The sequence below is a fragment of the Bidens hawaiensis genome, unplaced genomic scaffold (genome assembly GCF_021521415.1).
Source record: "Bidens hawaiensis isolate Kalapana, Puna unplaced genomic scaffold, B.hawaiensis_p1.1 tig00019208_1, whole genome shotgun sequence".
Lineage (NCBI taxonomy): Eukaryota > Viridiplantae > Streptophyta > Magnoliopsida > Asterales > Asteraceae > Bidens > Bidens hawaiensis.
The window spans coordinates 260,106-332,194 of NW_027492914.1; the positions used below are offsets into that span (position 1 = coordinate 260,106).

The window sequence follows — 72,089 nt, forward strand, 5'->3', positions numbered from 1 at the left end:
TACTTGATTTCAATCTAGTCATAGTCAATTCCAACATTCTTGATCTTGGCAATCAATGTTTCAACTCTATGAATAAGACTAGTGACTGAATCAATTTGCACATGATTGAACATATTGAACTCACCCTTCAGCATTCCTTTTCTTCTATTACTCATTTCAGTATTACCCTCAACTTGCTAACCAAGGCATCCCAAAGACCCTTGGCAGTGGTGTAATGTCTCAAAGTTTGAGCAATTTCATGTGAGAGGCAAACACTAAGAACACCAAAAGCTTTATGAGCATCACTAAACATTTTTCTATCATTATCAACGTAAGAATATTCTTGGGCTTAGGAACCTGGCCATCAGCAGTAGTAGTCATGGAATGTGTGGACCTTGCTCAAGGGGTCTAAGAATATTATAATCAAGAATTCTAATTTAGTTCTTAAAACGCCATTTGAACCCTTCAAATTCATTGTCCCAATTCAGTAGCTTTGGAGGCTTAGTTGTAGTTCCGGCCTCGTATTCAAAGATCAAATATCTTCTTACAGCTTCATTCTTAACTTCTTAACTTGCATTATCCATTGCTTAATCAATTCAAGATCAAACACAAACACAAACAGATTATGTTAAAAACACAAATACAAAGTAATTGAATGGAGAGTAATCGAATAAGGAGTAATCGAATGGTTAATGTAATTGAATTAACTGTGATCTAATTGAATGGTTTGAATCTAATCGACTGGGAATGTTTTCTAATCGAATGATCTAATCTAATCGAATGGTGATTCAATTCAATTAGAAATGGATTCGATTAGATATCTTGAATTCGATTCGATTAGACTGAAATTCGATTCGACTGCTTTTGGGATTCGATTAGATTAGCTTTAATTTGACAAGAGAACTTCAATTCCATTCGACAAATTTTGATTCGATTTGATTAGAACAGTACTTAGGGAAAGTACAGATTGTACTTTCTGTCACCTTTTTCAAGATCTTCCTTTTTAAGGATATCACCTCAATCAACTTTGACCCTTTATGGATCTAAAAAACATCCATATTTTAACACTTTTAAACACCAAATGTTGAATTCTTGAAGCATTTAACCTTTGAACCTTCACAAATTAACACTCAACCTTTAACCCGAAGCTTGAACACATGAAGTTATGTACTTATGAACATTTTATCTTCACTTTAAGGTACCTGTAACCCTAACCCACTACAACACTTGAAAACCTGTCTTAAACACAAACAAGACCAAAATCCAAGGTTGTACCCGAGATCTACAACTAGTAGAGCCCGAATACCAATTGTAGGTCCCTTGTTCGGATCTAACAACACAACACTAGTCTACTTGGATCAACCTCTACACAATCTAGCGGAAGTCACTAGTGAGGACCGAGATCTCGGATCTTGTTTGGTTATATTTATTTCCGTGAGGGAAGAAGAAAGGAGTGAGTAAAGAGAGTTTGTAGATGGATAAGGTTAGTAAAATGACAAAAAGGTTGGTTGTGCATGAGATACACACACTACAAATAGTGTGTGTGCTCATGCCCCTTTGATTGTATTATTCACGGCATGAATCCTTTTTGTCCAACTCGTTAATCGTGTCGGGTGAGAAATAATTTTGTGTACTATCAATAACATCCATTGCTTCAGCACCAACACGCTGGGTGTTAACACTTGTAAAATACTTTGCTAACAAATATTTCCAATCACTTTCTACCTCTATAATCACGTTACTGTTTGGGTTATTGTATAGTGCTCCTTCCAGCTTGAAGTTTACATCACCAAAAGTTCTCAAAATTCTGAAAGTCTTCTCTCAAATTGTGTGCAACCGTCTACAAATGGAACATAAATATGCCACATGATTTAAACAATTTACCCAAATTTAATACAAACAAATATCTAAATGGTTTATTGGTCGCCCAATGGGCTCTAACATACAAGGCCTTGGGCCTAAACATACAAGGAAACAAAGTCCAACTAGCTAACATATATAAATGACACAAAGTAACAGTCTCTGCCAAGAAGCTCTAAGTACAAACGGATTGAATTTGAAACAGATCGAATTAAATTTTGAATCGAATCGAATAGAAATTTGAATAGAATCGAATTGAAAAAGGAATCGAATCGAATAGAAACTCGATTCGATTGGTTTTGGATTTCGATTCGATTGGTTTTCAAACTTGATTCGATTGGTTTTGTTGATTCGATTCGAATGGTTCGTGAATTTGATTCGAATGCTTTTTCCTGAAAGTACAACTTCACTTTATGCATGGATTTTCACAAAAGTACACTTTAGCCAAATATGGAAACTCGATTAATCTACCAAGAAACCCGATGAACACTTGTAGATCTTTAAACACAAACTTTTAAGCTTAACCTCATAATCTTCTTGAATCCAAATACTTTCAAGAACACAAGAACACACTTTTTCAAACCCCGAATACCATTTTAACACTTTAACACGCTTATTTCAAGCTTGTGAATACTACTGTAACAACAAGTGAACCCGAAAACCCACTTTAACACTTGAACACAAGTCTTTAACACACAAACAAGACCAAAATCCAAGGTTGTGACCCAAGAACTACAACTAGTACAGCCGAAAGCTCTGATACCAATTGTATGTCCTTAGAACGGATCAAACAACAAGTGTTCTTGAATCAATCTCACTTACTAGCTAGCTGAAATCACTAGTAAGAAACCGAGATATCGTTTCTTTTTTGTGTTTGCTTATTTGTCCGAAATGGAAAGAAGAGAGAGTAGAGTGAGAGTTGGTGAGAGGATAAGATTTTGTTTTTCAAAAGGTTTTTTTTAGCATGTGCATGCTTCACCTTCCATGCTCACTTCTATTATAAACAACCCAATGGGCTTAGCATTACAAGGCCTCAGGCCCAAACATACATTAAATAGACCAACAAGCTAACTAAATACATCGTGAACAGACTAAACAAATACAAAAGACTAAATAACAAAACGGGGACCTAAATTAACAAACTAAACTTTCTAATCTGACACATTTTGTCCTCCACCTTCTGCATGCTTCACAAATAGGACTAAACATTACAAACTATGAAGAATTATCAGAACAAGTCCCTGTACTTATAAGAACAAAATATTAAGTAACATTTATCAGCTGGCCATGAGTTGACTGGTCTTTAACATCTCACAACTATCTTATAGTTTCAGTTATGAGATAGTACCTATACTGTTTCTGGTTATAATGCAATATACAATTGTTTTGATCCCAACTAAGAGATAGTACCTATATTGTTTAACACCAAAGGGCTTTTGGCGTCTTTGGAGGTTGATGGTTCAAATCCCACATTAGATGGATTAAGTGATTTAGCAGTAGATTAGAGTAAAGTGCCATATTCGTCCTCGTGGTTTGACAAATAATGCGAATTTAATTCAAAAAGTTTATTTTTTGCATATGGACCCTCCACGTTTTCCAGTTCTTGCCAATTGCATCCAAATCACTAACTCCGTTAAATTTAATCGTTAAGTCAGGGGTAGACATGTCTTTTCACTATTTCTTTATTATAATACTTATTTCAGTGAACTGCGGTTTCGTCCTTGTGGTTTTTTCAAATATGCGGTTTTAGTCCAATAGTTTCAAGTTTGCAATTTTTGTCGTTTATGTTTCATTTCACTTGCAGTTAAACCCGAATTTATTAACCTCGTGAAGTCTTTTCGTTAACACATTTGTGTGCCCTCATATGACGATCGATTTTGTCGTTTTTCTCCCCAAATAAACCTTAGTCCTAATTCGCAACCCCCTCATATGAGGGGCTGGGTGTATTTAGGGAAAAAGAAAAAAAAAAGAAGGAACAAAACTGCTCCTCACGTGAAGGGCACACCGATGGGTTTAACAACCAAACTTAACAAGATTAGGGAGTAGTTCACTGAAATAAGTATTATAATAAAGAAATAGTGAAAAGACATATCTACCCTTGACTTAACGATTAAATTTAATGGAGTTAGTGATTTGGATGTAATTGGCAAGAACTGGGAAACGTGGAAGGTCCATATGCGAAAAATAAACTTTTTAGACTAAATTCGCATTATTTGTCAAACCACGAGGACGAAAATGGCACTTTACTCTAGTAGATTATTAGTTGTTTATTTAAAAGGAACCTATATTGTTTCGGCTTATTATGCAAAATACAATTGTCGTGATCCTAGGAGAGAGGTTGGGAAGAAATGAAAGTAAATTTATTCGAGCATGCAATTGGTATATGAAACTTAAATATAGAACAAGTATGTTTTGTTGATGCTTTTATGTATATTCTGAGATCAATGCCAGCAACACATAGTTAAAAATAATCAACAAAAGGCAGAGACAACACTCTAAATAATTTTCTCACTTGTATTTTCTCTTTCTCGAGTAGTTCTTCTCCCTAGGGTAGGCTTGAAAGTGTTGCTGAAAAAAGTTCTTAGATTCATCGTTATCCCATCTTAAACTATTCCACCACTTGATATCACCTTCAATCTTTTTCAGGCTGCATGAATTGGAGATTGAAAGAGGAAGTTTCTTCAACCCGGAGAAATGCAAAACTTTAATCTGCTGCAACACTGGGAAAACTGATGTGTCATCACAGATTGATCTCAAGTTAACCATGTTGCTTATCTCTAGTACCCTTAAATTAGGCAGAATTTCTTCATGCTTCCCTGATTCAATGACGCAAGACAGATTTTCACAACTGCTCACCCTAATATCTTCAAGCTTTTTTACATGACGAAGCATGGCATAAGATACCGCTACTTTTAACATTGGACATTCCAAAACTTTTATTGTTGTCAGATTTATGAGGCATTTGCCTCTGGGAATTATCCCCTCAACTATTGCCTCTAAACTTTGTAAATGATCAAGAACCAGGTGTTGTAGATTGGGAAACATTTCCCTTGAACTTCTTTCCTTGCTTATTAAATGTGTAACCTCATTGGAATTTGATATAGTGAGTGATATCAATGATGATAGGCTCAACCAGTGTCGTTGTGTCATGCCTACACATGTTAACAAATCCAGAGAACTTGTGTTGTGTAGAAGATCTTGAAGGTCTTCTTGCGGGAGATCAACTCCCATAAGAACCAATCGTTTGTAATTGTGTTTAGCAACATGATGGTTTGAGTCATGGCTCCATGGACTAACATGGATATCAAATCTTGTTAATTTCTTGAGCAAAAAAGATGCAGATTTAAGACATTTAACTGAGTCCAGTCTTATTTGAAGGGCCGATAGGTGTTCCATTGATAGTAACTCATCAAATGTTGCCTTTTGATTTGCACCCGTCTTTGGATTCCAGTTATAAGAACTACGAGACATATCTAGAGTCTCAAGGCTTGATAACCCTGATATGCTTCCAGTTACTATTTTATTCAGAAAGGGTGTGCAAGACAGGTTTAGTTCTCTTAAACAATGTAATTTTCCAAACCCATTAGGAAGAGCTTTTATTCTGGTTCTAGAAAGGTCAAGAACTAATAGTTTACCAAGAGATTTAAAGGAAGGTAGTGTTTCTATCAAACAGTCCCTCAGAAAGAGAGCACGCAATTCACTCAGGCAAAGAAAAGACGGGGGCAAAGAAGTAATTCGAGTTTTGCTAAAATCCAGTACTCTTAAAGACTTAAGATTGTGAAAAAACTCGTTTGGAATTTTCTGTATAGGATTATCTTGGAGAAGCAGGACACTTAGCTGTGAGCCTACAGGTAATACTGGCAACTTTTTGATTCTGCAGCATACAAAAGAAACTCTTCTAGAAGACTCATTTGGCATCTGATACAATGGAAAGCCAGATTGGGTGTGAAACCCATACACCAGTTCTTGACTCTTGGACAGAAGTATGGCTAAGTCGCGAAAAATGTCATGCATTTTCACAGTTCCTTCTGAATCTTGATCCAGTAGGCATGAGTCCTTCAGGCGTTCGACTAAAGCAATATCATAGTCAAATGTTTCCTCTACAGTTTTGTTCTCAATTATTATGCCATCAGACACCCAACATTGGATGAGTTCACGAACATCTATTAAGAAGCTTGCTGGGTATAAAGAACAAAACAGAAAACATTGCCTCAGAATCTTACTTGGTAAGGAATGATAACTTGTTGCTAGAGTCCCAAATATCTCTTTCTCAATGTTCTTGAACAAGGGTGATGAGTACCGGTACCTAAGATACATGTTTTGCCACAATTCAATATGTGGTCTCTCCCTTAGAGAGTTCCCAAGAGTCTTGATTGCCAATGGCAGACCATTGATACCTGCAACAATTTTCCTCGCTGGAGATTTTATACCGTCTAAATTAACTACAGGTCCTGCACTGTGAACGAAAAGATTCCAAGCATCTTCTTCGATCATGAGTTTTAACTGAAAAAAGACATCAACGGCCATTTGTCTACACACATCACGAGATCGAGTGGTTAAAAGGATCTTACAGCAGGGATCCCTTGATGGTATACCCACAGCATCAAGATCGATCTTTTCCCAGACGTCATCAAGAATCAGGAGGATCTTCCTTCTCAGTTTCAGTCTTTCAAGAATTCTACAAGCTATCCTGTGAGTGGTGTCACCCGCTTCCAGTTTTAGATGAATTCTCTTGGCAATCTGCGACTGGATTGCGCTTAAATCCAATGATCTAGAAACTTGAACCCATATGACAATATCATAAGAATTTGGAGAGGAAAAACAAAGCTCATTGCTCAAGTTCTTGACCAAAGTTGTCTTGCCTATGCCACCCTTCACCCATACAGCAATCGTTCTGATTTCATCCCGGTTTAGGATTTCCAAAAGTTGTTTCATATCTGATGCTGCTCTCTGTCCCACAAGAGGTGGCACTGCCATTTCCATAACGGATTTAATTGGGGAGCTTATTTCGCAGTGACTAGAATTTAGCTCTTTCACCAGCTCGAGTTTCTTTTCCACTGTCCAGCACTGCATTATCTTGGATCCCCTGCCATCAGCATATTCATCAGCCATCTTTAGCAGTGGCCTCACATCATCTTCTGCTCGAGAAGCCTTCATCAACCATTCACTTACTTGTGGTTTTGGAACTTTTCCCTCCATTTTAGCTAAGGTGATATCTTCTTCAATCACCATCTTTTTGTTTCTTAGGTTTGCAATCTCTTCCCGGAGTTCATTAATTTTTTCTTCATATTTGGAAAGGGTTTTAATTTTTGAATAGACGAACTTAAAAATTGTTTTGGCGCCCTCAACGACAAGACCATCCATGGTGAGAAATGGGGGAATGACAGATTAAATATCAGCTTAACTATGTTTAAGCAATGAAAAAGAACGTCTATATGAGGGAAAAAATTGTGGTATGAATTTGAAATCAACACATCGATTTTCGTTTTAATCGCAAAAAACAAAAACAATGACCCTTCCTCCCTGTTGAAGTATTACTTCAATTCCTAGGAAATGCCTAAAAATATTAAGACGGCACGGAATAAAAGAAACATATTGTTTTAAACGATGGGAACGCTTGAATTCTTGTTCTTGTTTACGAAAATGATAAATTCTAAATAGCAAACACTGTAGATTCCAAGTAATTCTTTTTCTTGTTTACTCCACATGAAAACAAAAAGTGATAGATTCTATAATCCAAATTTTGACAACTTGACACTAGCTCTTACCCTTGCTATTCGCCATAACATAGTTTGAAGTTCCGAAAATAGCTATACAATTTCCCCCAATTTCAGAAGAATCAATGGATTAAGTCGATTTAAACAATGATATTAAAAGTATAAGATAATGGATATCATATGTGTAATGAATTTCAGAAAGAAAATTGCACAAATAACAAAAGTTGTTTAATTGTATAGTTCGGTTCGGCTTTGGAGGGAAAAATAACCCCGACTGAACCGTAATTTTAGTTTAAAGAAAACAAAACAAATCATTTGTCAAACATTAGTTTGAATCTTTTCATTTGGTTGTTGCCAATTATTACAATTTCGGTCGGTTATAGATATATTAAAAGTAGTGGTGAAACAAATAGTGGTATATTATTCTTGATACAATATTGTAAAACTCTATTGGCGCATGTAATTATTATGAAAAGAAAAACAAGCAATACCATAATGCTGAGTTTTAGTGAACTGGCCCTCAATTTAGGATCCTCTACCTTATGGAAAGAAACACTCACCTTGACTACTGAACGATAAGCTTCATGGTGATGAAGGTTTTATTGGTGATTTTAGTGTATCGGGACATTTTAGGTGATTGGGATAAGAGAAAATGAGATAATATAATTTACGATATGAGTTGTGTCAAATAAATTACCATTGGTATGCAATTAACTTGTTGACAATACAGTTACAAATGATATTATTGTACATCACCTTGAACCTTGCAAGGTTCTTGATGGAATCAACTCTCCGAAACGTAGATGGGGAAGCCAAGAACCCAAAGGCGATTGAAGCGCGATGAACAGCCATGGCCATCTGGTACTTGATGTCCTTTTTCTTGAGATCTTTTTTTTTATTTCAGTAATGTCTCATGTGAAATGAAAGAGGTAGAAGCTTTCCATGCAACAACTCCTCATGGATTGCCATAAAGGCATGAAGCAGCGCGACATGTGATTCATCAACTTGAGAAGTAGGGTATGATGAGTTGTTTGCAGATTTTTTATCCCATGAGCTTGTATGATGAGTTGTTTGCAGATTTTTTATCCCATGAGCTTTCGGTGCTTGTTCAAAAACCTTGTCTACTACTTCTTGTTAGGAGTTTGAGCCGGATGGTGTTTGCTCACTTGCAGAGGTTTTGAATGCAGAATTTTGTGTTGGTTGAGCAGAAAACATCTTCACCCATCAACTGGATGAACGGTGGGATGAGCTTGACTAAGGAAAGTTGCGCTGACTACTGATCTGGTAGAGATTCCCGCATGATTCAAAGAACTTATATGGTTAATCAATATGAGCTTGTCATCCATTTTGAGTGACTTTATGGTGGAAGTCAAGTCAGATAGAGGTGTTATTTGCAAATTTGTTGTTCTTTTGATGGTGATGATACTATTATTCCATGTGAAGGTTAAGGAGTTCAAAGCTTGTCATTGATTTCTATCTGATCATAATCAATCCAGCACTCTTCATCTTGGTGATCAAAATTTCAAACTTGTGGATGAGAGATCCAATAGTTTCTCCTTGTATATGATTGAACATGTTGAATTCACCTGATGGAGGCCCAAGTATCGAAGAACGTGTCATGCTATATTTAGAGGTCCATGATCGTGCTTCCAAAGGTGGCTACGGAAACGGGCATAACTTGGCCTATGGCGGTTTGGCACATGTCCGAAGCCCAAAAACGCCTTCTATTTTTGTGTTTTTTCAGCAGTTTTTGTATTTTTCTTTTTGGGTTTGTGTTCGGCCCATGGCCTTTTTTGGGCCCATTTCATATTAGAAACTCTATTTATATCTTGCTTATGTAATTTGAAGAGACATACTTGAATATTATCAATAATTATTTTTCTCTTCAATTTCCTTGACCTTTGGGTGGGATTTGGGAGTTTTGGAAGTTCATCACGGGTATTCTTTGAATCAACGTGATTCGATCTTCATTATCGTTTTACCGCTGCATCATCACCTTTCAACACTGCATTTGTACTATTTCTCATCTCCACATTCCCTTCAAAATTGTTAACCAATGCATCCCATAGACCTTTTGTAGTGATGTGGTCTCTTAAAGTTTGAGCAATTTCAAGTGAAAGGCACACACTCAAGACACCATAGGCGTTTTGAACATCAGTCAGCATCTTTTTTGTCATCGTCGGTATAAGCCTTTACAAAAATGTGAGGACCATTCTTAATTGATCTGACTATTCTTATATAGTTCTTGAAACGCCACTGAATTCCTCAAAAGTTGTTATCCCACTTGAGCAGTTTTAATGGTTTGTTAGTGGCCCCGGCCTCATGTCAAAGATTAGCTAGGTTTTCGATGCCTCGGGATCAGCCGTCATCTTGCAAATCAGTAAATCAGATCAAACAGTCCACTAACAGTTTCTGCCAAAAGTTCCAAGTACAAACGGATCAAGTTTGAAAAGGAATCGAATTGAATTGGCAAATGGGTCGAATTGGATTTGAATCGAATCAAATTGGAATTGAATCCAAACGAATTTAAAAAGCAATCGAATCGAATAGAAACTCGATTCGATTGTTTTTGGATTTCGATTCGATTGGTTTCAAGACTCGATTCGGTTGATTTGTGGATTTCAATTCGAATGGTTTGTAACTCGATTGGATTTATTTTTTCCAGAGAGTACAATTTTTACTTTATGCACGTTTTAAAGAAAACTACACTTTTTATCTAATATGGAAACTCGATTAATCTACCAATTAAGAAACCTGATGAACACTTCGTAGATTTTACAATACAAACTTTCAAGCCTAACCACACAATCTTCTTGAATCGAAACATTTTTAAGAACCCAAGAACATAAGAACACACTTCTTTCAAACCCGAATACTTTTATAACACTTATTTCAAGCTTGCAAACACAGCTACAATAAGTGAACTCGTAGACCCACTTTAACACTTGAACACAAGTCTTCAATACACCAACAAGACCAAAATTCAAGTTGTGACCCAAGAACTACAATTAGTATAGCCGAAAGCTCTTATAATAATTGTAGGTCCTATTCACTGATCAAACGACTAAGTTCTTGGATCAATCTTACTACTAGCTAGCGGAAATCACTAGTAGAGAACCAAGATCTCGGATCTTGTTTGGGTTTTCTTATCACCCGAAGTAGAAAGAAGCAGTAGGGAGAGTTGGTGAGATGTGGATAAGATTATTTCAAAAGGTTGTGGAGTGCATGGGTATGCTCTCCTATTTTTCTATTATTTCCTTATAACATGGCCTCGGCCCTAATACATTTAAACAAACCAACAAGCTAACTGAAAACATCGTTAATTGACTAAACAAATACAAAAGACTATGAAACAAAACGGGCCCTACATTTTTTAAAATGCTAATAGGGTAGACACAAATCATTCATCTATATATGTTTAACCCATTAAGCTTTTTTATTCTTACCAAATCCACTTCAAGCTTAAAAAGTGTCAATTTTGTTTTATGTCTAACATGTCGTTTAAGCAAATTCAGCTAAAATAAAACAACTTGCCCGGTATAATCCAATTCATAGTATAGCTATAGATAGGGGTTAGGGAACTTTAACTAAAATGAAATGGGCAAAAGAGTTAAAAGTTTCTCAACTTCTAATATTGGTACATACAACCTCCTAAATATGTTCATTCAAATATTCACATTATTTAAGTGTTTACATCTAATGCTTTGACATGTTACCAAACCCATTTAACCCCTTGGTGTTGGCAGATCACCCAGGCTTGTTGCCCAGACTTGATCAATCAATCAATCAATCAATCATGCCCAGTAAAATCCCACCGACAGCAAAGCTATAAGTAGGGTCTGGGGAGGGTGGGATGTAGGCACACCATACCTCTATCCAAAGGAATAAAGAGGTGGCTTCCAGAGAGACCCTCGGCTCTAAGTACATGTGTATGAAGCAAAATAAAGGAAATCAAAGTTTAACAGTTATATAAAAACTACTACTAATTATAATAATATTAATAATAAGATCACAGTTTAACAGCTATATAAAAGCTAATAATAATTATAATAATAATAATAATAATATATGTAAGGGAAATACCATTATGGTATGTGACCTAAATAAGTTAAGTCTAAGCCCTAAGGTATTCAATTTTCTCTAAAAATCCTTAACTTTAATTCTACTTCTCCACGAATTCCTATCCTCAACCATGTCCTCGGAGAGGTTTAGGTCTATCAAATCATGCCTAATCCTCTCATCCCAAGTCAATTTCGGTCGTCCTCTACCCCTCCTCCCCTCTATAGTAATGTTTTCTACGGATCTAACAGGATTCGTCGTCTGTCTACTCTTTACATGTTCAAACCATCTCAATCTCCACTCTCTTATCTTGTCTGCTATGTTCGCCACCCTCAATCTCTCGCGAAACACAACGTTTCTTATTCGGGCTAGCCCAGAGCAAAGATGAAACAGAACGGATATCAACAAGACTCTATTGATAAGCTGATGATACAACGTTATAACAATTCTAAATGTTTTGACTCTTCACCATTGACCCCTATTTATACACAGCCAGAACCAATCCTAATCTGACATGTGTACTTGGAAGTTATAAACTTTCCATTTGACAATCTGGACCTTATACTTACATAAACATTCTAAATACATACTAAACATAGTTTGACTAATTACAACACGACCCCTAAACTTTGACACCCATGGATTAACGAAATTATTTGCCAACAAAGCCAAACTACCGAGTTCCAACCGTACTTGAAAATGACATGTGTCCGAACCTGGACATTAACAACAAGAAAAGACAATGCTGTAAATGATGTTTTTACTTGTATTTTCTCTTTCTTGAGTTGTTATTCTCACTAGGGTGGGCTTGAAAGTGTTGCTGAAAGAAGTTCTTATCTTCATCATCATCCCATCTTAAATCATTCCACCACTTGGCATCACCTTCAATCTTTTTCAGGCTGCATGAATTGGAGATTGATAGAGGAAGATTCTTTAACCCAGAGCAATGCAAAACTTTAATATACTGCAACACTGGGAAAACTGATGCACCGTCACTGATTGACCTCAACTTTACCATGTTGCCTATCTCTAATACCCTTAAATTAGGCAAACTTTCTTCATGCTCCCCTAATTCGATGATGCAAGACATGGTTTTGCAACCGCTTACCTTAATTTCTTCTAGCTTTTTAGCATGACGAAGCATTGCATAAGAGACCGCTCCTTTTAACATTGGACAATCCGAAACTTGAATTGTTGTTAGATTTTTTAGGCATACACCTCTCGGGATTATCCCCTCAACAATAAACTTCAAATTTTGCAAATGATCAAGAATCAAGTGTTGCAGATTTGGAAACATTTCCTTTGAACCCATTCCCATGCTTATTAAACATGTTATATCATTGCAATTTGATATAGTGAGTGACGTCAATGATGATAGGCTAAGCAACTGTCTTCGGGTCATGCCAACACAAGTTAACACAACAAGAGAACTTGTGTTGTGTAGAAGATCCCGAAGATCTTCTTGCAGGAGATCAACTCCTCTAAGAACCAATCGCTTTTCATTTTGTTTGGCAACATGATGATTTGAGTCATGGCTCCATGGGCTAATCTGGATATCGAATCTTGTTAATTCCTTGAGCCACAAAGATGCAGATTCAAGACACCTAACCGAGTCCAATCTTATTTTAAGGGCTGATAGGTGTTCGAGTGTTGATAGCTCATCAAATATTTCTTTTCGATCTGCACCAGTCTTCGGATTCCAGTTATAATAACTAAAAGACATATCTAGAGTTTGGAGACTCGTTAACCCTGATATGCTTCCGACGACTATTTTATTCAAAAAGGGTGTACGTGACAGGTTTAACTCTCTTAAACTATGTAAATTTCCAAACCCATTAGGAAGAGCTTTTATGTGAGTGCCGGAGAGGTCAAGAACTAGGAGTTTACAACAAGATTTAAAAGAAGGAAGCTTTTCTATAGGGCAGTTTCTAAGTAAGAGAGAACGCAGCTCACACAGGCAAAGAAAAGACGCGGGCAAAGAAGTTATTTGAGTATCGCTTAAATTCAGTACCCTTAATGAGATAAAACTGTGAAAGAACTTATTTGGGATTTTCTGTATAGGATTTCCTTGAAGAAAAAGGACTGTCAGATGGGAATAGATAGGAAACTCTGGCAACTTTTTGATCCTGCAACTTGTGAGAGAAACTCTTCTTGAAGACTCGTTTGGCATCTGATAAAATTGATGGCCGGATTGAGTGTGAAACCCAAACAACAGTTCTTGACTCTGGGATAGAAGTATGGCTAAGTCACGGAATATGTCATGCATCTTCACAGTTCCTTCTGAATCTTGATCCAGTAAACATGAGTCCTTTAGGCGTTCAATTAAAGCAAGCCCATAATCAAATGTTTCCTCTACTGTATGGTTCTCAATAATTAAACCATCAGACACCCAACATTGGATAAGTTCCCGAACATCTATTGAAAAGCCTGCTGGGTATAAAGAACAAAACAGAAAGCATTGCTTTAGAATCTTGCTTGGTAAAAAATAATAACTTGTAGCTAGAGTCCCAAATATCTCTTTCTCAATGTTCTTGAACAAGGATGATGAGCATCGCCACATAAGATGCGTGTTTCGCCACAATTCGATCTGCGGTCTGTCCCTCATTGAGCTTCCAAGAGTCTTGATTGCCAAGGGCAGCCCATTGAAACCCGCAACAATTTTCCTCGCTGGAGATTCTATACCATTTGAATCAAGTATGTACATGTCCAGCGCTATGAACGAAAAGATTCCAAGAATCTTCTTCACTCATAAGATTTAACGGAAAAGAAGCATCAACAGCCATGTGCCTGCACACATCACGGGATCGTGTGGTTAAAAGGATCTTGCAGCCGGGATCCCTTGATGGAATACCCACAGCATCAAGATCAATCTTTTCTCAGACATCATCAAGAATCAGGAGGATCTTCCTTCTCAGCTTCAATCTTTGAAGAATTCTACTAGCTATCCTGTTAGTTGTATCATCTGCATCCACTTTTAAATGAATTCTCTTGGCAATCTGCAACTGAATTGTGCTCAAATCCGATGATCTGGAAACTTGAACCCAGATGACAATATCAAAAGAAGTTGTAGTGGAAATGCGCAACTCGTTGTTCAAGTTCTTGACCAAAGTTGTCTTCCCTATGCCTCCCTTCCCCCAGATGGCAATACTCCTGATACCATCCGTGTTCAGGATTTCCAAAAGTTGTTTCAAATCTGATGCCGCCCCCTGCCCCACAAGATGTGGCACGGCCATTTCAACCACTGATGTTATTGGAGAGCTTCTTTCACGTGCGACTGAATCAAAGTTCGTAGAATTTACCTCTTTCACCATGTGAAGTTTCGTAGCAGTGGCCTTACATCGTCTTCTGCTTGAGAAACCTTCTTCAACCAGTATATTACTTGCGGTTTTGGAACTTTTCCTTCCAATTGAGCCAGTGTGACATCTTCTTCAATTGCTATCTTTTTTATTGTGAGGTTTGCAGCCTCTACTCTGAGTTCGTCAATGTTTTCTTCATATTTGAAATATGTTTTGATTCTTGAACATATGAACTTAAAAATTGTTTTGGCACCATCAACGACAACACCTTCCATGGTGAGTATTGGGGATGAATGGGAGTTAAATCGAAACAGTAATATCAACTTAACTGTGTTTGTGGTTTTGAATTAGAAATCCTGGCTTTGAAATTCGAAAAAGAACGACTATATAAGAGACAATGTTTGGTATAAAGTTGAATTTAACTAAGGACACATCAATCCAACACATCCATTTTGTTTTGATTGCAAAAACAAAAACAATGGCGTATGATTATACCCTCAATGCCTAGGAAATGCCTACAAAAGTTAGATGTTGAAAGTTCACACAAAATTCTTCGATAAAGCATGGGATGAAGGAAACCTATCGTTCTAACCGGAAAAATTGCTTGTATTCTTGTTCTTGTATGATCCAGATGCTATAAGAAATGATACTTTAGAAAACAAAATTCGTATATTCCAAGTGTATATCAGTAGCAATGACACTATAGTATTAAATCATATTGTAAAATAGATTAAGCTAGATTCGGAAATATACTTATTTTATTTTATATTGTAACATATGTATATATGTGTCATACCGATCTGAATCTTACTTGTGGGTCGGATGGCAGTTATTGTCTAAGGGTTATATAACCCTAGGCGCTTTCACACTTGACGGTTATCGATTTCACTTTCAATATACAAATTAGTCAATTTGATTAAACAACAATCTGGTATCAGAGCCATTCAAAATCTCTGTTAACCTTCATTAATTGATTGTCAACATACACACGTACAAAGAATTCTTTCAAGTGATATACGAAAATACGATGGCGACACAAGGAAATGGATTGCAAACCCAAATCCCAATATTATTGGGACAGAATTACTACCATTGGCATATTCAAATGCGAGTCTTATTAGAATCACAAGACCTTTGGAGTATTGTTGAAACGGGTTGCAGCGACTTACCGGCGAATGCAACAGATGCGGTGGTTACGGAACACAAAGAAAATCAGCGACGGGACAAGAAAGCACTCCATATTCTATTTCAAGCATCCAGCGAAACCGTGTTTGAACGAATAGCGACATCATCTTCATCGAAGGATGCATGGGACACACTGCAAAAAGCATATAAAGGGGAACAACGAGTGCAACGGGTTAAACTCCAAACACTAAGATGCGAATTCGACATCATTCGAATGACTGAAACAGAAACCATTGAAGAATATTTCAACAAAATCAAAACTATTGTGTATCATCTTCGGATGAATGAAGAAAAAATTGAAGACCAAAAGATTATAGAAAAGATACTTCGGACATTAACAAGGAAATTTGAATCAGTTGTCGTTGCAATAGAAGAATCCAAGGACGTAACGATTATGTCCACAGAAGAATTGATGGGAATTCTACAATCACACGAGTTGAGACTAAAACAATACGATACACAACAAATAGATCAAGCGTTTCAGGTTCAAAATTCTAATTCAAATTCTGATCTTTATAGAAATAGAGGCTTTAGAAATTATAACTCCCATGGAGGACGAGGTAGAGGAAGAGGCAGATTCTCCTACTCAAACCGCGAAATAAAATGCTATAACTGTCAAAAATTGGGTCACATAAGTAGGAATTGCCCCATGAAAAACAATGATGAACAAAGAGATAACGTATTAATGCATGAGGATGATGAGAATAACGAAGAAAATGAAACCATGTTTATGATATTTAACATGGAAGAAACCTACAATCAAACCCAATGGTACCTGGACAGTGGTTGTAGCAATCACATGACAGGCAATAGGCATGCGTTTATTACTTTAAATAATGCCGAAAGAAGAGAAGTTAGAACTGGTGACGATAAGAGACTTGAAGTACTAGGGTGTGGTGATGTTCGAATAAATCTCAAAGGAAAAGAAAAAACCATACAGAATGTGTTCTATGTTCAAGGACTTAAACACAATTTGTTGAGTGTTGGACAGCTAACACAAAGAGGTTATGATGTGCATTTTAAAAATAATCAATGTGAAATCAAAGATCAATCAGGGACAACTATTGCAAACATAAGAATGACGGGTAACAAAATGTTTCCTTTGAACCCAAGTAAGGATATAACATTAGCCCTAAACATGTTCTTCAAAGATGACTCAACACTTTGGCATCACCGATACGGACATGTGAACTATGATACCTTAGTTAATATGAGTCAGAAAGAGATAGTTACGAGATTACCAAAAGTACACAGAACTGATCAAATATGTGAAGGATGTGCATTAGGGAAACATGCAAGAAAATCATTTCCAAAAAAGGCAAAATGGCGGGCAAGTAAAGCACTCGAATTGATACATTCTGACATATGTGGACCAATGAGAACGCAAACCATCGGAGGCTGTAAATATTTTATCACTTTTATAGACGACTTTTCTCTGAAATGTTGGATATTCTTCTTGAAAGAAAAGTCACAGGCTATACATTTCTTCAAAATATTTAAGGCCGGAGTAGAAACACAATCAGAGAAAAAAATCAAGTGTATTAGAACTGATCGTGGTGGTGAATATTGTGGCATTCATTTTCAAAATTTCTCGAATGAACATAGGATACATCACCAGTTGACCACTAGTTATACACCACAACAGAACTGTGTCGCGGAACGAAAGAATAGAACAATTATGGAAATGGCCAGAAGCATGTTAAAAGCAAGAAACCTGCCTAATAAATATTGGGGCGAAGCAGTAGCATGTGCAGTATATTTATTAAACAGGATTTCAACAAAGAGTGTACCAAGTGTGACTCCTCAAGAAACCTGGTCCGGGGTTAAACCGAAAGTTGATCACCTGAGAGTATTTGGGAGTTTGGCATACGCACATATACCGGAACAAAAAAGAGGAAAGCTAGATGACAAAACCGAAAAAACAATTTTTATAGGTTATAGTGAAAACAGCAAAGGATACAAGTTATATAATCATACAACTAAACGAACTATAGTGAGTAGGGATGTAAAATTTGATGAGGGAAATACACTAACTCACGATATTCAAGGGGAACAAGGAACACCATTTTTGATTATCAACAATCAATCGAATAATGATCGCATGCCCATTACTGATGATATTACAATGGACTCTGAAATATCAAACGATCATCATATCAAGATACTTCGAGAGAAAACATTAACACCCAAGAAATAGAAAACACGTTAGACGCACCAACAAGTTCTCAAAGTCCTCCTCAGAGAGTTAAGACTCTAAATAGTATATATCGCAAAACAAGACCTCTAACCAAGCAACAAACGGAAAATAAATACCAAGAAGCAGAAGGGTTATTTCATGAAAATCAATCGAGTTATGTCTTCTTTTCGAACACCGATCCTTCAACCTATGACGAAGCTAACCAAGATGAGAAATGGAGAAATGCTATGGATGACGATATTCATTCCATAATCAAGAATGAGACATGGGATCTTGTGGATCTACCACATGGACACAAGCCCATCGGAGTCAAATGGATTTACAAAACTAAGTTTGACAAACATGGAAACATAGGCAAATATAAAAGCCAGGCTGGTGGTGAAAGGATATAAACAAAATTATGGTATAGATTATCAAGAAGTATGTGCTCCGGTGATCAGATTCGAGACGGTACGATTAGTTATTGCATTGGCCGCTCAATATGGGTGGCATCTACATCAAATGGATGTAAAATCTATCTTTCTTAATGGCTACTTAAGGAAGAGGTATACATAGAACAACCACAGGGATACATTAAACCCGGAAACGAACATAAAGTATGTCTACTAAAAAAGGCTCTCTATGGCTTAAAACAAGCACCACGCGCTTGGTATACTAGGATTGATGAGTACTTCATAAGAAACGGTTTCAATAAATGCACCTTTGAACACACACTGTTTTTAGAGATAACAAGCAAGGTACATTTACTTGTATGTTTATACGTTGATGATATTATTATTGCAAGCAATTCATTAGAAGAAATACATGAGTTTAAGAGTGAAATGAAACAAGAATTCGAGATGACGGTTATGGGAATTCTGCATTACTTTCAGGAATGGAGATATCTTATTCGGGTAATAACATTAACATATCTCAATGAAAGTATGCACAAAGTATGCTTGAAAGGTTTAATATGATAAATTGCAAGTTTGCTATTACTCGGACTAAAGCTAAATAAAGATGACCCAAAAGAATCAATTGATCCAAGTATATATCGAAGCTTAGTAGGCAGCCTTATGTATCTCACAAATACTAGACCAGACATAATGTTTGCTGTTAGCAAAATAAGCCGGTTTATGGAAGAACCTACACAAACTCACTGGGAAGCAGGAAAAAGAATACTACGCTATGTAAAAGGAACACTAAATGATGGAATCGTTTACTCCAACAATCCAGGAAGACTTGTGGGTTTTAGCGATAGTGATTATGCAGGGAACTTGGACGACAGCAAGAGTACTTCTGGTTATGCATTTCAGATGGGATCCGGGGTAGTATCTTGGCAATCTAAGATACAAAAAGTGGTGGCTCTATCATCCAAGGCAGAATACATCGCTCTATCCTTGACAGGTTGCCAAGCTCTATGGCTTAAAGGGATACTCAAGGAACTAAAATTCGATTACAATGAATCTTTAACATTATATTGTGACAACAAATCGACCATATGCCTTACAAAGGATCCTGTACAACATGGAAATAGCAAGCACATTCGTGTAAAGTATCATTTCATCTGAGATTTGGTAAAGAATCAAGAAGTTAACATACAATTTTGTGCTACTAAACAACAAGTTGCAGATATTTTCACCAAAGCATTACAACCTAAAAGACTTTCTTCGGTTCAAGAAGTTATTGAATGTTCTCCCAATTTAGCTTACGGGAGGATATTAAATCATATTGTAAAATAGATTAAGCTAGATTAGGAAATACACTTATTTTATTTTATATTGTAACATATGTATATATGTGTCATACCGATCCAAATCTTACTTGTGGGTCGGATGGCAGTTATTGTCTAAGGGTTATATAACCCTAGGCGCTTTCACACTTGACAGTTATCGATTTCACTTTCAATATACAAATTAGTCAATTTGATTAAACAACATATAGAAGAAAAATATGCCCTTCCTCTCATGACTACTACCGCTGCAAAATTGTAAGGCCAAAGAGTTATGACTTGCGATATCAAATTACGAAACCCGTAATATATTAATGGTCAAGTTAATAATTAAAGTGAGCGGGAAATCCGGATACGAGACGAGAATTTCGGTGCACGAATTTAGCTTTAACGGGGAGGAGATCTTCTAGAATGTTTGTTATTTGGCTATATATAGGTTCTTGTAATATGTATGTGTGTGTTCTCATGGTATAAATCACCCACCCAAGGATAGCTCACCTTGGGTGGGGTCGGTTCGTTTAATGTATTAATCTTTTAACCTGCAACGAGATCGTTCACTTATATTCTATCTTTATATTATCTTTCTTCGGTCGTTTGATTTGCCACACCCGTCTCGACACTTTTTATCAAGAGAAAAACCATTCGTATGGTCGTTTTGGGACCTACTATTGGTATCAGAGCGGGTAAATCTTGTGATTCAACTTTGCTCTTAATATGCGGGTTCTATTTTCGCTATTACCCGAACCGAGACGTTAAAACCCGTTGAAGTTTTGAAAATAAAGTTTGAAGATCTTGGAAATAAACATGCTTGAAGTTCGTCTTTGTAGATCTGGGAGTTTCACAGCCAAGTTTAGGAGGTGATGTTGGCTTTCCGGTTTGATTTGCCGGTGAGTATTATGATGGTTACAATGGTGGTGGTTCAGAAAGTTATCCGGTGACATGGCGTGATCACCGGATCTTGTTTTCTGGTGATTCCGTCCACCAAAATGGAACAGAAAATCCGGCTGCTTTTCCGGCTGCGTTGAACGGCGAAGAAAGAGAGGAAGAAGATGAATATGGGTGGCTGGAGATTTTTATTACGGCAGGAAGTGGCGGCGGGGTTGGAAGCCGCTTTTCCGACGACGGTCGCCGGAATCAGTTTTCTAGTGGCCGGATGAGAAGATGACGACTGAGGACTTGGATGTTGGTTCTGGGACACAGTGGTGAGTGGTGTTAATATGTTGGAGCATGACAGCGGTTGGTCACCGGAATCGATTTTCCGGCCATCAAATTTTCCGGCGGGGTTCTGAAGGTGGCGGTTGTTGATGTTGATGGAGGCTGCCTTATGTTTTTCAGCTTAGGGGTTTTTTTTCATCCCCTGGTATTTTTTTTTGTTGTTATGGGCTAGCCAAGACTTGCATGGGCCAACACTCTTAATGGACCAGCATGTTATTATTTGTTATGGGATGTTGGGCTCATTTTAGATTTGGGCAGATTATGTTTTTCGGCCTAGTTACCTTGGTCTGTCATATGAGAACAAGATCATTGATCTAGGTAGATTGTTTTAACATGTTGTGGGTTGTAAGTATTCAAGGTTTATGTTTAAATGAACTCGTATTTTTGGAAGGAGATTGATGTTCAGGGTTGACTAAACTAAAGAAAGTCAAATGCGTTCGGATTTTCGTCATTGTTGGACCGTGTTCAAAGCATGTTATTTCTATGTTATTTTCGAGACGTTTAAGAAGTTGAGGAACTTTGACCAAATTGAATATGAATTTGGACTTAAAGAGGAAATAACAAGCTTTGTCATTTGATCGTTGTCGGCGGTGGATCATACCTTTACCTTTAGGGGGTGATTGAATAGGCTTCGGCTATATCGGGTTGATTCGTGAAGATGCGAGACACGATTCAACAATGTTTTAATATCATAAGTCAAAGGGGTGATTGTAAGGCCAAAGAGTTATGATATGCGATATCAAATTACGAAACCTGTTACATATTAATGGTCAAGTTAATAATTAAAGTGAGCGGGAAATCCGGATACGAGACGAGAGCTTCGGTGCATGAGTTTAGCTTTAATGGGGAGGAGATCTTCTAGAATGTTTGTTATTTGGCTATATATAGGTTCCTGTAGTCATATGTGTGTGTTCTCATGGTGTAAATCACCCACCCGAGGAGAGCTCACCTTGGGTGGGTCAGTTCGTTTAATGTATTAATCTTTTAACTGACATGGAGATCGTTCACTTATATTCTATCTTTTGTTCGGCCGTTTGATTTACCGCACCCGTCTCGACACTTTGTATCAAGAGCAAAACCATTCGTATGGTCATTTTGGGACCTACAAAAACGACATCTGAAACTTAAATACTTAGCTCGAAGACCTGAAAACGGTGATAATACTAATTTCCTCCTATTACAGAAAAATATAATAGATTGGAATCAGCCGAGTGCAACAGTGAAATTAACATTTAACAATAAAAGATAATCGAAAACGAAAAGAAATCAAATATGAAATGCATTTCAGAATGAAAATGGCAATGTTAGCCGTCACTAGGGCTGTCATTTTTACTCGAAACCTGAAATTCAATTCGAGAAGACATATCTGGACCCGAACTAACCAGAACCCGAACAGAAGTAATTTTGGTTGGTTGTAGGGCCCCGTTTTGTTTATTAGTCTTATGTATTTGTTTGTTCAATTTACGATGTATCAAGTTAGCTTGTCGGTTTGTTTATTGAATGTTTGGGCCCGATGCCATGTAAACAAAGCCCATTGGGCCGTTAATAATGAAAGACAAGCATGGTATAGCTTGCACTATAAATAGTGCAAGCATGAACATGCATATCAACCTTTTGTCATTTCTCTATATTATTCACCTACCAACTCTCTCCCTACTCCTTTCATTCCTTTTTTCATTTCATTTTCGGGTAATAAACCAACACTCACAAGATCCGAGATCTCGGTTGCTTACTAGTGATTTCAGCTAGCTAGAAAGTGAGATTGATTCAAGAACTTGTTTGATCCGTTCTTAGGACATACATTGGTTCTCAAGTTTGAATTATAAGTTTCGGGTCAACCCGAAAAACCCGAATAAAGTTTTAGTTTTGAAATTAAATATATCATCATCATCATCGTACTCAGTATATCCCACCAATAGCAATGCTATGGTAGGGTCTGAGGAGGGTAAGATGTAGACAGCCTTACCTCTATCCCATAGGGATAGAGAGGCTGCTTCCGGTGAGACCCCCGGCTCGATAGTAGTTTTGCATCAAGCCTTGGACATAAGGCACATAGCACTCAATCATCGGGACACCGGCTGATCGGTGCATGTGCCCTTGTCTTTCGGCTATCAACGCCACCACATGATGCCTGATTAACCTTGTTACGAATATCTATTTACAAATATGTGTAAGATCCTAGTTGATGTTATTTACAAAAATGCTATATGATAAATAAAGCATCACAAGGCACCAAAACGTGATGCTAGGTCAGCAAATACATCTTCTCTACATGGAATGGTTAGCCCACCCATTGGATGGTCGTACTCAAACTGTTCCTCCGCCAGTTGCAGTAGCTCTTGAAATTCTGGCCGGCTTAAGAGTGATACGCGGACCAAAAATCGTCTTTTCTCTTGTTCGCCGACATAAACAGAAAAATATCCTTTGGGAATGTCCATGGGTGTTGCTGCACTCCTTCCATTTGAGAATGATCGTCTCAGAATCTGTTTTGCTTGCGTGATCCGTGGCATAAAGATGGCCATTTCTATCTGAAGGTTTAGTAGTGTTTCTACAAGAAGGTCGCTGATGGAGAAAAATGAGTCGGTAAAAGAATTTTTGGAGTATGGAATTTGTGGTTGATTTGCTTTGAAATACTGAATGGCTTAAATAGCCAGCAAGTTGCACAAGATAGCAGACATTGACACATGATTGGAAAGAAGCTTCACATGGAATTGTCTCTCTTCATCCCAAAATAATTTGAATGACATTTATGAACCCAAACGACCTGTTACAATATATATCCAACAGGAAATCCCTTACGGTCCCTGTCTGCTGTTAGATGCCTAATCTTTAATATGTAGGACATTCCGCATTATAACCAAATAACCTATAATGAATTTTTTGTGTGTTTCAAATGTGACCTGTTTAAGGCTAGGATTTCACATTTTGGAAAACCTGTCGTAGGAATTTGTTAAAACTCAGCTGATATGGTTACAACATAACGAACCCATTGACCTTAATTATAAATATAATAGGAGTATCTACGTTATTAGGATAAGGACAAATAATTAAGAGACAGTTCTATTAAATTTTAGCACAATAACCTCTAACTATGGAAATCAGCAACATAAAAATATATATATATATAATATTCTATAGTGTGTGTTTTATCCGCATATGATTTGTGTCTGCGTAGACCTAGATATAATCTTTCGGTACCTTTAACGCGTAACACATACACTCGTGAATCCAGGTACAAGAAATTAGACGATCATAGAAGCAGACATGTTGAATTTCTTTGAAATAAAGACTTAATTAGTTGTATACTCAGGTTTAGAATAACGGTTGAGATTGAAAATTATCAATGACTTGCTATGAACCGTAATTCCAATTGTGACAAATTCGCATACGGTTTTCGCAATCCCAGGCTAATTATTTCACATAACTCACACAACCTGTTTTTCGTTTTTAACCTTGTATTGCGTTTTACGTAAAACATATGTATAGCGGGTCGAAGCGTTCCAGCTAACCAAGCAATTCTAATTTGAACTTAGGGTATCCAAGCCTGAACTCCAACTCAATCGAATTCCACATTGTTTTTGATGCACCAATGAATCGTTGTGGTTGCCGAACCAAACACAACGAATGAAAGTGTAATTGATTTCAATTACATGGCTAATATGTGTATTGTACCTTTACTGCACGAATCTTTCCCTTTGTTTCAATCATTTTTTTCTATATGAAACTGATCCTTAAGTAATCATATACACATCTATCCGGATTTGTATATACATTTGGTTAAAATTCAGCCTACAAAAATTATAGAACGTGAAATATGTATTTCATCCAAATGGTTATTGCTTATAGAATAAGTTATAGTAGATCAATAAACTTGAGGTTGCTCCAAATTTGTATTTCACAAAAAATTGTTAAGAATATCTATTTACAAATATGTGTAAGATCCTAGTTGATGTTATTTACAAAAATGCTATATGATAAATAAAGCATCACAAGGCACCGAAACGTGATGCTAGGTCAGCAAATACAACTTCACTACATGGAATGGTTAGCCCACCCATTGGATGGTCGTACTCAAACTGTTCCTCCGCCAGTTGCAGTAGCTCTTGAAATTCTGGCCGGCTTAAGAGTGATACGCGGACCAAAAAACGTCTTTTCTCTTGTTCGCCGACATAAACAGAAAAATATCCTTTGGGAATGTCCATGGGTGTTGCTGCACTCCTTCCATTTGAGAATGATCGTCTCAGAATCTGTTTTGCTGGCGTGATCCGTGGCATAAAAATGGCCATTTCTATCGGAAGGTTTTGTAGGGTTTCTACAAGAAGGTCGTTGATGGAGAAAAATGACTCGGTAAAACACTTTTTGGAGTATGGAAGTTGTGGTTGATTTGCTTTGAAATACTGAATGGCTTAAATAGCCAGCTGGTTTCACAAGATAGTAGACATTGACACATGATTGGAAAGAAGCTTCACATGGAATTGTCTCTCTTTATCGAAAAGACCCAAAATAATTTGAATGACATTTATGAACCCGAACGACCAGTTACAATATATATCCTACAGAAAATCCCTTATGGTCCCTGTCTGATGTTAGATGCCTAATCTTTAATATGTAGGACATTCCGCATTATAACCAAATAACCTATAATGATTTTTTTGTGTGGTTCAAATGTGACCTGTTTAAGGCTAGGATTTCACATTTTGGCAAACCTGTCGTGGCAATTTGTTAAAACTCAGCTGACATGGTTACAACATAACGGACCCATTGACCTTAATTATAAATATATTTGGAGTATCTACGTTATTAGTATAAGTAAAGATAATTAAGAGACGGTTCTATTAAATTTTAGCACAATAACCTCTAACTATGGAAATCAGCAACATAAAAATATATAATATAATATTCTATAGTGTGTTTTATCCGCAGATGATTTGTGTCTGCGTAGACCTAGAAATAATCTTTCGGTACCTTTAACGCGTAACACATACACTCGTGAATCCAGGTAAAAGAAATTCGACGATCATAGAAGCAGACATGTTGAATTTCTTTGAAATAAAGACTTAATTAGTTGTATAATCAGGTTTAGAATAACGGTTGAGATTGAAAATTATCAATGACTAGCTATGAACTGTATTGCCAATAGTGAAAAATGGTATACGGGTTTCGCGATCCCATGCTAATTAATTCACATAACCCACACAACCTGATTTTTGTTTTTAACCGTGTATTGCGTTTTACGTATAACATATGCATAGTGGGTCAAAGCGTTCCAGCTAACCAAGCATTTCTAATTTGAACTTAGGGTATCCAAGCTTGAACTCCAACTCAATCGAATTCCACATTGTTTGTGATGCACCAATGAATCGTTGTGGTTGCCGAACCAAACACAACGAATGAAAGTGTAATTGATTTCAATTGCATGACTAATATGTGTATTGTTCCTTTGCCGCATGAATCTTTCCCTTTGTTTCAATCATTTTTTTCAATAAAAAACAGTTCCTTAAGTAATCATATTCACACCTATCCGGTTTTGTATTTGGTTAAAATTCAGCCTAAAAAAATTAAAGATCGTGAAATATGTATTTCATCCAAATGGTCATTGCTTATAGAATAAGTTATATGTAGTTCAATAAACTTGAGGTTGCTCCAAATTTGAATTTCACAAAAAATTGTTACGAATCTCTATTTACAAATATGTGTAAGATCCTAGTTGATGTTCTTTACAAAAATGTTATATGATAAACAAAGCATCACAAGGCACCGAAACGTGATGCTAGATCAGCAAATACGTCTTCACTACATTGAATGGTTAGCCCACCCATTGGATGGTCGTACTCAAACTGTTCCTCCGCCAGTTGCAGTAGTTCTTGAAATTCTGGCCGGCTTAAGAGTGATACGCGAACCAGAAATCGTCTTTTCTCTTGTTCGCCGACATAAACAGCAAAATATCCTTTTGGAATGTGCATGGGTGTTGCTGCACTCCTTCCATTTGAGAATGTTCGTCTCAGAATCTGTTTTGTTTGCATGATCCGTGGCATAAAGATGGTTATTTCTATCGGAAGGTTTTGTAGTGTTTCTACAAGAAGGTCGTTGATGGAGAAAAATGACTCGGTAAAAGACTTTTTGGAGTATGGAAGTTGTGGTTGATTTGCTTTGAAATACTGAATGGCTTAAATAGCCAGCTGGTTACACAAGATAGTAGACATTGACACATGATTGGAAAGAAGCTTCACATGGAATTGTCACTCTTTATCGAAAAGACCCAAAATAATTTGAATGACATTTATGAACCCGAACGAACAGTTACAATATATATCCTACAGGAAATCCCTTATGGTCCCTGTCTGATGTTAGATGCCTAATCTTTAATATATCGGACATTCCGCATTATAACCAAATTACCTATAATGATTTTTTTGTGTGGTTCAAATGTAACCAATTTAAGGCTAGAATTTCACATTTTGCTAAACCTGTCGTGGCAATTTGTTAAAACTCAGCTGACATAGTTACAACATAACGGACCCATTGACCTTAATTATAAATATATTAGGAGTATCTACGTTATTAGGATAAGGACAGATAATTAAGAGACAGTTCTATTAAATTTTAGCACAATAACCTCTAACTATGGAAATCAGCAACATAAAAATATATATATAATATTCTATAGGGTGTGATTAATCCGCATATGATTTGTGTCTGCGTAGACATAGAAATAATCTTTCGGTACATTTAACGCGTAACACATACACTCGTGAATCCAGGTAAAAGAAATTCGACAATCATAGAAGCAGACATGTTGAATTTCTTTGAAATAAAGACTTAATTAGTTGTATAATCAGGTTTAGAATAACGGTTGAGATTGAAAATTAACAATGTCTAGCTATGAACCGTAATGCCAATAGTGACAAAAGGTATACGGGTTTCGCGATCCCATGCTAATTAATTCACATAACCCACACAACCTGTTTATCGTTTTTAACCGTGTATTGCGTTTTACGTATAACATATGCATAGCGGGTCGAAGCGTTCCAGCTAACCAAGCATTTCTAATTAGAACTTAGGGTATCCAAGCTTGAACTCCAACTCAATCGAATTCCACATTGTTTGTGATGCACCAATGAATCGTTGTGGTTGTCGAACCAAACACAACGAATGAAAGTGTAATTGATTTCAATTGCATGACTAATATGTGTATTATTCCTTTACCGCATGAATCATTCCCTTTGTTTCAATCATCTTTTTCAATAAAAAACAGATCCTTAAGTAATAATATACGCATCTATCCGGTTTTGTATTTGGTTAAAATTCAGCCTACAAAAATTAAAGAACGTGAAATATGTATTTCATCCAAATGGTCATTGCTTATAGAATAAGTTATATGTAGTTCAATAAACTTGAGGTTGCTCCAAATTTGAATTTCACAAAATATTGTTACGCATCTCTATTTACAAATATGTGTAAGATCCTAGTTGATGTTCTTTACAAAAATGTTATATGATAAACAAAGCATCACAAGGCACCAAAAAGTGATGCTAGATCTGCAAATACTTCTTCACTACATTGAATGGTTAGCCCAACCATTGGTTGGTCGTACTCAAACTGTTCCTCCGCCAGTTGCAGTAGTTCTTGAAATTCTGGCCGGCTTAAGAGTAATACGCGAACCAGAAATCGTCTTTTCTCTTGTTCGCCGACATAAACAGCAAAATATCCTTTGGGAATGTCCATGGGTGTTGCTGCACTCCTTCCATTTGAGAATGATCGTCTCAGAATCTGTTTTGCTTGTGTGATCCGTGGCATAAAGATGGCCATTTCTATCTGAAGGTTTAGTAGTGTTTCTACGAGAAGGTCGTTGATGGAGAAAAATGACTCGGTAAAAGACTTTTTGGAGTATGGAAGTTGTGGTTGATTTGCTTTGAAATACTGAATGGCTTAAATAGCCAGCTGGTTGCACAAGATAGTAGACATTGACACATGATTGGAAAGAAGCATCACATGGAATTATCTCTCTTTATCGAAAAGACCCGTAATAATTTGAATGACATTTATGAACCCGAACGACCTGTTACACTATATATCCAATTCGAAATCCTTTATGGTCCCTGTCAGATATTAGATGCCTAATCTTAATATGTAGGACATTCCGCATTATAACCAAATAACCCAAAATGAATTTTTTGCGTGGTTCAAATGTGATCTGTTTAAGGCTAGGATTTCACATTTTGGCAAACCTGTCGTAGCAATTTGTTAAAACTCAGCTGACATGGTTACAACATAACGGACCCATTGAACTTAATTATAAATATATTAGGAGTATCTATGTTATTAGGATAAGGATAGATAATTAAGAGACAGTTCTGTTAAATTTCAGCACAATAACCTCTGTCTATTGAAATCGGCAACACAAATATATATATATGTGTATATATATGTATATATATAATATTCTATAGTGTGTGTTTTACCCGCTTTTGAATTGTGTCTGCGTAGACCTAGAAATAGTCTTTCGGTACCTTTAACGCGTAACACATACACTCGTGAATCCAGGTACAAGAAATTCGATGATCATAGAAGCAGACACGTTGAATTTCTTTGAAATGATGACTTAATTATTTGTATAATCAGGTTTAGAATAACGGTTGAGATTTAAAATTATCAATGACTAGCTATGAACCGTAATGCCAATAGTGACAAATGGTAAAAGGGTTTCGCGATCCCAGGCTAATTAATTCACCTAACCCACACATCCTGTTTTTTGTTTTTAACCGTGTATTGCGTTTTACGTAAAACGTAAGTATAGCGGGTCGAAGCGTTCCAGCTAACCAAGCATTTCTAATTTGAACTTAGGGTATCCAAGCCTGAACTCCAACTTAATCGAATTCCACATTGTTTGTGATGCACCAATGAATCGCTGTGGTTGCCGAACCAAACACAACGAATGAAAGTGTAATTGATTTCAATTGCATGAGTAATATGTGTATTGTTCCTTTACCGCATGAATCTTTCCCTTTGTTTCAATCATTTTTATCAATAAAAAACAGATCCTTAAGTAATCATATACACATCTATCCGGTTTTGTATTTGGTTAAAATTCAGCCTTCAAAAATTAAAGAACGTGAAATATGTATTTCATCCAAATTGTCATTGCTTATAGAATAAGTTATATGTAGTTCAATAAACTTGAGGTTTCTCCAAATTTGAATTTCACAAAAAATTGTTACGCGTCTCTATTTACAAATATGTGTAAGATCCTAGTTGATGTTCTTTACAAAAATGTTATATGTTAAACAAAGCATCACAAGGCACCGAAACGTGATGCTAGATCAGCAAATACGTCTTCATTACATTGAATGGTTAGCCCACCCATTGGATGGTCGTACTCAAACTGTTCCTCCGCCAGTTGCAGTAGTTCTTGAAATTCTGGCCGGCTTAAGAGTGATACGCGAACCAGAAATCGTCTTTTCTCTTGTTCACCGACATAAACAGCAAAATATCCTTTGGGAATGTCCATGGGTGTTGCTGCACTCCTTCCATTTGTGAATGATCGTGTCAGAATCTGTTTTGCTTGTGTGATCCGTGGCATAAAGATGGCCATTTCTATCTGAAGGTTTAGTAGTGTTTCTACGAGAAGGTCGTTGATGGAGAAAAATGACTCGGTGAAAGACTTTTTGGAGTATGGAAGTTGTGGTTGATTCGCTTTGAAATACTGAATGGCGTAAATAGCCAGCTGGTTGCACAAGATAGTAGACATTGACATATGATTGGAAAGAAGCTTCACATGGAATTGTCTCTCTTTATCGAAAAGACCCAAAATAATTTGAATGACATTTATGAACCCGAACGACCTGTTACAATATATATCCAACAGGAAATCCCTTATGGTCCCTGTCTGATGTTAGATGCCTAATCTTAATATGTAGGACATTCCGCATTATAACCAAATAACCTAAAATGAATTTTTTGTGTGGTTCAAATGTGATCTGTTTAAGTCTAGGATTTAACATTTTGGCAAACCTGTCGTAGCAATTTGTTAAAACTCAGCTGACATGGTTACAACATAACGGACCCATTGACCTTAATTATAAATATATTAGGAGTATCTATGTTATTAGGATAAGGATAGATAATTAAGAGACAGTTCTGTTAAATTTCAGCACAATAACCTCTGTCTATGGAAAGCGGCAACACAAATATATATATATATATATATATATATATATCTTTATATATATGTATATATATAATATTCTATAGTGTATGTTTTATCCGCTTATGAATTGTGTCTGCGTAGACCTAGAAATAATCTTTCGGTACCTTTAACGCTTAACACATACACTCGTGAATCCAGGTACAAGAAATTCGATGATCATAGAAGCAGACATGTTGAATTTCTTTGAAATGAAGACTTAATTAGTTGTATAATCAGGTTTAGAATAACGGTTGAGATTTAAAATTATCAATGACTAGCTATGAACCGTAATGCCAATAGTGAAAAAATGGTATACGGGTTTCGTGATCCCAGGCTAATGAATTCACATAACCCACACATCCTGTTTTTCGTTTTTAACCGTGTATTGCGTTTTACGTAAAACATAAGTATAGCGGGTCGAAGTGTTCCTGCTAACCAAGCATTTCTAATTTGAATTTAGGGTATCCAAGCCTGATCTCCAAGTCAATCGAATTCCACATTGTTTGTGATGCACCAATGAATCGTTGTGGTTGCCGAACCAAACACAACGAATGAAAGTGTAATTGAATTCAATTGCATGACTAATATGCGTATTGTTCCTTTACCGCATGAATCTTTCCCTTTGTTTCAATCATTTGTATCAATAAAAAAGAGATCCTAAAGTAATCATATACACATCTATCCGGTTTTGAATTTGGTTAAAATTCAGCCTACAAAAATTAAAGAACGTGAAATATGTATTTCATCCAAATTGTCATTGCTTACAGCATAAGTTATATGTAGTTCAATAAACTTGAGGTTGCTCCAAATTTGAATTTCACAAAAAATTGTTACGCGTCTCTATTTACAAATATGTGTAAGATCCTAGTTGATGTTCTTTACAAAAATGTTATATGATAAACAAAGCAACACAAGGCACCGAAACGTGATGCTAGATCAGCAAATACGTCTTCACTGCATTGAATGGTTAGCCCACCCATTGGATGGTCGTACTCAAACTGTTCCTCCGCCAGTTGCAGTAGTTCTTGAAATTCTGGCTTGCTTAAGAGTGATACGCGAACCAGAAATCGTCTTTTCTCCTGTTCGCCGACATAAACAGCAAAATATCCTTTGGGAATGTCCATGGGTGTTGCTGCACTCCTTCCATTTGAGAATGATCGTGTCAGAATCTGTTTTGCTTGTGTGATCCGTGGCATAAAGATGGCCATTTCTATCTGAAGGTTTAGTAGTGTTTCTACGAGAAGGTCGTTGATGGAGAAAAATGACTCGGTAAAAGACTTTTTGGAGTATGGAAGTTGTGGTTGATTTGCTTTGAAATACTGAATGGCTTAAATAGCCAGCTGGTTGCACAAGATAGTAGACATTGACACATGATTGGAAAGAAGCTTCACATCGAATTGTCTCTCTTTATCGAAAAGACCCAAAATAATTTGAATGACATTTATGAACCCGAACGACCTGTTACAATATATATCCAACAGGAAATCCCTTATGGTCCCTGTCTGATGTTAGATGCCTAATCTTAATATGTAGGACATTCCGCATTATAACCAAATAACCTAAAATGAATTTTTTGTGTGGTTCAAATGTGATCTGTTTAAGTCTAGGATTTCACATTTTGGCAAACCTGTCGTAGCAATTTGTTAAAACTCAGCTGACATGGTTACAACATAACGGACCCATTGACCTTAATTATAAATATATTAGGAGTATCTATGTTTTTAGGATAAGGATAGATAATTAAGAGACAGTTCTGTTAAATTTCAGCACAATAACCTCTGTCTATGGAAATCGGCAACACAAATATATATATATATATCTGTATATATATGTATATATATAATATTCTATAGTGTGTGTTTTATCCGCTTATGAATTGTGTCTGCGTAGACCTAGAAATAATCTTTCGGTACCTTTAACGCGTAACACATACACTCGTGAATCCAGGTACAAGAAATTCGATGATCATAGAAGCAGACATGTTGAATTTCTTTGAAATTAAGACTTAATTAGTTGTATAATCAGGTTTAGAATAACGGTTGAGATTTAAAATTATCAATGACTAGCTATGAACCGTAATGCCAATAGTGACAAATGGTAAGGGTTTCGCGATCCCAGGCTAATTAATTCACATAACCCACACATCCTGTTTTTCGTTTTTAACCGTGTATTGCGTTTTACATAAAACGTAAGTATAGCGGGTCGAAGCGTTCCAGCTAACCAAGCATTCCTAATTTGAACTTAGGGTATCCAAGCCTGAACTCCAACTCAATCGAATTCCACATTGTTTGTGAGGCACCAATGAATCGTTGTGGTTGCCGAACCAAACACAACGAATGAAAGTGTAATTGATTTCAATTGCATGAGTAATATGTGTATTGTTCCTTTACCGCATGAATCTTTCCCTTTGTTTCAATCATTTTTATCAATAAAAAACAGATCCTTAAGTAATCATATACACATCTATCCGGTTTTGTATTTGGTTAAAATTAAGCCTTCAAAAATTAAAGAACGTGAAATATGTATTTCATCCAAATTGTCATTGCTTAGAGAATAAGTTATATGTAGTTCAATAAACTTGAGGTTGCTCCAAATTTGAATTTCACAAAAAATTGTTACGCGTCTCTATTTACAAATATGTGTAAGATCCTAGTTGATGTTCTTTACAAAAATGTTATATGATAAACAAATCATCACAAGGCACCGAAACGTGATGCTAGATCAGCAAATACGTCTTCACTACATTGAATGGTTAGCCCACCCATTGGATGGTCGTACTCAAACTGTTCCTCCGCCAGTTGCAGTAGTTCTTGAAATTCTGGCCGGCTTAAGAGTGATACGCGAACCAGAAATCGTCTTTTCTCTTGTTTGCCGAGATAAACAGCAAAATATCCTTTGGGAATGTCCATGGGTGTTGCTGCACTGCTTCCATTTGAGAATGATCGTGTCAGAATCTGTTTTGCTTGTGTGATCCGTGGCATAAAGATGGCCATTTCTATCTGAAGGTTTAGTAGTGTTTCTACGAGAAGGTCGTTGATGGAGAAAAATGACTCGGTAAAAGACTTTTTGGAGTATGGAAGTTGTGGTTGATTTGCTTTGAAATACTGAATGGCTTAAATAGCCAGCTGGTTGCACAAGATAGTAGACATTGACACATGATTGGAAAGAAGCTTCACATGGAATTGTCTCTCTTTATCGAAAAGACCCAAAATAATTTGAATGACATTTATGAACCCGAACTACCAGTTACAGCATAACGGACCCATTGACCTTAATTATAAATATATTAGGAGTATCTATGTTATTAGGATAAGGATAGATAATTAAGAGACAGTTCTATTAAATTTCAGCACAATAACCTCTGTCTATGGAAATCGGCAACACAAATATATATATATATATGTATATATGTATATATATAATATTCTATAGTGTGTGTTTTATCCGCTTATGAATTGTGTCTGCGTAGACCTAGAAATAGTCTTTCGGTACCTTTAACGCGTAACACATACACTCGTGAATCCAGGTACAAGAAATTCGATGATCATAGAAGTTGACATGTTGAATTTCTTTGAAATGAAGACTTAATTATTTGTATAATCAGGTTTAGAATAACGGTTGAGATTTAAAATTATCAATGACTAGCTATGAACCGTAATGCCAATAGTGACAAATGGTAAAAGGGTTTCGCGATCCCAGGCTAATTAATTCACATAACCCACACATCCTGTTTTTTGTTTTTAACCGTGTATTGCGTTTTACGTAAAACGTAAGTATAGCGGGTCGAAGCGTTCCAGCTAACCAAGCATTTCTAATTTGAACTTTGGGTATCCAAGCCTGAACTCCAACTTAATCGAATTCCACATTGTTTGTGATGCACCAATGAATCGCTGTGGTTGCCGAACCAAACACAACGAATGAAAGTGTAATTGATTTCAATTGCATGACTAATATGTGTATTGTTCCTTTACCGCATGAATCTTTCCATTTGTTTCAATCATTTTTATCAATAAAAAACAGATCCTTAAGTAATCATATACACATCTATCCGGTTTTGTATTTGGTTAAAATTCAGCCTTCAAAAATTAAAGAACGTGAAATATGTATTTCATCCAAATTGTCATTGCTTATAGAATAAGTTATATGTAGTTCAATAAACTTGAGGTTTCTCCAAATTTGAATTTCACAAAAAATTGTTACGCGTCTCTATTTACAAATATGTGTAAGATCCTAGTTGATGTTCTTTACAAAAATGTTATATGATAAACAAAGCACCACAAGGCACCGAAACGTGATGCTAGATCAGCAAATACGTCTTCACTACATTGAATGGTTAGCCCACCCATTGGATGGTCGTACTCAAACTGTTCCTCCGCCAGTTGCAGTAGTTCTTGAAATTCTGGCCGGCTTAAGAGTGATACGCGAACCAGAAATCGTCTTTTCTCTTGTTCGCCGACATAAACAGCAAAATATCCTTTGGGAATGTCCATGGGTGTTGCTGCACTCCTTCCATTTGAGAATGATCGTGTCAGAATCTGTTTTGCTTGTGTGATCCGTGGCATAAAGATGGCCATTTCTATCTGAAGGTTTAGTAGTGTTTCTACGAGAAGGTCGTTGATGGAGAAAAATGACTCGGTAAAAGACTTTTTGGAGTATGGAAGTTGTGGTTGATTTGCTTTGAAATACTGAATGGCTTAAATAGCCAGCTGGTTGCACAAGATTGTAGAAATTGACACATGATTGGAAAGAAGCTTCACATGGAATTGTCTCTCTTTATCGAAAAGACCCAAAATAATTTGAATGACATTTATGAACCCGAACGACCTGTTACAATATATATCCAACAGGAAATCCCTTATGGTCCCTGTCTGATGTTAGATGCCTAATCTTTAATATGTAGGACACTCCACATTATAACCAAATAACCTATAATGAATTTTTTGTGTGGTTCAAATGTGACATGCATAAGGCTAAGATTTCACATTTTGGCAAACCTGTCGTAGCAATTTGTTAAAACTCAGCTGACATGGTTACAACATAACGGACCCATTGACCTTAATTATAAATATATTAGGAGTATCTACGTTACTAGGATAAGGATAGATAATTAAGAGACAGTTCTGTTAAATTTCAGCAGAATATACTATAGAAATCGGCAGGATAAATACATAGATATATATATGTGTGTGTGTATTTATATATATATATTCTATAGTGAGTGTTTTATCCGCTTATGATTTGTGTCTGCATAGACCTAGAAAGAATCTTTCGGTACCTTTAACATGTATCACATACACTCGTGAATCCAGGTACAAAAAATTCGACGATCATAGAAGTAGACATGTTGAATATCTTTAAAATAAAGACTTAATTAGTTGTATAATCAGGTTTAGAATAACGGTTGTGATTGAAAATTATCAATGACCGGCTATGAACAGTAATGCCAGTAGTGACAAATGGTATACGGGTATTGCGATCGCAGGCTAATTAATTTACATAACCCACACAACCAGCTTGTCGTTTTTAACCATGTATTGCGTTTTACGTAAAACATATATATAGCGGGTCGAAGCGTTCTAGCTAACCACGCATTTCTAATTTGAACTTAGGGTAGCCAAGCCTGAAATCCAACTCAATCGAATTCCACATTGTTTGTGATGCACCAAAGAATCGTTGTGGTTGCCGAACCAAACACAACGAATGAAACTGTAACTGATTTCAATTGCATGACTAATATGTGTATTGATCCTTTACCACATGAATCTTTACCTAGTTGATGTTCTTTACAAAAATATGTAGGACATTCCGCATTATAACCAAATAACCTATAATGAATTTTTTGTGCGGTTCAAATGTGACATGCATAAGGCTAAGATTTCACATTTTGGTAAACCTGTCTTGGCAATTTGTTAAAACTCAGTTGACACGGTTACAACATAAAGGACCCATTGACTTTAATTATAAATATATTAGGAGTATCTATGTTATTAGGATAATGATAGATAATTAAGAGACCGTTCTGTTAAATTTCAGCACAATAATCTCTGACTATAGAAATCGGCAACATAAATATATATATGTGTATATATATGTGTATATATATATTCTATGGTGAAGGTTTTATCCGCTTATGATTTGTGTTTGCATAGACCAAGAAAGATTTTTTTGGTACCTTTTACGCGTATCATATTCACTCGTGAATCCAGGTACAAAAAATTCGACGATCATAGAAGCAGACATATTGAATTTCTTTGAAATAAAGACTTAATTAGTTGTATAATCAGGTTTAGAATAACGGTTGTGATTGAAAATTATCAATGACCGGTTGTGATTGAAAATTATCAGTGGCAAATGGTATACGGGTATTGCGATTGCAGGCTAATTAATTTACATAACCCACACAACCTGCTTGTCGTTTTTAACCATGTATTGTGTTTTACGTAAAACATATGTATAGCGGGTCGAAACGTTCCAGCTAACCACACATTTCTAATTTGAACTTAGGGTAGCCATCCCTGAACTCCAACTCAATCGAATTCCACATTGCTTGTGATGCTCCAATGAATCGTTGTGGTTGCCGAACCAAACGCAACGAATGAAACTGTAATTGATTTCAGTTGCATGAATAATATGTGTGTTGATCCTTTACCACATGAATCTTTCCTTAGTTGATGTTATCCAAATGGTCATTGCTTATAGCATAAGTTATATGTCGTTCAATAAACTTGAGGTTGCTCTAAATTTGAGTTTCACAAAAAATTGTTATGAATCTCTATTTACAATTAAATATGAGTAAGATCCTAGTTGATGTTCTTTGCTAAAATGTTATATGATAAATGAAGTATCACAAGGCTCCGAAACGTGATGCTAGATTAGCAAATACGCCAGTAGTTCTTGAAATTCTGGCCGGCTTAAGAGTGATACACGAACCAGAAATCGTCTTTTCTCTTGTTCAGCGACATAAACAGCAAAATATCCTTCGGAATGTCCATGGGTGTTGCTGCACTCCTTCCATTTGAGAATGACCGTCTCATAATCTGTTTTGCTTGTGTGATCTGTGGCATAAAGATGGCCATTTTTTTCTATATGAAGGTTTAGTAGTATTTCTACAAGAAGGTCGTTGATTGAGGCCCAAGTGTTTGAAGAACGTGTCATGTTATATTTGGATGTCCATGATCATGTTTCCAAAGGTGGCCCACGAAAACAGGCATAATTTGGGCCACGAAGATCCGTTTCAAGCCCATTATCAGTCAAATAAAGCTTGAAACGAGGAGTAAAAAACGTCTTCTAAATAAAGTTATAGGTCTTTTTATGTTTTTTCGTCAGTTTTTGCATTTTTCTTTTTGGGTTTGTGTTTGGCCCATGGCCTTTTTTGGGCCCGTTTCGTATTAGAAACTCTATTTATATCTTGCTTATGTAATCTGAAGAGGTTGACTTGAATTTGGTTAATAAATATTTTCTCTTCATTTTCCATGGCCTTTGGGTGGGATTTGGGGGTTTTCGAAGTTCATCATGGGAATTCGTAGAATCAACGTGATTTGATCTTCATTTTCGTTTTACCGATGCATCAAGGATACAATAAAAATCAATTAGGTTCTCAAGGTGGAATGTTTTGATATATTGCAGCTTTCCGTATAGAGGGAGACAGCCGTCAAATCACTATATCGCTCAGTCTCTTGTTCAAGTGTGTCTATTCTCCGTGTGTCATAGGCATGCTCTAAAGTTTCCTTTTATAGGCTTTCCCTAACACCTGACAATCCTTTCTAGAAACCCTAATGATTGAAACAAAACATATTCAAACTTTTTACAAAAGTTTCTAAGTGTAAACAGGTCTTCGAGCAAGCTTTGCAGCTTGTCTTTAGCGATCATACCAAATAACCATTAAGTGTGTTAGGGAACAGTTCTCCGAGTAAGCTTTACTTAGAATATTTTCCTTACAAAATATTCATCAAGAAGACTTCAATCTTCTTGACCATGTCAAACTTTGCTCGATAAGCACCTATGAGCAAACTTGTTCTTTAGAAATCCCTTCAACCTTTTGTTAACTTAACTTATTTGAACAAACCCAAGTGTGCTGGTAACAACATATCATGCTCGAGGTTGAACCTTGCATGTTAGAAGTCCTTAAGTAATTTCTTTATCAACTTCCTTCAAGCTTGCTGGGACCACTGTTATTATAAATAAACCTTGCTCGATCCACCAAAATACTTGGTTTTAGCTAGGTTTAGTCAAGAGTTTGCTCTGAAACAAACCTTGCTTGACTTGAAGAACATCGTTGCTGGATGAAGTATAGTTTGCTCGAACTAACACTAAAGAAGAATTCCAAAAGATAACTTTGCTCGAAGAGCAAAACACCTTGCTTGACTAAGTAAAAGCTTGCTGAGAAATCCAAGTGTGTTCGGTTTTCATACTTAGCCATTTTCTGAAGAGGTTGAGAAGATTCCAATCTTGCTAATCCCTTCCCAACAATCTTCCCTTAGATTGGAACACACTCAGCTACACCAAAACACCTAATAGGTTACATACACTTGTCAAAATACACATCAAATTTTTCAGAAAGCAAAATTACATAACATAATGAAAAATTACAACTGATAATTCTGTCCCGTGGGCATTACAAATCAAACATAAACTAAGAGAAGAGTCTTCAATGAGTTGAGCTTGATGCCTCTCTTCTTCTGTCCAGCTTGACTATTGCGGCCCTTTCCTTGAACAAGAATAACTCATTGTGGTGATGCTGGGAGTGCAGAGTCCATCTGATTATATCCTCCCAATCTTCCATATGAAGAAATTTAAGGTCAGTGTCATGATAAATTATTCCCAGAGCGAGTCCATTATCGAAGAATAAAGGATTGATCTTAATTTCGGTTCAAAGACAAGTTTAGAGATCCTTCCATTCTTTTGGACTTCATGAATTGGCCTGGTCATCCTCCGCCTCATGCTCAAACATTCTTTTAAGTTGGCAAAAGGATTGGAATATTTGTTCTTCTGTTGAAAAGAAGCCTCAGTGCAACATCCTTTTCTGCCTTTTCTTCCTTTCAAAATCAGAAAGTTCCAACTTCCTCTTCATATTCAGCATTGGAAATCCCTTCCTAGATTGATCTCTTAAATGTTTGGATAGTTCATTTTGTTGTTGTCTGGCAAAGCTCTGCCTGTCTTGATAATCAAATAAGCTCAGAGTTGCCATTTCTTCCAATTGTTCCTTTTCAAAGTACAGGAAATCATCTTTGAATATAATGTGCCTCAACTCACCACTAGTCATTATGACTTTTAAATATTCAGTTCTGGCATCAAAATAGAGTCTTTTGGGTAGGTCCACATCAGTTTGTGGCCTTTGTTATCCCTGATGAGTTGCTCTGGTGGTTGGAATTAGGACACTTATAGTGGAAGACCTTGGAGCATATCTCCTGGTCTTCTCACATGCCCAAGTTGTTCATATAAATTGACAATTTGATCTTTTGGCATCAGGATAAGTTTCAAGTAATCGCCCCCTTCTTTAGCCAATTTCATAATCATCACCATCATCTCATCATTGGTTGGATCAACAGGGATAGATCTTTGGCTTGCAATAGGTTCACCCCTTGGTCCACACTAGAATTGTAGTAATCTTCTCTCATCTGCTTCTAGTCTCTCCCATTCTTCTTTCTGTGTATAAAATAATTTTGTTAACTGCCCTTTGCCCAAATTATAAAAAACAACCTTAGCCATGCCCTTACATAACATCAAACCTTTCAAGGTTTTGATTTTGTTCTCATCTTCTAGGGCTCAACAGGCTCAAGAGGTTCTTCCTTCACAACAACTGGATTAGGTAAACTCACTGGGTGAGGAGTCCGAGAGGACTTTGACTTGCCCTTTGCCTCATTAAATTTTGCCTTTTTAGACTCATAAAGTGATAATTTTTCATTCCTGCTCATACCTTTTATCTTCTCCCCCTCACTTCTTGCAGACACCAGCCTTTCAAACAATTTTATATGTTCTTCCTCCCAGGCTTTTCTTCTCCCTCTCAGCCAATGTGATCAATCTTGGTTTTCTCTTGCTAGCACTTGCTTCAGACTTAAGTTTCACAGAGATTAGTCTGAAATTTTCTTCTACAATCTCTTTGGTCATTATTTCAACATGTTCTATAGCCACACCATGATCTATCATAAATTTACACTTTCCCTATACTTGTTATAAAGCTTTTCAATTTTATCTTGTTGATCGGATGCTATCTTCTTTAGTCTTTCCCACTCTTCGTTGTTCACACTTTCTTTTGTTGAGTTGTATGCACTTTCCAGTTCTTCAAACTTCATATGGCTCAATTGTTTCTCTGATAGCCCATGAACTCTCAGATATGCAAGGAATTTTTTAGTATCCTTATTTCTATTTTCAATCTTTTTCTTCAAATCCTTCACTTCTTCATCAGTTAGGTCCTGCAACTCCTCATCAGTCATAGGAGCTAGTGTTTCAAACTTATAACCATGTTTCATGAGACTTATGATTTTATGATCTTCCTTTTTAGCTTTATTCAACATGAGTTGTATATTTTCCCTGTGTTCATCAGTCATATCTACATGCGGTGAATCAGGTATATCATCATCAAATAGATCAACAACTACATCAATTTTTGGTTCATTTGATTCAAGCTCATCTTTCAACATTAGTAGGTTTCTGTCACACCCTCAAAATCCACTAACAGAGTTTTACCGTCCGAGGGTGTGAACTAACAGGATTGGAATCATTAGTTATAATCAAACACCATGTTTAACGTTTTCAAACCAACAAGACATTAAGTCTTAAATAAAATGCGGAAGGGTAAATTGTAAACCAAAAAGTTTGCGCCACACAGGACGACTTAAAAACCCAAGTTATTAAGATAAGAATTAAAAGAAGTTTTCAAAGCGATGGTGTTTAGCTAATGCATGTTCCTATACCGCGTGCCCGCCTCGGCTACCTAAGAATAACTTACTAAAAGTGTCAACACAGGGTTGGTGAGTTCACAGGTTTATATAAATAAAGTGTTGAGTTTGCGTTTACATTTGCGTTTGCGTTTGCGTTACAAGATAGTGTTAAGTCAGTTATATATCAATAGGTAGCTAACCTATCAAGCATGTATTACTAAGTGTTCGACACCGAAGCTAACTGCTTATCAATTGCCTTGCCACCATGTCAACCACGACCATGGTAATGTGTTAGCCAAAATTACACCCACTCGACCTACAGTCGAGTTTAGAGTTGGGCTGGGTTTGTCAAACCCAGTAGTACTACTCAACAGTGACTCGCTATTATCCAAATATTAACTGGTTCGATGTTATAAAGGACTTTGGTTGGTTTGTTTGCCACTTAGCCTTACAAGTGATATATAAAAACTAAACAAAATCTACAGCGTTGGAGTATGTTATCTCCCCCAAATAAAAGCGTTTTAAAAAGAGTAAAAAGGGGACGTGAAACTCACTGTTTGCGAAGATAACCAAAAAGATCCGAGAAAAGGTGTGCGCCACAGAAAATCCTCACTAGTGTTCTAAAAACAAAAACGAGATTTTCTAAGTATTTAAACTACGAGTGAGTCCCTAGACTCGACACATACAACTTATGCATGAGATGCGTTTCGTGTTTCGTTTGTGAAATAAGTGCGACTCGACAAACACGTTGGTGATACGTTACATGTGTGAACAACTACTTAAGTGTCAAGTATTAACATTGTACATTACTAGCAATTATCCCCCACAATGGCAATTTGGTCAAAACATAGCAAACATTGATCGGTTATGCACTTTTCATGACAATTCAAGAAATACAGCAGCTAAATTATCCAGGCAGATTTTCACTCAACAAGGTTACTCTTATTAATATATCCTAACATGTCAAATAAATTGCCAAAAATCATCACAGAAGACATGTGGGTTAGGTTTTTAAAAATATTTTTATTATATTTTTATCATGTATGGTTTTATCACAATGATCAAAACATCACAGTAAACACACAGCAATCATTATTATGCGCAGTAGAATTTTATTTGTTATTCCCGTTAAATGACAACTCCAATTAATGCAAGACCAATTGGGTTAGGTTCCTAACTCAAAATATTTTATTCCATAAGTGGAACCAACCCATTTGGTCTTATAGTTTATGAGATACCTTAGTCGCAAAACAGCCTAACAGCAGGTCTCCCAAATCAACCTTGCACAACAGTTTTGTAAAATAATAAAAACAAACTTTTTTACGTCCAAAAATTACAAACTCGGACTTTTCAGAAACTAGACTCGACCTAGTATATTATAGAATCAAAAATCACATCAAAACATAACATTAACATCGAGTTACAGTCGTCCAAACACGAATTCAATAATCTGTCCAGCATCAGTTTTCATCAAAACTCAACAAATAATTAACCTATGAACTAACAATCATGCATGTAACCCTAATTCATCAACAAAAAACATACTTAACACTTAGGGTTTATGATTACAGGTTTAATCATACAATTAAATGATAGAATGGATTAGATATGGTGTTTATATTACCTAGTTAGCTTCTTGGACCTTCAAAACCACTTGTAATCACCTTGTATGTATGTGTGTGTGCAAAATCGGTCAAGGGGAGGGGAAGGGAGGCTGCCGTCGAGTGAGAGGAGGGAGAGAGGGGGTGTTAGGGTTTTATGATAATATGTTGTTTATATATTTATTAGATATCATACATGTTACACTTTACCCCTTGCACTTCTAGTTACTTGTTTCTAGCACAACTTAGTTAATACCATTCATAACTAATTTCATACATGTAAATATCAAGTAACACATAACTTAACACATAGTTATCAAATACTTGTTCATGATATTTATTGTTCGTTCACCAACAGTTTGAGTCGACTCGTGTGTGTTTCGGTGAAATTCCGAAAGACTACTTGTGTAGTGATTGCCATGCGTCATCTAAACCCTAGTTTAAATGTAATGAGATATGCGTTATAGTTCGTGTGATCTTAAGTCTGAATTAACGGAGTTCGGATTAACAGAGTTAACCTGAAATTGACGAGTGTCACAGTTTCACTGCTTGGATGAGTATGGCATTGATTGGACTTTTCTGTTTCTTTGGAATGGGTTCATCAGTATTTTCATTTTTATCACCCCTCTTCCTCTTCTTTACATACTCCTTCGCAAATTTATCCTCATATCCATGATCCCAACTCTCTGGATTCTTTTCTAAATCATCAACAGTCTGTTACCGTTTTTCACACAATATTTGAACCACAGTTTTAGCACCATTTTCATCAATAACCACCAGCTTATCATCATTTTCCTCAGCAGTGGCTTGCTCAGGTGATTTTTTTTCATGAATTTCTAGGGTTTTCTTGAACTGATACAGGCTTGTCAGCTTCTTCAGTTTGTTGAAGTCTTAGCAGTCCCTCAATCACCTCTTGTTCTAACTCTCCCTTTTCTTCATCCAGTTTTTTTTCAATTCAGCATCTTCTAACAAAATTCTATGGTCTTCAATTTCTTTATCCGTTAGAAATCTTGGGATTATTTCTCTTTCAAACCACTCCCCCACTATCTCATCATGCCTCTTGGCAGCCCTTTCAGTAGACTCATCACTCATCAGCACTTCATCACTTGATTTAACTTTATTAGTTTCAAGAGGGTGTAACTACTCTTCAGATTTAGCAATGGCCTTTCCCATTATTTTTTTCTTTTCTTCTTCCAAAGTAACCCACCACAGTTGGTTCAATGGGAAAATTATCATTTTGATCAAATAAGTCCTTCATCTCCTCATCCACAGATTTTTCAACCTCGGCCTCTTTCTCCCTTTCCAGTAAAGTTTTAACATTATCAAATAAATCATCCTCATTATCCACACTCTCCTTATTCACAATCTCATCAACATTCTCATCATCAACCATCTCCTTATCAGTAGTTTCATCATCCACCACCTTCTCATGTACAGTCTCCTCAGTAGCATCATTCTCTTAAATATTGTAGTCTTGTTCAGCAACATCAGACTTATCAGCTTCATAACCCTCCTCATCATTCTTCTCATTCACCTCCTCATCTTCATCACCACTACTGCCATACACATCACAAAGGTTCTTTAAAATGTCATTATCAGCATCATTGATCACAGGTGGATTCTCCCTCTGTTTTAGTGCAGCTGAGACTCTCAGTGGCCAGGGTTTGAATCCATTTAAGAGCCTGTGACGATTGTGATTCAAGTTCATCATTTGTTTTTCTCAACTCCTCATTCTCCCTTTTCAAATCAACATTTTCAATCAAAACATCCATGTGTCTGTCAAATAATCTAAAATTGGCATCAGGGGAAGGGGGTTGATAGGTGAAATTGGAAATGGGTCAGGAATATTAGTTTGAGGTTGGTTGGGTTCATGGGGTGGATTTCTAGAATGTTTGTACTTGTAGAGGGTAATGGATTTATGGATCTAATGGTAGGTGTGTGGGTATGTATGATTTGGAAGAGTATGTGGTTGGTCAGTTGTTTGTGAATGGGTTGGGGATTGATATGGTGTATTTGGCTGGTCTATTAGGTGGGCTAGTACATATTGAAGAATGTAAGGTTCATGTACAGCCTGGCCTTGGGTTTGGGTTAAAGGTTGGGTTAAGGTTTGGGTTGGTATTTGGCTTTGGGTTGGTGATTGGGTTGGTACTGTGTATGTGATGAAGTTGGTGGGGTTGGGATGTATGGTTCATGGTCTTGGTGTTGGGGTGGTGATAGGTTTTGGTTTAAGGGCTGGTTTTGAGGTGAGGTGAGTGGTGTAGGAATGTGTTGGGTAAGTTTTACTCATCATCCATGATAGATTTTTCTTGAACAGGTGGTTGCTCAAGATTGTCAGTTTGCTCATCTTCTGACAGAAGCATTCTTATCAAAGGAGTATTTAGCATTTTTGTCAGCAACTGTTGACCATAATTTGTCCAAGTCAACCTTCTTTTCTGACTTTTCTTCTTGGACACTTGGTCTATACAAAGTTTCATCAAAGTCTTGAAAATAAATCTTGAAAGACTTTATTAACTTCTCAAGATCAAACAACCAGGATGCTCCATCAACTGTATTTAACTAGTTTTCATTGAATATCACATCAGATATTCAATCACACTCAAGTGATCTTTCACATATACTCTATAAGCCTTTGAGTGTGTGGAGTAACCAACAAAGAAACAATCTAAAGACTTCGATTGAAACTTGTTCAAATAGTCTTTGGTATTCAAAAATGAACATTTGCATCCAAAAGGCTTGAGAAACTTGATGGGTTTTATTTGGAACAAAATCTCATAAGGAGTTTTGTCTTGACTTTTGTTGAGAAGTACCCTGTTCTGAACATAACAAGCAGTATTGATAGTTTCTGCTCAAAAAGTAATAGACAAATAAGCATCTGCTAATATGGTTCTTGCAGCTTCAATGAGTGTTATGTTTCTTCTTTCAGCTACACCATTTTGTTCATGAGTTCTAGGGGCATTGAATTGATGAAAAATTCCTTTTGCTTGTTCTTGAACTCACTCCCATTGTCAATTCTCATTACCTTCACCCTCACATCAAGTTGGTTCTCAATCCTTGTAACACAACTCTTGATCAATTCAGCAGCTTTGTCCTTGGAATTCAGAAAATAAACCCAAGTATATCTTGAAAAGCCATCAATGATCACCAAGAAATATCTTTTCTTCCCTATAATAGAAACACTCATAGGGACCAAAAAGATCCATATGAAGCATTTCTAGTACTTGTTCAATTGAGTTTACAAGTTTTGCTTTGTGAGATGACTTGTGCTGCTTTCCTTTATGACATGAAATGCATTTGTCATCAAGCTTGAACTCCCTTGTAGGTAAACCAATTACATGTTCACCTTTAACAAGTTTGTTCATGTACTTTAAATTAACATGACAAAGCTTTCTGTGCCACAATTTGGTTTCATTTTCAGTGGCCTTTGACACAAAACAAGTTCCACCCCTAGAAATTGCATATTTCATTTTCAATTCATACAAGTTTCCATTTCTAGGAGCCATCATCATAATCATATCAGGAGGAATCACAAATTCAGGTTTGAGGATGAAACAGTGAGAAGTATCAAATCTAACCTTATAACCTTTATCACACATTTGTGATATGCTCAAAAGGTTATATTGAAATCCTTCCACATAGAACACATTGTCAAATGACACTTTGCCATTGGTTAGAATGCCTTTCCCCACAATTTTCCCTCTATTTTCATCACTCTCAAATGCAACATGTCCTTCAAACTTCTCTTCATAGTTCACTAGTGACCTCTGGGCACATCATGTGCCTGGAACATCCACTATCCATATACCATACATCATTGATTGGTGTGGACTGTTCATGCACAAATCAAAGAAAAGGATCGGTTAAGGGATGAAATACAAGCTGGATCAGCTTTCAAATCATCAGCAACATTAACAGTTGTTGCATTGGGTTTGGGATCTTCATAAACAATCTCACAAGATTCATCAGAATCATCTGCCATAACCAGTTTCATATGGTAATCTCACATATGGAATTATGCTTTTGTATACTTCAATGATAAACTCTCTCTTCACATTTGTCACTAATGTTTCACATGTCACTTTTGTTTCATTTCTTGGTTTCCAAAGAAATCCTTGAGGTTCAAACCCATGTTTTAAAAGAAATTTCTCATCACCATTTAACTCTCTTGATTTCTTTCTCCTAAATACCTCTCTTTTAACTTTTTCTTCACCATCTGTTGATGTTGATTGTACATTCTTAACAGCTTTATTAGGTTTTATTCTGATAGGTTGTTTGATCATTTGAACCTTCTTTTCTTCAACAATATTCTTCTCTTTCTTGTCAACAGTTTCAGATTTCTTCTCACTCTTTGGTTCAACGCGGTTCACTTCAATATGAGATAACATCTTACCCTTTCCCAATTATTTATCATACTTTTTTCTTGTAAAGACCAAAGTCTTGACCAAACTTAGTCGTATCTGGTACATGAAATGGCTTGAATGTAAATCTTCCATGATAAGAATTAGTGTGAGGTCCATACACATCACAATGTTTTCACCATACTTTTCCTTTTAAGCTTTCATTTGACTTTCGCTTTTTGAATCTTTCACTTGGTCTTTGGGGTTCAACTCCAATGGTCTTTTGAGTTTTGAGACCATCAAAGTCAATTGAGAAAGGTACAAATTCCTCAATCTTGATGTCTAGTTGAAAGTCTTTCAACTGAACTCTTGACAAAGATTATCATTTCCATATTGATTGGTTCATCATCTGAGTTATCTTTAAACCTTGATTGTCTTCTTGCGTATTCTTTCACACTTTCTACTTCACCAACATCAAATAATTCTTGATTTGAGAAAACAAGGTATACAGGAATAAACTGATCACTGGTCACAGTTTCTTCAGTCTTCTTCTTGTTTTTAACCTTTTTCTCCTTTAGTGGTTCTTTGCTTGGAGGCTTCACCGAATTAGAGTTAACTTTTAATCCACCACATATGTCAATTGATACATGTTCCCTTATCATTTGTTAATGATGTTTTCTCATCTTGGGTGTGATATTTGGTAGCAAAGGAATCTTGCTTGGTGGACTTGGTTTGCCCTTTCTTTTATCCTTTGAACCATTATCACTTGAACATTGATCACTTGGGTCACTTAATTCATCTTTGTTCAAACAGTCTTCATCAAAATCATCTTCAGACACTTGCATACCAACATAAATCTCAGCATTCTTCTCATCTTTCACTTCTTCTTTCATCACAAACTCACCTTTGTCATCAACTTCAACCAATTTGTAATTTTCAATAAATTCTTCCTTTTCTTTAAACACTTCTCAAAACTGATCAAGGTAGGCATTTCTCTTTTCCTTATCAATCTTTAATGAGTAATTGTTATTGAAAGGTGGAGGAACAACCTTATATTTATCTTCCTCCTTGATCTTGTTTAATTTCCCACAAATATTTCCAGTTGAAACTAAATTTTTCAGGAAATCATTTTCAACTTGAAGTGTAGTTTTCTTCAACTTTTCATCAAGAAATATCTTCTTCAATTCATATCTGGACTGTTTCATATAGCTTTCCATACAATCTTGTTCCAGACTTTTGATTCTTTCTTCATAAGTCAAGTCACTTGCCTCATAGACATTGATCATACTTTGCTTTTTAAAACACTCACTTTGTAACTTTCCCACTGTTATTCTTAATGATTCATTCATTTCAAGTAATTCAAGTTTTGAGAGATTTGAATGTACCTGAGAAGTAGAGTATTAGCTTCACTCTCTATTTTAGCCATGGATGCTACATTTTCCTTTTCAATGTCATTGGCATGATTGCTCCAATCAAAATCACCTTCTTGTTGTTGTGCAGCTAATGCAACATTCCCTTGGTTTTTTGGTTGGTTGACATTGTTTCTGTTAGGGTTTTCAGGAGCTTGTGGAGGGTTTTGATTATTTCTTTGAAAGTTCTATGTTGGTTGTTGTAGTTGTTGGTGAAGTTCCTTTGTTGACCATGATTCTAATTCTGATATTGAAACTGATTTCTTGGCTGATTGTTTTGGAACTGTCTAGGTTGATTGCATTCCTTTGCAAAGTGTCCTAGTTGTTGACAGTTGTAGCATATTGCTTTTGACTTGTCAAATCCTATACTGTCATTCGGACCAGAGACCAAGGAGTTGTAGCAGATTGCTTTTGACTAGTCAAATCCTATACTGTCATTCAGACCAGAGACCAAGGACCTTCCAGTTCTATTAAACAACCCCTTCTTCTCAAAGCTAGCATAGCATCTTACCATTTTAAATCCATGTCTACTAAGTCATAGCGTCAATTTGTTCAAGGTCCTCTTCAACTAACTAATATGAATCAGATTCTTAGCCACAAAGGCATTGTAGGATTCAGTAAACATTGAAAATAGAGCTTGATTTCCTTGGTTAACATTTCCATCACCAAAAGGATCATGTCCACTGGTCATAGAGGATGTATCATTGTCATCAATCAGTTGGACATTAAATCTGGATTGTCCACCTTGACTGTTTGCATTGCCAGCAACAAACCCTTGGTGTGTCACCACCATATTCACTTGGCTCTTCTATGATGGGAATATATTATTGATTTTTTGTGGACAGATTCCCCATGGGTGCTATAAAAGTATTTGTCACCTAAAAACTCGGTCTGTCTTCTTTGATCATGTTGTTCTCTATTATCTCATTTTCAGCTGCTTGTAAAAAGAAGATGACATCATCTAGCTTCAATTGAGGGAAATTTACCTTTTCTTTAATGAATTTGCTAGCAGTGTACCAATCACCCGAAAGAGATGATAATAACTTCATGTTCAAATCTAAATCAGTGATTGCTAGATCTATTCTGATTTCAATAGAAATTGCTACGAACCTCTGCAACACAGACCTTAGTTTCTCACCTTCTTTAAACTTGAACCGGTCAAGATCTGATTTCAATTGATCCTTCTTAATGTTCTTCAACTTGATGTTGCCTTCAAGCATTTCAACAATAGCATCAAACATTGCTTTGGTTGTAGTGTGATAAGCTACACCGGTCAAGATATCCCAGCTTCAACATTGCTAATGCTCTGTCATCTTTCCTTTTCATTGTTCTTTCAACAGTTTGATTGTTTGTTGTTCCATCCGGCAAATAAGGCCCATACTTAATCGAATTCAACATTTCAACATCGTTGTAACACGCGGCAGCTTCAAATAGCACCTTCCATTTGATGTAGTTTTCCTGTCCATACAGCCTAGGAATCTTGTTAGTAGAAACCTCTTTCTCTTCCATTGATCCAAATATATTTTTGGTATTTTAAAATAAATTTTTAAATGAAAACTTAGCAAACTTAAATGAAAAACTTAGCAAGTTTGAAAAATAATCAGATCTGTGGACCAAATCCTCAAATCTGATAGATCTGGATGGATAAGAGCAAGATCTTTAAGAAAGGTAAGAAATTTAATATAGATCTGAGTAAGAAACACTTTTAAACCTCAAAAATATTATAGATCTGATAGAAATGAAAAATAGTGTATCTGACGTCACAAACCAATGTAATAGTTGTCAGCTGACGTAACTCTTCATCTTCAAAATCAGCAATGTTCAGCAACAGTTCTTCATAAAACAGCAGAAACAAGCTCGGATACCACTTGTCAGTCCCGTATAGCTCACTCAATAGCTCAATCGCTCACAATCGTAACCCACACTTGCATGTTGACAAGAAGGTTACGACATACTATTTTGTGAAAAGAGCAAAAGAATATTAAAGTCGGAATCAATATACTCTTAGTGTTGCTCAACAGACAAAAAAGTAACAAACACACAAAGTAACTCAAAATATTTCCATATATATTGTGAAGGATACAATGAAAATCAATTAGGGTTTCAAGGTGGAATGTTTGGATTTATGGCAGCTTTCCGTACAGGAGGAAGACAACCGTCAAATTACTATATTCGCTCAGTCAGGTGTGTCTATTCTCTGTGTGTCATAGGTGTGCCCTAAAGTTTCCTTTTATAGGCCTGCCCTGACACCTGGCATTCCTTATAGAAACCTTAATGATTGAAACAAAGCATATTCAAATTTATTATAGAAGTTTCTAAGTGTAAACAGGTCTTCGAGCAAGCTTTGCAGCTTTTGTCTTTAGCGAGCAGACCTGATAACCATTACGTGTGTTTGGGAACAATTATCCGATTAAGCTTTACTTAGAATATTTTCTAAGATATTTTCCTTAGAAAATATTCATTAAGCAGACTTCAATCTTCTTGACCATATCAAACTTTGCTCGATAAGGACCTATGAGCAAACTTGTTCTTCAGAAATCCCTTCAACTTTTTGTTAACTTAACTTATTTGAACAAACCCAAGTGTGCTGGTAACGTTGTAGCATGCTCGAGTTTGAACCTTTCTTGTTAGAAGTCCTTAAGTAATTTCTTGATCAACTTCACCACTGTTTATTATAAATAAACCTTGTTCGATCCACCAAAATACTTGGTTTTAGAAAGGTTTAGTCAAGAGTTTGCTCTGAAACAAACCTTGTTTGACTTGAAGAACAATCTTGATGTATGAAGTGTAGTTTGCTCAAACTAACACTAAAGAAGAATTCCAGAAGATAACTTTGCTCGAAGAGCAAAATACCTTGCTTGACTAAGTAAAAGCTTGCTGGGAAATCCAAGTGTGCTCGGTTTCCATACTTAGCCATTTTATGAAGAGGTTGAAAAGATTCCAGTCTTCCTTGGTCATAATCCATTCCCAACCTAGAAGATTGCTGGAGAAATTAATCAAAAGTTTAAATAATCAAGTATATTTGATCAAGTAGGCAACCTTACTCGAAATCAATAGAGATCTTGAGATTGCAACTGAGAAATATTTCTAAATATCAACCTTACTCAAATACCTTATTATTACTAACATTACTCGAATCTATTTAAGAAAAGCAAAGAGTTAACCAAATTTAGAGATATACATCCAGGTATACTCTAAAGCAAAGTTTACTCGACAATACTTTAAAAGTGCAAAGTGTGCTTGAGAATACTTGATATATTAATTTTAATATACAAGTGTGCTCAAATCATACAATGTACTCAGAAAGTAAAGTTTTCTTGAAGACTTCAGAAATATGCAAGTATGCTTGAAGAAAACTTGAACTATTATTGTAATATACAAGTGTGCTCTAAGCATGAAGTTTGCTCGATAAACAAAGTTTACTCGAAAATACTTGCAATTTCATACAAAGTATTCAGACATAAACAACACATAATTAACTCAATATTAAACAAGTATGCTTGAAAATGTACCAAGTTTAGTCGTTAGAGCTAAAAAACAGGTAAATAGCAAGTTTACTCAAACAATACGCATTTTGATCAATTTCAAACCCAAAGTCATAAAGTATGCTTAAAAAACACAAATTTCAATTAAAACACCCTAGTTTACTCGAAACAAGTATTTAAATCATATTCAGACATTTATATCATATTTATTCATTAAGTGTGCTTGAATGAGATGACCTTATAAACAACCAAGTTTACTCGAAAGTATATTATCATCAAAGTTTACTCGAAAATGCATGATCAGAAATATTCAAAGTAAATAAGTATCAAGTATGCTCAAATGAGTTTGAACTTCAAATAAAACAACCAAGTTTACTCGAAGGTTTAAAAATATCAAAGTTTAAACAATTTTTTCATTAAATTTTAAGAGCAAATGGTGAATAATGAGATCAAATTTCAGTTTAATCCTGTCAAATCCTTTTCTCTTTTATGAAAAGATCTCAACATGGGATCATATTGATTAAGTCACCTTTCAATACTTCATTTTCAGCATTATTATGACATAATAGACAGGTTAATAGCAGGTATTGACTTAGCATGAATTTCATTATTTTGGTGATATGCTTAAGGTTCAATTAGTTGCATAATTCAAAAATGGATAAGACTTATTGCACTATGATGTTTGATATTTCTTCTCAAAGCTTATTTGGCTTTCTCCATATCAACCCAAATTGACTTCGACCCCCTGATATTTGGTCAAATATCTTTTTTGACATAACATTTAAATTGTCTTAACAAATTTTCTTTTTAAAACTTTTCAAACTTTGAGGTCAAACTTTGGACTTACATGTCACGCAATACGAACTTACATGCCTTACATTCAAGGTATTTAGGACTTATAATGATGCCCCACCTCTGTAGTTTTAGTTTAAACCCTCATGTTTGTAAATTTATCAACTTTTGGTTGATGTATAATCATTTTTCTCAAATTTGTTCTTTGTCATATGTATAAAGTGTTTCATTTTGAGTGACCAAATACCAACAGACTTATGTATGACTGGGTAATTACTTTTCTATCTATCATTCGGAGAGATTTATCTTGGAACATGCATATTTCAACAATGTATCTCTACATTAAGATTAGCATATTTATTATGTTTATATCACCTCATTTTTACACATCATGAAAAGCAACCATACTTATCAATGACTGAACTAATAGTCCTTTTAGCCTATTAAATTCATATGATTGGTATAAATAATCAATCTACTATCATTTCCTAAAAGGTTGGATCAAATTTTCATTGAAACCCTTTTTAACTTCTATAAAGCTTGAACTAAATAATCTTATCATTTCTCTACACCATTAACTTGCTCAGCTTTTCAAAAATGATTTTTTTTTGAAAAACTTCTTTGAAGAATGTTCATTTGAGCACACAAGTTTAACATATAATCAAAGTTTTGACACAAGCAATCAATAACATATTCAAGAATAATCAAAAGTGAATGGCATGCATTAACACAATCAGACTAACATAATGTTCAAACCAAGACTAATTATGCAAAGTCATCATGTCCGAAGCACATCATCATCTCAGATCATCTAATCACAAAAAAAAAAAATATCAGATAAGCATGTAGATTCAATATTTCAAGGCAGTTGTAAGCACTTATCAAGACATCATGATTAATCAATCACTGAAAACAAACCTAAGAATCATTGATACCTAAGTCAAGTATAGTCAATTAAAGCACAAAGCAGTCAATTAGAAACATAGATTCAAACATGGAACACAACTCACTCATCAAGACCCTTTCAAAAGATAGTCAATTAGCACATTGAGCATACATCACCTATCAAACTTCATCAGAGTTGATCATGCCTAAGGATTTTAATAGAAAATGAAATCTTGTTTTATCTAGTGGCTTGGTGAATATGTCTGCCAAGTTGTCACTTGTGTCAACTCTTTTCATTTCTATAAGACCTTTCTCACAACAACCTCTGATAAAATGGTGTATGATTTCAATATGATTGGTCTTTGAGTGTTCAAGGTCTTCTTAATAAGACCGTCCTCCAAATCATCAGCATCAATTTGTTCAAGGTCTTCTTGCACTGCACTTGTGTGAATAAATTTCTTGGCCACAAATGCATTGTAAGAATCAGTGAACATTGAGAAGAGTGCTTGATAGTCATTTCCTTGATTAATGTTTCCAGCAACTTAAGGAGCATGTCCACTTGCCATTGATGATGTATCACTATCATCCATCAATTGCACATAGAACCTGGACTACCCATTTTGATTTCCAGATTGACCAACTACATAAGCTCTTGGGGTTTCATCACTGTACTTATTTTGTTCTTCAATTATAGGGTCTTGTTGTTGGTTCTTTGTTGACAGATTCCCCATAGGTGCAATTAGTGCATTTTCAACTTGGAATCATGGCTTGTCTTCCTTGATAATATGATTTTCAACCATTTCATGCTCAGCAGCTTGCAAAAAACAGATAATATCATCAAGCTTGAATGTTGGGAAATTAGTCTTTTCTTTGATGTCTTACTTGTAGTGTACCATTCTCTAGACAAGGATGATTTCAGATCAAAATCTGATATTGCAAGGTTAGTGGTTATGATTTCATTGACAATGGCAACAAACCTTTGCAAAATAGATTTCAATCTTTCTCATTCCTTGAACTTGAATCTATGTAACTGTTGCTTTAATCTGTATTTCTTGATATCTTTCAGCTCAGTATTTCCTTCAAACATTTCAACAATGGCATCAAACATGGCCTTTGCAGTAGAGTAATGAGCCAGACTTATCAAGATATCCCTTGATAGACCAAGTTTTAGCATAGATAGTGCTCTATTAAAGGCAGAATCAATAATATCCAAATTGTTGCTTGACAGACAGAAATGTAACAAACACACAAAGTAACTCAAAAGATTTCCATTAATATTGTGAAGGATACAATGAAAATCGATTAGGGTTTCTAGGTTGAATATTTGTATTTGTGGCAGCTTTTCCATACAAAGATATTCTTTTTTAGGAAATGGTAGCCGTCAAATCACAATATTCGCTCTATGTTCGTTCTTATCATAAAGGTGCCCTAAAGTTTCCTTAAATAGGTACACCTAACATCTTCTATAAATCCTAATGATTGATAAATAACATATTCAAACGTATTCAAAAATATTACAAGTGTAAGCAGGTCTACGACTAAACTTGTAAGCTTTTATCTTTGTCGAGCAGAACTTGTAACCATAAGTGTGCTTGGAACAGTTCTCCGAGTAATTTTTTACTTAAAATATTTTCTAAGGAAAATATTCTTCAAGCAGACTTCAATCTTCTGGCCATATCAAACTTTGCTTAATATAAATCCTACGAGCAAATTTTTTCTTCATTGGTCCCTTCAACCTTTTGTCTTTAACTTATTATAACAAGTTAAGTGTGCTAGTGACACTGTAACTTGCTCGGGTTGAACCTTGCTCGCTGGAAGTCCTTAAAATAATTTCTTTAATAACTTTCTTCAAGTGTGCTTGGACCACTGTTTATTAATAAACCTTGCTTGATCCATCAAAATACATGGTTCTAGCTTGGTTTAGTCAAGGGTTTGCTCTCATACAAACCTTGCTCGACTAGAAGAACCAACTTTCTTGATAAAGTGTAGTTTGCTCAAACTAACACTTAGAAGACTTCTAGAATATAACTTTGCTTGAATCAAAATACCTTGCTTGAATAAGTTCCAGGCTTGCTCGAAGGGCCAAGCTTGCTCGTATTCCATACTTAGCCATTTCTGAGGAGGTTGAGAACATTCCAATCTTCTTTTTGTTGAATCTTGATCCCACCACTTTTGGGAAGCATACCCAACAAAATAACACTCATCTTCTTTCTCAACAAACTTAAGAACAAGATTGGTACTTGTATGGAGCAACGTTCATGGATATCCAAATTTTTTGAAGTAGTTGACTTGCGCCTTGGTCTTGTAATAGACTTAATAAGTAGTCTTCTTCAAGATCTTGTTGATTAGCACACGGTTTTGTATGAAGCATGCACCATTGACTACTTCACCCTAGAAGAACAGTGGAAGCTTTGAATCTTATAGCATGGTTTTTGCTACCTCAATCGGTGTTCGGTTGTGATGTTCAACAACCCCATTTTGTTGAGTAGTATACGGGGCACTGAATTGTCAGTTTATACCCTGTGTATGAAAAACATATTCAATAGTTCTGTTGCAGAACTTGGTTCCGTTATCACTTCTAATGCACTTCACTTTCTTATCAGTATGTCTCTCCACAAGAGTTATAAACTTGATTAGAAATTGTGCAGGTTCATCCTTGTGACCTAGAAGAAAAGTCCAGCTGAAACGAGAAACATCATCAATAACAACGAGACAATGTGTTTTTCGACCACTTGCTAGAGGATGAACTAGAACAAAAAGATCCATATGCGACAGCTGAAGAATGGAGCCAACTGAATTGATTGTTTTGGGCATGTGAGGACGTTTATGTTGTTTGCATTTTGAATAGGAAAGATATTTCTCGATGCATGAAAAAGTTTTAACATGTAAACCCCTCACATGCTCACATTTGACCAATTTGTTCATTTTTTTAAAATTGACAAGACCCAGACGTCGTCGATGCCAAAGTGATCAGTCATTCTCTGAGGCCTTAGATAATAAACATGAAGCAGTTTGATGTGAGTATATACTACGCATGTCTAGTATATAAGCATCATTATGCCTCGAAGTATGCATCATGATCCATTCCTCGGGGATTTTAAAACCAGGTTTCATAATTAAACACTCATGTTCTGTGAAGAGGGTTGAGTATTGCTTGTCGCATATTTGTGAGATGCTGAGAAAGTTGTGGTTAAGCTGTTCCACAAGGTTGACATCGTCAAAGGTCAATATGCCATTTGAGACCTTTCCTCTCTTAGTTATATTCCCTCCCATATCTCCAACAAAGGAAACATGTCCATCATCGAACGGTTGAACTTCAAATATTAAGGACTCGTCTCCGGTCATATGTCACGTGCAACCAGTGTGCAAGTACCAAATACTATTGACATGCCTTCTTGACTGACCCTACAAAATTAGTTGTCTTGGGAAGATCAACCATTAAATCACCAAATTTTATATTATTTTCTTGAAAAATGAAACTTTGTGGTGAATCAGAATCAGAAGAGAAGTCCTTAGGAATCCATGCAGAGTCATGTTTCCTGTTTTTGGAAGATCTTTTAGGTCGTCTCCATTTTGGTTTTAAAACAAAATCCTCTAATCTTTCGATCTTTGGATTTCTTTTCTCCCTTGTTTTTAGTGGGTTCTTTGATTTCTCTATCTTAGAACCCATTTTTGATCTTTCCTTCCACTACAACAAAAGGGGCTTTTTAGGACTTTTTTGTGTGGGACGCTTGTAAATTAGGGTCCTAAAATCTATTTAATAGGAGAAATGAACATTTGGGGTCCTTTTACAATATATGCTACAGAACCAGTGTCCTAAAAAGTTATTTAATAGGATGGATGATTCTTTGGGGTCGTATTATCATATAACTTAATAAGACACTTAAAATGTAAATCCTAATAAAGTAATCTATAAGACATGTAGTTGTTGGTGTCCCATTATGTGGTAATGTAATAGGACCACTGGAGGTCTTATTTTAACATAACTTAATAGGACACTTTGTAGTTAAGTCATAAATGTTCGGTGTTATAGGACCCTTTCTAGTCGAAGTCATATAAGAACATAGCTTAGTAGGACATTTTACACTATGTTCATATAACTTTAACCTTTATAAGATGCATAATCATTGAATACACTGTAATAGGACATTTGATATTTTAGTCATAAAACATCTAGTTTATAGGACGCTTATTTCCTAGAGTTTTATTATAACATAACTTAACAGGACACTTGACACTTGAGTCTTATAACTTTATAAACTCGGGATAGTGTTTTGGTCGTAATGATTCGATTATAATTTGGTTTGGTGTTAAAAGGTTCTTTTAAAGCCAAAACTCATTCAAAAAGGGTCATTCTTGTAAATATGATTAAATATAATATTAATAAAATAAAAAAAAAACCCTAACTCCCATCCCAAAACTATCGACACATCTCTGCTCCCTCTCTTTCACGATGTCATACACCCAACAAACCCTAATCACCTTCAATTCAATCTTAATCTTAAAATTAGAGGTGTTCTTGAGTGATTCACATGATTCCTAATGTTAAATGGTAAGTTTTATGTATCAGTTCTATAAATTTGATTATTATAATGTTAATTGATGATTTAGAACCCTAGGGATGACATAAACATGTTAGGGTTTGAGTTTTGATGACAACAGTTTGCTGACAGATTCATTCTCGTTTATTGATTGGTTTGTAACTTAATGTTAAACGATGATTATTGATCGATTATTGTTTTTAGTATATAGTAGTCTGAGTCTAGTTTCCAGAAAGGTAAATTTTGTAATTTTTGGACAAGTTTTGAATAGTTTTTATGATTTTACAAAAACATATCTCAAAGCTGATGTGGGGATTCAAATTCTGGTCTGTCTTCCCGACATCATTACTTGTGATTAACGAAGCCAAATGAGTTGGTTCCACTTTTGGAACTTAGTATTATTAGTTTATAAGATAATACAATTTACTTTGCAAAATTTTGATAAATGAGTTGAGAACGCCATGAAACTACTTTTTGTTGCGAGAACTGATGAACTTCTGGCACCTATCTGCAATGATTGAATTATTGTGAGTTTTAAATGAATGAGAAAAGTAAGATAAAAATGTTTTGGGAAACCTAATTCATATATTCTATTGTGGTAAATTTTGTATCATTTACCCTTAAGTTTTGCTTAGTGAATAAAATCAGTTTGTACATGCCAAAATCTGTCTTGTGAACTAAATGATTATAATTCGAGTTGTATGATGAATATTTGGTTTCTTTGCCATGATATGATGTGTTGATACATGTTAGGACTTTTTGGTATAGTTGACATTACTTATTATCACCAAAGAGTTATCGTGTCAAGTTTTTGTTTGTGTGTTAGTCCATACTTGGGTTTTAGAGTCATGTGTTGTTGAACACATATTCTCACAACTTAAACACTTGTACCAGGTAACGGTTAGCGAGTCAAGTGCATCATTTTTTGTTTTGAGAAAAGTCTATTACACACGACACCAGGTGATTTCATGCTTTTTCCTATTTGTTTTCTTGAAAGAAAACACAAAACTATTCTCGTATACTTGTTTTCACTTGTGATGCTTATCATATGACAGAGCCTCATCCTCAAGGTATGTATATTGTTTTGTTGGCTGGTTTATAAATGAAATGAAGATGAAGAATGTGATTGATGTGTTTATGTTTATCATTAGGTACAGGTGTGATTTTATGTATAGAGAAAGCATTGTCGCGGGCTGGGGTGAGCAGGGAGGATGTGAACTACATAAATGCGCATGATACATCAACACCTGCTAGTGACCTCAAGGAATACCAAGCTCTTCTTCATTGTTTTGGCCATAACAAAGAGGTACCAAACCAAACCAAACAGAGAAATATGTGTTTGTTTTTTAACAATATTATAAAGAAAAACTTTTTTAACATTTTGCAGTTGCGAGTGAACTCTACAAAATCGATGATCGGTCACCTTCTCGGAGCAGCTGGTGTTGTATAAGCCGTTGCAACTGTACGGGTAATACTTTGTTTATGTCGTTGTGTGATGACAAGGATTAGGAGGATGGATGAAGGTCAGTATATTAGTATTCTAGTCTTTTATAAGTGTTAATTTGTTTTTCATGTTCTATAAATTATTTGTTTAGTACACTTGAGAGTGAGACTCGGCCCTCGGGACACAGTCTATTTATTGTATTGAGAGTTAATTACATGGATGGTTAAGTCACTTTGACACATTCATCCACTTTGACTTGTCGTTCATTTGACCTCAAGGCCTACACGCACTAAAGGGCTTTTGACAACACATATCGCACATATTATTATGGGTTTTTTATTAGCACCAAAGGGCTTTGTATTAATGTTGACTCTATTATGGCTTATTTATTTCAATTGCATCCCGATTTTAACAAAGGGATTTTGCTTTATATTAATCTTTAATCGTGACTAACAAACATTTTTCTGTGTTTTGATCAGTGGCAAAGAATTCTAGCTTATGCCAGTGCTATCGAAGGTTTTTGGATAATTGTTTTTATTTGTGTTAAACTGAATGCTTTAATAATATGTATGTTAAAAAAATGAATAATGTAGACTAATGGTCAATATGGATGCTTTAGCTGTTCTAGCTACTTTTAAAAGGGTTCATTGTTTTGGATATGTTGTTTATTTGCTCACTTTTCTTTTCTAGCTATGTTTTTATTTGACTTTTAAGGCGGTTGATTTGCCGCCATATTTGATTGAAAAACGTCATATTTCCTCACTTCTTTTTTCACTAGTGATTAGGTAAACACATGTCAAAACATTGTAAAATTGTCATAATATGTTTTTATTGGGACGCTTTTTGGGTTGTTAATGAATATATTATGCGACCATAAAATTAGTTTCACAATCTTATTTGAGATATCAGGACTTTTTTCTTGTACTAAAGTACCTATAATGTTACACCATAAGGGTCTTATAAATTAATTTTTAAGGACGCTTGTATGTGTATTAAAAGATTAAAGATAGGTAAGCACATGTTAAAACATTGTAAAAGTGTCCTGATATGTTTTTATTGTGACGCTTTTTGGGTTGTTAATGGATATTTTATGCGACCATAAAATTGGTTTCATAATCTTATTTGGGATATCAGGACACTTTTTGAGTTCCGAGACTTACTACGACCACTTTACATGAAAAGCCTTTATAGTTGGTCATGTTAAATGAAATGTACTATAAAATAGCATTTTAGGACGCTTTTGTGCGTACTAAAAAACCCTTTTTGTTGTAGTGTTCTTAGTTATCTAAAAAGGTTTTATGGTTTTCTCATGGTTTTTGGATCTCACGTCCATTTCACCGAACGGATCGTTCAGTCATTGTTCTTGTAAGCATTAGAACATAACTTATTAAACTGATTGTTCATTTCCCTCTATTTTCGGTGCAAGTCTTGCAATGTTTTGCAAGGTGAAATGGGTTTCCACATACATAACAATGTTTTCTTCTAGATACCCTATAGAACTCATCACACTTGACGTGGTGGGAAAGGTGATGCTTGGAAAGGAACATGAAAACCATCTGATCTGTAACCTCTATCATCAAAAGCATTTGTGTAAAATGAATCAACATAATTTTGTTGATGAGGACCGTAGTAGTTATTATCAAAATGATTGTACAGTTGAGAAGTTTTCCAATGATTAGTTGTTTGAGTAAATGAGTTTTTGTGAGGTGGAATATATTTACTTGAAGTACTTTCCCTTGCATTTTCAAAAACTTTCCATTTGTTTAAGTTATCCTCAACTTTACAATCTTTAGACGAACAACAAGTTATGTTCATCTCATCAACCAAATTTATATTCTCGTTACTTTTAACAAAAGTTTCATCATAAATAGGTTCACAATCACTATCTAGAACAAAACCATCATTTTCATTTAAAGCATTTTGAGAAGTATGAACATCAACACTCTCACAAATTACATGATCATACAGATGATGTCAATATAGTTTTCATGGATCCAAAAGTATTATTATTACAGACCAAGTTGACAAATGATTGTTTTAGATTCATATTAGAATCAAAAAGTGAATTTAAAATGCTAATATGTCCACAACTCATGTCCTTTTCCACACACCGACTTTCTTCTACATAACCTGTTGAAGAATATAAATCCTCATTAGAACTAACTGATATAGGAATGGGACCAACAGTTGTGGAGGCTGGAGGAACGAGTATCTTTGGTTTTATTACATGACCAATTCCATAGACCATTTCGTCCTCTGGTGAGGTATTGAAACTAAAATGGGGTAGGCTAGTGTAGTTCTCATTGAATGGTGGAGGAACTGTTGTGTGACCATAGCCTAAACCTGTTCTTTTTGTCACCCCAATTTGTGTCCCAATAATCCCATTCAATTTATTAAAAGCCATTTCAAACTTATCCACAGTTACCTTTCTTTGGGCAAGGTATAATTCTAGCTTTTCAATTTTAACATGCAACTTAACTACTCGTCTTTCATGAAACTCAGCTAGTTTATTAGACTGAAACAATTTTTAATTTAATTTGGCCATATCATTATTATGGGTTTTAATTCTAATGGCAAAAATCTTCTCAGCCTTTTTGCATTCATCATTCCGACATTTAATACTTACAATTTCATCATGTCAATGCAGCATTGTGAGTTCGATAATTCTCTATTATATTAATACAAGCTTGAGAGAAGAATTTGTTTATCTCGGGAATGTTAGATACGGTTTGGTATTCTTCTGCAGCAGATCTTGACGAGGGGTGATCTTCATTCACAAACACTATCCCAGCGAAGGTAAGTGGATTTATCAGCTCACAGAATTGGTCATCCTCCAAATCTGGTTCAGTTGAGTGACCATGTCCTTTGAGTTTAAGCTTGATCTAGAGCTCCCTTTTGTTGGACTGCTTTAACCTATTCTGGGACCTCTTTGTTTTAAGGAGGTGCTCTGATTAATTTGCCACTTCTCACTCTATCTACCACCTTCGTTTTCATAGACTTCAGTAATCTTGATGTCATTGGTAGGCTTGGATGAATTTGTACATTCCCTCATGAAATGCCATGTTTCATTGCAGTGGTAACACCGAGGTTTGTCCTTGTCAAAACCAATCCCATTCCCACTAGAATCCTTGAAGCTGTTTCTTCCATACTTTTTCATGAAGTTTGAAGCGCAATAAACACCCATGGCCATCTGGAACTTGATGTCCATTTTCTTGATATCTTTTTTATTGATTTCAGGAATGTCTCCTTGTTGAAATGAAGGAGGTAGAAGCTTTCCCAATAAAGGCATGACACAACGTAACATGTGATTCATCAACTTAAGAAGTAGTGTATGATGAGTTGTTTGCAGATTTCTTGATCCCATGAACTTCCCATGCTTGTTCAACAACCTTGTCTACTACTTCTTGTTAGGAGTTTAAACCGGATGGTGTTTGCTCACTTGCAGAGGTTTTGAATGCAGAAGTCTGTGTTGGTTGAGCAGAAAACATCTTCACCCCATCAACTGGATGAACGGTGGTATGAGCTTGACTAAGGAAAGTTGTGTTGACTACTGATCCAGTAGAGATTCCCGCATGATTCAAAGAACTTATATGGTTACTCAATCGTAGCTTGTCATCCATTTGGATGACTTTATGGTGGAAGTCAAGCCAGATAGAGATGTTATCGGTAAATTGGTTGTTCTTTTGATGTGATGATGCTACTATTCTAGGTGTAGGGTAAGAAGTCTAACAGCTTGTCATTGATTTCTATCTGATCATAGTCAATCCCAGCACTCTTCATCTTGGTGATCAAAGTTTCAAACATGTGGATGAGAGATCCAACAGTTTCTCCTTGTATATGATTGAACATGTTAAATTTACCCTTCAACATTGAATTTTTATTGTTTCTCATTTCCACGTTCCCTTCAAATTTGTTAAGCAATGCATCCCATGGACCTTTTATAATGTTGTGATCTCTTAAAGTTTGAGCGATTTCAAGTGAGAGGCACACACTCAAGACACCATAGGCCTTCTTATTATCACTCAACATCTTTTTGTCATCATTGGTATAGGCCTTACATGTTTGGGAACTGGTCCACTAGCCGTATCAGTGGTGGGAACGTGAGGACCATTCTCAATTGATCTGAGAAGAGCATAGTCATTAATTCTTATATGGTTCATGAAACGCCACTTCAAAGATAAAGAAGGTTTTTGTAGGTCCCTTGTTCGGATCTAACAACACAACACTAGTCTACTTGGATCAACCTCTACACCAGCTAGCGGAAATCACTAGTAAGGACCAAGATCTCGGATCTTCTTTGGTTGTGTTTATTTCCATGAGGGAAGAAGAGAGGAGTGAGTAGAGAGAGTTTGTAGATGGATAAGGTTAGTAAAATGACAAAAAGGTTGGTTGTGCATGAGATACACACATTATAAATAGTGTGTGGTCATGCACTTTGATTGTATTATTCACGGCCCAATGGGCTCTAACATACATGGCATTGGGCCAAACATACAAGGAAACAAAGTCCAACTAGCTAACGTACATTAACGACACATTACAATTAAATACGAAAGACTAATACAAAATGGGCCTAACAAATGTTCTGCTAGGGTAGCATACCAAGCACGAGGTGCCTAGTGAAGGCCATAGAGAGCTTTATCAAGACGGTAAACATAATTCGGACGATCAAGATCCTCAAAACCTGCCGGTTGCTTGACATAGATCTCTTATTTTACTTTTCCATACAAGAAAGCGGTCTTCACATCCATTTGACAGACTTTGAAATTCATGTATGAAGCATAGGCTAGAAAAAGACGAATTGCTTCAAGCCTAGCCACAGGAGCATAAGTTTCGTCGTAATATAGACCTTCACGTTGAGAGATACCTTGCACAATCAATCTTGCTTTGTTTCTAATAATCACCCCTTTATCATCTTTCTTGTTTTTGAATACCCATTTCGTCCCAATAGGTCTCTTGTTCTCTGGAATCTTGACTAGCCTCCAAACATGAAGTTTCTTGAACTGCAACAGCTCTTCTTGCATAGCTTCAACCCACGAGTTTTCCTTTTGGGCCACTCTGTAGTCCTTCGGTTCAACTTGTGAAATAAAATAAGCAAAAAGACATATGTTAATGGTACCAAATTTTCTCCTTGTTTGGATGCCAGCGGATGAAGAACCAATGATGTTCTCTATGGGACGACTTCAATGGATGGGTAATTGAGGAACATCATCAACAATGATAACAGGCTCTGCTTGGAGATTAACCGACAAATTCTCCACATGATGAAAAGTGTGAGGAGCATTGACAAGAACATCAGTGGCTAATTGAATTGAATCAGGTTGATCAACTCGATGTTCTTGAGAAATTTGTTCATCCCATATATGTTCACCATATGGAACAGCAATTGTATCGATGGGTGTTGATGTAGTATTGTCAGAATCACCAGCAGCATATTCTTCGATGGCAGCAGCAACTTGAATTACTTCTTCATAAGAGGGAGGTGTGGCAACATATTCTACCACGCTTGGAGTTTCTTGAATGTCTGCCACGAGTTCAGTCTGATATGGTTTCACATTGTCGACAGACTAAAATGAGTCATCTGAATCGGTGTCAGGTACATCTTCGAATTCAACCATATCAGTTGAACCGGCAGATTAAGGATTAGGATTGTTAACAACTTGATTATTTTCTGGCAAGGGACCAGGTGGTAGTGCAATAGGTGGTACTATTCTGTTGGAAGGCGCAGGTAGATTCACTTCAGGCAAACTGTTGATAATGGATTGCATCAATTCAATAGAGGCTCAGGTAAAGGTAAAGAAGATGGAACTTGAGTGTTTGCAGGTGGTGGAGTATACATGCCACGGAATTGTTTGAAAAAGTAATCATAGTCAAACAACCAGTCGGCTCCCGTGCGAGCATCAGTAGTGCTAAGCTCTTGCCAGTCAACGTTGAATGATTCCAGGATCAGCTTGGTCTTTCTTACTGTAGACACGATAAGTGGTTTTGTTAGTGGCATAACCAACAAAATAACACTCGTCTTCCTTTTCAGCAAACTTTGGATCAGGGTGCATGGATATCCAAATGTCTTGAAGTAGTTTACTTGCGGCTTTGTCTTGTAGTAGACTTCATATGGAGTCTTCTTCAAGAGTTTATTGATGATCACACGGTTTTGAATGAAACAAGCAACATTGATTGCTTCACCCCAAAAGAACAACGGAAGTTTGGAATCTGACAACATTATTCTAACAGCTTCAATCAGTGTTCAATTCCGACGTTTAGTTACTCCATTTTGTTGCAGAGTGTATATGGCATTGAAGTGGCGGTCTATTCCATTTGAACTGCAAAATTCATCCACAGTTCGGTTGCAAAACTCTGTCCCGCTGTCGCTTCTTGTAAATTTCACCTTCTTGTTTGTCTGCCTCTCCATGAGTGTAATGAACTTGATCAAAAACTGAGTGGTTTCATCCTTGTGCCCTAAAAGGAAAGTCTAACTGAAACGAGAGTAATCATCAGTAATCACAAGACAATGGGCTTTTCGGCCGATTTCCAATGATGGATAGGACCGAATAAATCCATATGTAACAGTTGAAGAATGGAATCTGTTGATCATCTTAGGCTTGTGAGGGAGCTTGTGTTTCTTGCATTTAGAGCATGAATTACATTTTTCAATGCAAGAGAAAGTTTTAACAGGCAATCCCCTCACATGCTCACATTTGACCATTTTGTTCAAGTTTTTAAAGTCTACATGGCCAAGACGTCTATGCCATAGAGATTAGTCGTTCTCCGAGGCCTTAGTTATTAAACATGAAGCGGTCCTACGTGAATAAGAGCTATTCATGTCTAATATATAAGCATCATTGTGCCTCGGAGTACGCATCAAACTCCAATCTTCTAGGACTTTGAAACCTGGTTTGAGAATCAAACATTCAATCTCAGTGAATAGTGTGGAGTACTGTCGATCACATATTTGTGAGACACTTAGCAGACTGTGATTCAATTGCTCCACCAAATTGACGTCATCAAACGTCAGGATCCCATTTGACACTCTTCCTCTTTTTGTGATGTTACCATCCACGTATCCAACGAAAGAAATGTGTCCACCATTGAACAGTTTAACGTCGAACAGCAAGGGCTCGTCTTCCATTGGGTGCACCCACTGTCTAGGTACCAAATACATTGACAGACCTTCTTGACTGACCCTACACACATTAGCAAACTAATCAGACATGGGTTCCCGAGACTTAGTTGTCTCTGGAAGGTCGACCACAGAATTATCGTCTTTTATTTTCGTGTCCTCATTTATGAAGTTTTGGGATGTGTCAGAGTCAGAAGAACAGTCCTTAGGAATCCATGCACGTGCAGGTTTCATGTTTTTGAAAGATTTTCTAGACTGTCTTCTTCTTGGTTTTAAAACGAAATCCTTAGATTTCTCAATCTTTGGATTCCTTTTCTTGTTTCTTTTTGGTGAATTCTTTGACTTTTCAGTCTTAGAATTCCTTTTTGCTCTTTCCTTTTTGGTTATCCAAAAAGGTGGTTTACTGGTTTTCTTATTCTTGGATCTCACATCCATTTCATTTCACTGGCTGAACTATCAGATTATTCATTTCTTGTTCTTGAGCTTTGTGTAGCCCAGGAACAGAATTGATTAAACTGACTTTTCATTTCTCGTTGCTTTCTATACTAGTTCTTGCAATGTCTTGCTAGGTGAGATGGGTTACCACAAACATAACAAAGCCTTTTTTGTTATCCCTATAGAACTCGTCAGAGCTATGATATGCTGGTTGTGGTGCATATGGTGATGCTTGGAAAGGAACAAACAAGTTATCGGATCTATAACCCCGATCATTAAAAACATTTGAATAGAATGAGTTCACATAATCTTGTTGAGGGCAGCCATAGTAGCTGTTGTCAAAGTGATTGTATAGTTGAGGATGATGAAATTGATTATTTGATTGGAAAAAATTGTTTCTATGTGGCGGTAAATATTTACTTGAGGTACTAGGTTTTTCATTTTTAAAACAATTTCCTTTTGTTTTATCACCCTCTACTTTATAATCTCTTGACGAACAACTAGGTATGCTTGTCTCAACAAACACACTTTCTTGTACATTTCTGTTACTGAAAGTCTCATCAAATATTGTTTCACAATTACTATCAGACACAGAGACATCATTTTTATTCATATCATTTAAAGAAGTGCCAACATCAACACTCTCACAAAGTACATGATTGTTCAAATGTTTTTCAAAGTATACCAGATGGTTTTAGATTCACACTTGAATCCAAAAGTGAATTTAAAATCTTTTTATCTCCATAACCCTTGTTCGTTTCCACACAATCACTTTCTTCTACACAATCTGCCGAAGAAGATGAACTACCATTAGGACTAATTGATGGAAGAATTGGATCAATGGTCTTGGGAACAGCAGGAGTAAATGTCTTTGGTTTTGGAACGTGTCCAATACCATAGACCATTTCATCCTCAGGTGGGGAATTAAAACTAAAGTGAGGAAGGCTAGTACAATTCTCATTAAAAGGAAGTGGAACAGCAATATTATCATAGCCTATTCCCGTCTTTTATCTCACCCTAATCTGTGTCCCAATTATTCCATTAAGCTTATCAGAATGGCTATTTTCCTTTGAGCTAAATCTAACTCTAATTTCTCAATTTTAGCATTTAATTCAACAACACGTCTTTCTTGATGTTTAGCTAGTTTTTCATTAAGCTTAGCCATATCATTATTATGAGTTTTAATCCTAGTGGCAAATATCTTTTCTGCTTTCCTAAGATCATCATTCTGGCATTTAATGCTAAGATTTTCATCTATAAGGACAGCATTATGAGTTCTATAGTTCATAACTTTATTAATGCAAGCTTGTGAGCAAAGTTGGTGTACCTCAGGAATGAAAGAGGTAAGTGTAGGTTTTCTAGCAGCAGGGCTTGATGAGGTGCTTACTTCATTTGTAAAGGTCATTCCTACAAATGTTAGAGGATTCTTCATATCTTCAAATTGGTCATCCTCCCAATCTAGTTGAGTTGCCTTAGTTGTTCGGGTGATCATAGCCTTTGAGCTCGACTCGAAGTTTCCCTTGGATGTGCTTCCTTGACCAATTCTTGGGACTCTTGACTTTGAGGAGTAACTTGGAACGGGCTTCTTGTCATTTCTTTTTGCACCCTCACTGTCAGACATCTCGGTGATCTTGATGTCATTAACAGCCATAGGTGGGTTGGTGTATTCTCTTGCAAAGTGACCTGATTCATTGCAGTTGTAGCAACGTAGCTTTTCTTTCTCAAACCCAATACTCTTCCCATCAGAATCTCTAAGCTGTTCTTTCCATACTTTTTTCATGAAATTGAATGCTCGGTGAATAGCCATGCTGGTACTTGATGTCGATTTTCTTGAGATCTTTCTTGTTGATCTCGGGAAGGTCTCCTTGCTCAAATAAAGGAGGAAGCAACTTTCCTTGTAACAACTCCTCATGGCTTGCCATAAAGGCATGGAATAGTGCCACATTAGAGTCATCGGCTGAAAGTGTTTGAGGAGCATAATTAGCTTGATTGTTTGTGGGTTTCTTGATCCCATGGACTTCTAAGGCTTATGCAACAGCTTTGTCAATGGCTTCTTGAAAGGAGCTTTAACTCGATGGTGCTCGAGGAGTTGCAGTTTTCTTGAAGGCAGAATTAGTAGTGTGAACAGTAGGGTGTGCTTGGCTTAGAAATGTTGTGCTTATTCCTGATCCTGTAGATATCCCAACTTGATTGAGATAACTGATATGATTGCCCATCCTGAGTTTGTCATCCATTTCAAATGACTTGATAATTGATGTCAAATTAGCAAGGATCTTCCATGCATATGGAACGGAGTTAAACAACTGGTACTTGATTTCAATCTAGTCATAGTCAATTCCAACATTCTTGATCTTGGCAATCAATGTTTCAACTCTATGAATAAGACTAGTGACTGAATCACCTTGCACATGATTGAACATATTGAACTCACCCTTCAGCATTCCTTTTCTTCTATTCCTCATTTCAGTATTACCCTCAACTTGCTAACCAAGGCATCCCAAAGACCCTTGGCAGTGGTGTAATGTCTCAAAGTTTGAGCAATTTCATGTGAGAGGCAAACACTAAGAACACCAAAAGCTTTATGAGCATCACTAAACATTTTTCTATCATTATCAACGTAAGAATATTCTTGGGCTTAGGAACCTGGCCATCAGCAGTAGTAGTCATGGAATGTGTGGACCTTGCTCAAGGGGTCTAAGAATATTATAATCAAGAATTCTAATTTAGTTCTTAAAACGCCATTTGAACCCTTCAAATTCATTGTCCCAATTCAGTAGCTTTGGAGGCTTAGTTGTAGTTCCGGCCTCGTATTCAAAGATCAAATATCTTCTTACAGCTTCATTCTTAACTTCTTAACTTGCATTATCCATTGCTTAATCAATTCAAGATCAAACACAAACACAAACAGATTATGTTAAAAACACAAATACAAAGTAATTGAATGGAGAGTAATCGAATGAGGAGTAATCGAATGGTTAATGTAATTGAATTAACTGTGATCTAATTGAATGGTTTGAATCTAATCGACTGGGAATGTTTTCTAATCGAATGATCTAATCTAATCGAATGGTGATTCAATTCAATTAGAAATGGATTCGATTAGATATCTTGAATTCGATTCGATTAGACTGAAATTCGATTCGACTGCTTTTGGGATTCGATTAGATTAGCTTTAATTTGACAAGAGAACTTCAATTCCATTCGACAAATTTTGATTCGATTTGATTAGAACAGTACTTAGGGAAAGTACAGATTGTACTTTCTGTCACCTTTTTCAAGATCTTCCTTTTTAAGGATATCACCTCAATCAACTTTGACCCTTTATGGATCTAAAAAACATCCATATTTTAACACTTTTAAACACCAAATGTTGAATTCTTGAAGCATTTAACCTTTGAACCTTCACAAATTAACACTCAACCTTTAACCCGAAGCTTGAACACATGAAGTTATGTACTTATGAACATTTTATCTTCACTTTAAGGTACCTGTAACCCTAACCCACTACAACACTTGAAAACCTGTCTTAAACACAAACAAGACCAAAATCCAAGGTTGTACCCGAGATCTACAACTAGTAGAGCCCGAATACCAATTGTAGGTCCCTTGTTCGGATCTAACAACACAACACTAGTCTACTTGGATCAACCTCTACACAATCTAGCGGAAGTCACTAGTGAGGATTGAGATCTCGGATCTTGTTTGGTTATATTTATTTCCGTGAGGGAAGAAGAAAGGAGTGAGTAAAGAGAGTTTGTAGA

At 36.1% G+C, this 72,089-nt stretch overlaps 4 protein-coding genes and 2 pseudogenes across 4 annotated transcripts; all 6 read right to left on the bottom strand.

The window, feature by feature from the left end:
* Positions 1–4,293: 4,293 nt before the first annotated feature.
* Positions 4,294–7,246, bottom strand: LOC143557874 (disease resistance protein At4g27190-like). Its single transcript, XM_077046843.1, has one exon. The coding sequence runs from the start codon at positions 7,201–7,203 to the stop codon at positions 4,348–4,350; it is 2,856 nt and encodes a 951-aa protein (XP_076902958.1). The 5' UTR covers positions 7,204–7,246; the 3' UTR covers positions 4,294–4,347.
* Positions 7,247–12,028: 4,782 nt separating this feature from the next.
* Positions 12,029–15,186, bottom strand: LOC143557882 (disease resistance protein At4g27190-like; annotated as a pseudogene).
* A 10,019-nt stretch (positions 15,187–25,205) lies between these two features.
* On the bottom strand, positions 25,206–25,505 carry LOC143557883 (auxin-induced protein 15A-like). The gene has a single exon (XM_077046850.1). It carries the CDS (start codon positions 25,503–25,505, stop codon positions 25,206–25,208), a length of 300 nt encoding a protein of 99 aa, XP_076902965.1.
* Positions 25,506–32,283: 6,778 nt separating this feature from the next.
* Positions 32,284–32,613, bottom strand: LOC143557884 (auxin-responsive protein SAUR24-like). Its single transcript, XM_077046851.1, has one exon. It carries the CDS (start codon positions 32,611–32,613, stop codon positions 32,284–32,286), a length of 330 nt encoding a protein of 109 aa, XP_076902966.1.
* Positions 32,614–34,098: 1,485 nt separating this feature from the next.
* LOC143557885 (auxin-responsive protein SAUR24 pseudogene) lies at positions 34,099–34,398 on the bottom strand (annotated as a pseudogene).
* A 1,251-nt stretch (positions 34,399–35,649) lies between these two features.
* On the bottom strand, positions 35,650–35,979 carry LOC143557886 (auxin-responsive protein SAUR24-like). Its single transcript, XM_077046852.1, has one exon. The coding sequence runs from the start codon at positions 35,977–35,979 to the stop codon at positions 35,650–35,652; it is 330 nt and encodes a 109-aa protein (XP_076902967.1).
* Positions 35,980–72,089: the final 36,110 nt, after the last annotated feature.

What these genes read in the sequence shown, in the direction of transcription:
- LOC143557883 (XM_077046850.1), bottom strand. Translation starts at nt 25,505, where the DNA reads ATGGCCATTTTTATGCCACGGATCACGCCAGCAAAACAGATTCTGAGA.
- LOC143557874 (XM_077046843.1), bottom strand. Translation starts at nt 7,203, where the DNA reads ATGGATGGTCTTGTCGTTGAGGGCGCCAAAACAATTTTTAAGTTCGTC.
- LOC143557884 (XM_077046851.1), bottom strand. Translation starts at nt 32,613, where the DNA reads ATGGCCATCTTTATGCCACGGATCACACAAGCAAAACAGATTCTGACA.
- LOC143557886 (XM_077046852.1), bottom strand. Translation starts at nt 35,979, where the DNA reads ATGGCCATCTTTATGCCACGGATCACACAAGCAAAACAGATTCTGACA.